The sequence below is a fragment of the Nicrophorus vespilloides genome, unplaced genomic scaffold, assembly GCF_001412225.1.
Source record: "Nicrophorus vespilloides isolate i.1.1-1 unplaced genomic scaffold, Nicve_v1.0, whole genome shotgun sequence".
NCBI classification, from domain to species: domain Eukaryota; kingdom Metazoa; phylum Arthropoda; class Insecta; order Coleoptera; family Silphidae; genus Nicrophorus; species Nicrophorus vespilloides.
Window position 1 is genome coordinate 93604 of NW_017097462.1, and position 72089 is coordinate 165692.

At 28.2% G+C, this 72089-nt stretch overlaps 3 protein-coding genes and 1 non-coding gene across 5 annotated transcripts; 1 reads left to right on the top strand and 3 right to left on the bottom strand.

Moving 5' to 3' along the window:
* Nucleotides 1-11193: 11193 nt before the first annotated feature.
* On the top strand, nt 11194-24540 carry LOC108560177 (protein rhomboid). 2 transcript variants are annotated; one of them, XM_017917628.1, is made up of 4 exons: nt 11194-11613; nt 21004-21252; nt 23802-24131; nt 24204-24540. In XM_017917628.1, the coding sequence occupies exons 2-4, from the start codon at nt 21070-21072 to the stop codon at nt 24489-24491; spliced, it is 801 nt and encodes a 266-aa protein (XP_017773117.1). In that variant the 5' UTR covers nt 11194-11613; nt 21004-21069; the 3' UTR covers nt 24492-24540. The 2 variants fall into 2 exon arrangements, with proteins under 2 accessions (XP_017773117.1, XP_017773116.1); XM_017917627.1 differs by lacking the exon at nt 11194-11613 and adding an exon at nt 17224-17375.
* Nucleotides 22732-22813, bottom strand: Trnas-gcu. Its single transcript has one exon. It is a non-coding gene; the product is annotated as a tRNA-Ser (tRNA).
* Nucleotides 24541-25489: 949 nt separating the features above from the next.
* On the bottom strand, nt 25490-46903 carry LOC108560175 (mucin-5AC). The gene is made up of 10 exons (XM_017917625.1): nt 46801-46903; nt 28460-28654; nt 28323-28406; nt 28028-28270; nt 27785-27976; nt 26943-27729; nt 26764-26888; nt 26570-26704; nt 26326-26514; nt 25490-26270 (listed from the first exon to the last, which is right to left on the bottom strand). Exons 1-10 carry the CDS (start codon nt 46892-46894, stop codon nt 25699-25701), a joined length of 2616 nt encoding a protein of 871 aa, XP_017773114.1. The 5' UTR covers nt 46895-46903; the 3' UTR covers nt 25490-25698.
* A 16371-nt stretch (nt 46904-63274) lies between these two features.
* On the bottom strand, nt 63275-66379 carry LOC108560176. The gene is made up of 3 exons (XM_017917626.1): nt 66309-66379; nt 64053-64207; nt 63275-63738 (listed from the first exon to the last, which is right to left on the bottom strand). The coding sequence occupies exons 2-3, from the start codon at nt 64197-64199 to the stop codon at nt 63595-63597; spliced, it is 291 nt and encodes a 96-aa protein (XP_017773115.1). The 5' UTR covers nt 64200-64207; nt 66309-66379; the 3' UTR covers nt 63275-63594.
* Nucleotides 66380-72089: the final 5710 nt, after the last annotated feature.

A 72089-nucleotide genomic window follows, 5' to 3' on the forward strand; every position in this document is an offset into this window, starting at 1 on the left:
TAGGTTATAAACAATTGGGTCGCGAAATAACATATGTCACCTTGTGTCAAAAAATCATTAATGATATGTTATAAACAATTGGGTTGCGAAATGACAGTTCAAAGCATCAAACATTATAGGTTATAAGCAATTGGGTCACCTTGTGTCAAAGCATCAAAAATGTCATATTTATAAACAATTGGATCGCGAAATGAGAACTCAAAACATCAAACATTTTAGGTAATAAACAATTGGGTCGTGAAATGATAGCTATTACCTTGTGTCAAAGCATCAAAAATCTTATGTTATAAAAAATTAGGTTGAGAAATGACAGCTGTCAAGTTGTGTCAAAGCAGTTATGTTATAAACAATTGGGTCGCAAAATGACAGCTCAAAGCATCAAACAGTTTAGGTTATAAACAATTGTGTCGCGAAATGACAGCTGTCACCTCAAAAATGTTATGTTATAGACAATTGGGTAACGAAATGACAGCTCAAAACATCAAACATTTTAGGTAATAAACAATTGGGTCGCGAAATGACAGCTGTTACCTTGTGTCAAAGCATTAAAAATGTTATGTTCTAAAAAATTGGGTCGCAAAATGACTGATGTCACCTTGTGTCAAAGCATTACAAATTTTATGTTATAAACAATTGGGTCGCGAAATGACAGCTGTCAGCTTGTGTCGAAGTATCAAAACATTTGCAAAGTTTTATAAACGAAAAATGGAAATTAATTGAAGAATAACAATCATTATAGAATAGAAATATTACTTGATTGACAATTGTCAATTTAAATTATACAAAATTATAATAATCGTACTATACAATTTTCAAAACATTTATCAAGTAATGTGTAAACTATTTTTACTTGTAGAAATACTCGCAGAGTGTAGTAATATACACTTGTAATATTAAAACATTAAGCGTTACTTGACAAGTTACTTTTTGTTATCCTGTTACATAATTTGTGTAAATAAATAATTTTCATCAAACCCTTTACATAATTTGCGTATAAAAAGAATATAATTTAATAGGAAAAGAATGCAATTAAATTATTTAAAAGAAATAGGATAGTATAGTTTTTTTGCTCTTATTCCTCATTGTTATTTGGAATACATTATTTTTGTTACCTTATCGTCTAGACCTGAGTCGGAATTTTATACACATATTTTTTTTACTACTTTTCATTCATTCTTTCATTGATGTGCGTATTTCCAAGAAACATATGCATTTTTTGCCGCATTCCTTTGCACTCGTCGAAGATAGTATTTTTTTGGTCAAATTTATTTTTCAACAATGAATGAATGCATTCACTATAAAATTTTCAAGCATTTTGATTACATAACTTACAATTTTTTAATTAATTTAACGAAAATTTAAACTTATGTCAATAATCCGCACTATTTGAGACCGGACTAATCGAGAAACGATCATTTACGTATAAAGTAATAATTTTGTGCACATTTTATTACAATTTATTTTTATTTCACTCGATTAAAATTTAGTTCGCTTTGAAATTCTTAAACCAGACTACAGTGAATCTGGACTAATTAAAACCGGACTATGCGAGGTATTGCTGTATATATATACAAGAAATCATTAAATTACTCAAGATTAGAAAAGATTCATTTGATAATTAGTTAAATTAAACGATTTCTACAATCTAACAGTTCAATCGTAACATTTGGATTTACACAATAATACCTCGAATAGTACAGGTAAACCATTTCGTTAATATCTCGCACTGATTGAAACCGGAATAATCGAGGAACGATCATATATGTATAAAAAATAATGTTCTGTACCAATTTTTTCACTGATTTTTATTAAACATTTGGATTTTTACAATAATGTTGTATAGTATGGGTAACAGATTTCTTGATTTATGTATATACAAATATTGTTTTGTACTATTTTTTTGATTGATTTTTATTAAACATTTGAATTTATTCAATAATATTTCGTATAGTACGGATAATAGATTTCGTCATTATTCCGCACTGCCTGACACCGGACTAATCGAGGAAAGATCATTTATGTATAAAAAAATAATGTTCTGTACTAATTTTTCATTGGTTTTTATTAAAAATTTTAATTTATAGAATAACATTTCGTATAGTGCGGACAATCGATTTCGTCAATATTCCGCACTGTTTGAAATTGAACTAATCGAAGAACCATAATTTATGTATAAAAAATGATGTTCTGTACTCATTTTTTAATCGACTTTCATTAAATATATAGATTTATACAATAATAATCATTGCTGTATAAAAAAATAATGTTCTGTACCAATTTTTAATTGTTTTATATTAAACGTTTGGATATTTACAATAATGTTTTGTATAGTACGGGTAATGGATTTCGCCAATATTCTGCACTGTTTGAAACCGTACTAATCGATCATTTATGTAAAAAAAATAATTTTGTTTAGAATTGATTTTATTTTGCTCAATTAAAATTTAGTTTCTTTTGAAATTTCAAAATCGGACAGTTTGAGGTATTGTTGAAAAAAATCATTAAATTACTTAAAATTAACTAAAATGCACTTGATAATTATTTAAAATTCAATGAAACAGTTTAATGAAAACATTTGGATTTATTTTGAATTCGTCAAATTGTTATTGGACGATTAGATAGGTTTTTCTTGAAAATATTTGCTGTTACAATGCGTAAGTCAATTACGCGCTTCATGATACTGCATGCAAACAGGATATTTCGTGTAAACATTTTACATTCCATTGAAACTATGCAACGTTCGAGAATCGTAGAAATTAATTAATTTCCAGTTATCTCTCGGATTATACATGGACTTACTACCCTAACTCTATAAATATCCTTCGTTAATCCATCAGTTAAACCGTTCATCATCGAGAGCTTATCGCAAGCACAAGAACATAAACATAATCGCTCGAAACAACGTAATATCTATTAGCCGTTATCGTGGACGATGATGATTTTTTTCCTTGTTCTTCGGAGCGCAACGACATAGATTGGTCGGTTGTTTAGTTGGTGGTGTACAACACAGCTCGTCACGTAATCTCTTCGGTTTTCTGGAAAACAACGAGCGAATCTAAAAATAACGCACCGAGAGGCGCGCACTCGCACGAAAAATAGCAGCAACATAAATCGACATTAAACGTAGCATATTTATATAATAATTTTATGTGGGTTTTCTGTTCCATTATATTTACATGTTTTTCTTTTTTCCTTCTTTTCTTCTCACACACAATATCCGACTTCCTACTACTACGAATCTTTCGACCTCGTTTATGTGTATATTTTTTTTTTGCTGTTGCGCCCGTTAATGTCCATAAAGTCGGGATTTATTTGTGTGTTTTGCGCGTATTTTAATATCGTGGCGGAAAGGAAATTTCCTGTTTTTCCCATGTGGAAACTCAAGATTTATTCGCGCAACCCAAAAAGGTAAAATTTTTGGATGAGTGCGTAATTTACGCGAATCGATCGGTTTTAATCGAAAACAAGAGAGTTTTGAATAGAAATTCCAAATTTTCTATATTTAAAACGTATTTCTTGAATTTGAAAATAAAATTTTCAATTTGAAACTCAAGAATTATTTAAATTAGTCAATAAGTAAACACAAATAGTTTCAATACAAAAAAGTGATATAAATTACGCAAGGAATTTGATTACATAATTAAATTATTTCATTAAACTTTTAAAAAATGGTGTAAAATAAGAACATTTTAAAGAAAAACGCAAATAATATAAATATTTCGTTAAAATCAACATTTTTAAGATTTATATGAAGAATGATGAAAATTTTGAAAATATACAAGAAAATTCAATAAAAATACAAGAAATTCGTTAAATCGTTCAACATATTTAAAATGTTGTAAATTAGAAAATTTTGAAGAAAACATAAAGAATTTCAATATAGAATATAAGAATTGCGTTAAAATCAACATCTTTAAGATTTATTATGAAGAATGATCAAATATTTTAATTCTAATACAGAATGTAAATAAGAATTTCAATACAAAATTCATGTATTTTGTAAGAATGATAAAAAATTTGAAAATTTTGAAGAAAAACGTAAACAATTCCAATGCAGAATGTAAATAAGAATTTCAATACAAAATACATTAATTTCGTTAAGTTACTCAGAATTTTAAACATGTTATAAAAATTGATGTTAATTAGAAGATTTTCAATAAAAACGTAAAGAATTTCAATAGAATACAAGTATTTTGTTAAAATCAATATGAGTACGTAATTTACGCGAATCGATCGGTTTTAATCGAAAACAAGAGAGTTTTGAATAGAAATTCCAAATTTTCTATATTTAAAACGTATTTTTTGAATTTGAAAATAAAATTTTCAATATGAAACACAAGAATTATTTAAATTAGTCAATAAGTAAACACAAATAGTTTCAATACAAAAAAGTGATATAAATTACGCAAGGAATTTGATTACATAATTAAAGTATTTCATTAAACTTTTAAAAAATGGTGTAAAATAAGAACATTTTGAAGAAAAACGCAAATAATATAAATATTTCGTTAAAATCAACATTTTTAAGATTTATATGAAGAATGATGAAAATTTTGAAGAAATATACAAGAAAATTCAATAAAAGTACAAGAAATTTGTTAAATCGTTCAACATATTTAAAATGTTGTAAATTAGAAAATTTTGAAGAAAACGTAAAGAATTTCAATATAGAATATAAGAATTGCGTTAAAATCAACATCTTTAAGATTTATTATGAAGAATGATCAAATATTTTAATTCTAATACAGAATGTAAATAAGAATTTCAATACAAAATTCATGTATTTTGTATTTTGTAAAAATGATCAAAAATTTGAAAATTTTGAAGAAAAACGTAAACAATTCCAATTCAGAATGTAAATAAGAATTTCAATACAAAATACATTAATTTCGTTAAGTTACTCAGAATTTTAAACATGTTATAAAAATTGATGTAAATTAGAAGATTTTCAATAAAAACGTAAAGAATTTCAATAGAATACAAGTATTTTGTTAAAATCAATATTTTTAAGATTTATTATGAAGAATGATGAAAATTTTGAAGAAATATACAAGAAAATTCAATAAAAAATACAAGAAATTCGTTAAATCGTTCAACATATTTAAAATGTTGTAAATTAGAAAATTTTGAAGAAAACGTAAAGAATTTCAATATAGAATATAAGAATTGCGTTAAAATCAACATCTTTGAGATTCATTATGGAGAATGATCAAAAATTTGAAAATTTTGAAGAAATTACTCAGAATTTTAAACATGTTATAAAAATTATGTAAAAGAAAAAAAACGTAATGAATTTCAATAGAGAATATAAGTATTTCGTTAAAATCTACATTTTGAAAGATTCATTATAAAGAATATGTTCTAAATTTGAAAATTCTTAATTTTGTTTAATTACTCAATAATAAAGCGATCTTAATTAGAAAATTTTGGAGAAAAACGTAAAGAATTTTAATACAAAATATAACAATTTCATTAAAATCAATCATTTTTAGGATTTATTTTGAAGAATGATCTAAATTTGATACTTTTGTAAATCAAAATTCTACAAAGAGTAATATAAATTATAAAATTTTGAAGAAAAACGGAAAGAATTTCAATACAAAATATACGAATTTAGTTCTATTACTTATTATTATATCTAAATTTAAATATTTTGAAGAAAAAAACGCACAAAAATTGTAGTGCAGAAATTCCACTTTTGACTATAGACAAAACTAATTTTCTAAATATTCTATATTCAAAACGTATTTAGAATTTCAATACAAAATACAAGAATTTTCTTAAATTACTCAACATTTTAAAGATCTTTTGAATAATATTCTACATTTAAAAATTTTGAAGAAAAATACCCAAAAATTATGGAAACTATTATAGAAATTTCATTTTTTATACTCAAAAAGTATTTTCTAACTAAAATTATCTCTTGAAGAATTTTGAATTAAAGAATTTGATTTTGTTTTTCATTTTTTTTTTATATTCCAAACATATTTAGAAGAAAATGTTCACAGAATTTTAGTACAAAAACAAGAGTTTCGTTAAATTCCTCAACATATTTAAGATCTTATGAAGAGTATTCTAAATTAGAAAAGTTTTAAGGATTTCGTTGAATATCTCAACATGTTTAAAATGTTATGAAGAATATTGTAAATTAGAAAAAATTGAAAGAAAAACGGAAAAATCTATACCAGAAATTTCAAATTTTCTATGTTCAAAACGTATTAGAATAAAGTGTTAAAAAATTTGTTAGTAGGGAAAAGGGTGAGAGGGTTTCAAATACCCGATAATAAAAAAATACCACTTTACTTAGGTAATTCTAAGCTTCTGCATAATAAACTGTAAGTAGTAGATCCTGTCATAAAACCAAATCTCTCTTAATCTTTAAGTATTTCTTCCGCCCTTTGCAGTTTCCGTACTAACGGGTTGCGCAATAAAATACCGGTAAAGCGCAGACGAGTATGAGTACGAGAATGTTCATGTTTGTGTACCGAGAAGTCGTAAATAAATAATTATGGGATTAACATTGCGCTTCACATATAAATTAATAACGAGCAGCGGGGAAACTAAAAATAGATTAGATAAATGCAATAAATAAACATTTTAATTGGATCAAACGGAGCATTGTTTCAGTATGTACGTGAGATCAATGAGGAATGAAAGACATGGATTCCTCCTCGAGCTTCTTTTTCCGGTATAATCCAATAACGGTACCACGTCGATCGCTCAATTGTCTCATTTAAATCGTGCTATTAATATATCGAAGAGACGGCGATAAATCAATGTGATTAAGATTAATTGTTCGTGTTAAATAATACAGCAAACGCATTTGGCGAAACTAGGCTACACAATTAATAATACTAGCGATAAATTATGTAATTCAATCAATTGAGCAAATCGATTCTATGAAAATAATTAACGTAAACATACTTTATAAAATTTGTATATTTTTTGAAACTTCAAAACTCAATTAAAACTAATTACTTATAATAATTATAAATAAATTTTTGTCATTGAAGAATTACACTAAATTCTTTATGTATTTACATTTTCTTACATAACTCAACAACAATGCAAGTTAACTAGATTATATTATACTCAAATTAAAGCTCAACTTATTATCTTTATACGAATAAACGCACTGAAACAATTCTAGCTTCGATAATTCGATTACGAAAAGTCCTGAAATTTACCGATTTAGTTAAACTTTTTTCGTTTCCTAACTATGTCCATTATAGGCAACCAAATATACACATTTGTATGTTTTGGTTGCAGATACTAAGAAGAAATATTGCATTTGTGTTAGTCGGGTTAGTGCCAGTAGTCAGCATTTATTTTCAAAACTCCTTCAAAGGATTTGTTCTAAATTATGCAATTTTCTGAATGCAGGCTGACTAAAGAACTTTCCTCTTGGTTCTTGTTGAATATTTCCTTTGTTTAGTTACCCAAGTAGTGGAATGTTCGAAGCAATGCATAAGCAAGTATTTTCGATATTATTACATTTTCTTGCATAACTGAACAACCACACAAGATAAATGTATTATAAACAATATGTATATTAAAGCTGAAAGTCTTCCTTTTCAAACTAACCCATTGTCATCTTCGTGGTATCATCTAGTCGATAAAGAAAATATAGTTGCTGAAAATGCACTGTCTTCATATTTAAAATGATCAAAAAATTTAAAATTTTGAATAAAAACGTGAACAATTCCAGTACAGAATATAAATAATAATAATAATATTCAATACAAAATACATGAATTTCGTTAAATTACTCAGAATTTTAAATAGAGAATATAAGTATTTAGTTAAAATCTACATTTTCAAAGATTCGCTATGAAGATTATGTTCTAAATTTGAAAATTCTGAAGAATTATACAAAAATAAAATTCAATGCAAAATACAAGAATTTTGTTCAATTACTCAATATTAATGTGATGTAAATTAGAAAATTTTGGAGAAAAACGTATAGAATTTCAATACAAAATATAACAATTTCATTAAAATCTATAATTTTTAAAATTTATTTTGAAGAATGATCTAAATTTGAAACTTTTGTAAATCAATATTCTGTAAAGAGTAATATAAATTATAAAATTTTGAAGAAAAACGCAAAGAATTTCAATACAAAATATATAAATTTAGTTCTATTACTTATGTATTATATCTAAATTTGAATATTTTGAAGAAAAAAACGCAAAAAAAATTATATATTAATATGTATATTAATTCTGAAAGTCTTCACTTTCAAACGAACCCATTATCATCTTCGTGGTATCATCTAGTCGACTACTTGAGGATGGAGAAAATATAGTTGCTGAAAATGCAGTCTTCATATTTAGACAGATTTCAGGAAAACCACGCAAGATAACTACGTAAATCAATAAGAATCTTAAACTATAGACTGCTACCTTTCGAATGTGCCTTTTGAAACGGTATTTAGAGAAGTCCTGAAAATTTGTGAAATTTTTGCGATATTTCTCCGTGATTATTATAGACAACGAAATATACACGTATGTTATTTTCAAAACGCGTACATTTCGATTATTTTTTAATTCTGCAATGTTGTGAATGCAGACTTGATAAAGAACATGTTCCATTATCAGAAATGTGAACATTGCATTTTTCAGAAGTATTGTTACATAGAAGTCGATAACATAAGAATAAGAAAATTAATTAAGCGCAAAAATGATTTTTTTTCTTCATTCCCACATCTTTATTTGGCTTCCGCATTACTCGCCAACAAGCCAGCTCCTGTCTGTTAAGTCAAAGCACAAAAACCAAACTAACACTTATTCTTCGGATTTCTTCTTCCGCCAAAATAATTAAAGTAAACAGCTTCTTCCAATAAAACCGTAACTTTCTTCTTCATCCCAAATAATCAAAATAAACAATTTATTCTAACAAAACTAAAAATATAACTATTAAACTAACTTCAATAAAATATATACATAAGAGAGATACGGCAAGACAGGTAAAAGCAAGAAAGGTTACAAGTCGAACATAAAAATATAACGTATTTCAAACCGGGGTGCAAATATAATTGAAGTACAAAATTTGGAGTTAATAAAGAAAGCCAATGTTTAAATACAGTTATCTACACTTACTCATTGGTTTGTTACTTGGCTGCGTGAGTATCTACTTGCGCCATCTATGATTTACATAAGTTAGTTAAAGTTCACTGATTTTGGCGCTGTATTCAATAGTTATACCAGTGATACTAAACCTGGACTTATTCCACAAGTTACTGGTTTTGCAGAGGTTTCTACCTGATACTCACCAGTTTGCTTAATATTGTAGATAATAGATGATCCTACCTCTATCTGCCTAACGTTGTCGACAGGACCGAGCTAAATGTGGAGGAGTTTCTAGACCGAAGCTCATTATTGGAAGAAGAAGAAGAAACCTGGACTTTATTATTATTTTGTAATTTAAAATAACTTAAGTTTTTATGTATTCTAAGGGGTTTTCTCTTATATACTTTTAATGTTTGAATTACTACTATAAAACGTTTGTGTATAGATACGCAAAGATATAGATTATGAACATTTTCATTATTTATGGAGAAAATAATTTCGGTTTTCAAATTGTCTTAAGGAACGAATTATTTTTGAAACAGGAGATTTCACTGTATTTTCGTTTATTAAAACTATATATGTGTTTTGTAGTTATTGCAAATAAATAAAATTTGTATATTTATTATGAAACATTTTTATTTTGAATAGTTTTGTCTTATAACTTTTTCTGTTATGTGTTTTATATGTTTTTAGAATATATCCAAATAATTGAGTCTCAAAGTCAAAACAAAACAAAAACCTCAGTTTTCGAACAAAATTTCACTTCCCGCACAATTCAATTTCATAATCAAATATGTTTAATTATGTGTTTAACATTAACTTTGCTTTTCATATTACATATAATGAAAATTTTTACGTTATTTTGGTGACAAATTATTTATTTAGTTGCAATTATAGCACATTCTTTCAATAAAATATAAATATATGAACATAATTTAATTATGCTAAAATAATTAAAATATAAAACATGTAAAATTAATATAAAAATACACAAAATTTAGTAAAATTGAATATATTAATATAATAATACCTTAGTTTTCGAACAGAATTTAGCTTCCCGCAAAATTTCATAATAAAATATATTTAATTCTGTGTTTAACATCAACTTCGCTCTGCATTTTACAAATAATGAAATCGGTATTCTTTTGTCTTTGTTATGTTTTGACAGCAAAAGTTTAATAAAGTGGATGATCCTTGAAAAAGGATCAAGACAGCTGATATTACATAAAAAACAAAAGCGATGTAATCGCAACCCGGGGAAACGCGTGTCGCTCGTGACGTTGGCTTCGTTCTCAGTTAAGAAGTCGAAAGATCAACATCCCCATTTCAACCCTCGCGACTAGACACGCCGTTGCCAGGACGACCGAACACCCGCCAGTCCTGCGCCCGTCGCATCCTCACATCGAAAACAACCCTGCAACACACAAAGCAGTTGTTCCCAAAACATAAACACAATATGATATCAAAAACGTAAAAGCACTTAAATTGATACAATCATTTTTTTTGTATAATAAAAAAACAACAACACACGTGTGTCCATACATATTTCTAAATTAGTATAATGATGAGATTTTTAATTGTTGCAGTAACGAAAAGCAGGTAAACCAAGGTAATGATTTTATTTAAATCTAATTATTGTTTGAATTCGTGCACTTTTAATAGAAATTATACCGATTCGGAATAAAATCCCGACACTGATAAAGTTGATTGAGGATTGCCAAAATCCGATAAAATGTTCGGGATTTTGATACTATGATTGTCGAGATTTCGATTGTCAGGATTTCGATATAGACCCGAATTGTCCAAAGTTTATTTTTTGTTGACATTAAGTTAAAAAGTAATTGTTTTTTTTAAATTTCGTAAATCGAGGAATGTTGATTGCGGTTTTCTTTGATGACGAATATCTTAAGCGGAAACCAGTCGTGATTGTGGTAATAAATCCAGATGTATGTTCTTGTCTGGATAATGGCAGAAGTAATCTGAAATTTATGACCGTTTCCTATTAGAGAAACGCGCGATATTTCGGCATGGCTCGGCTGGAAAAGCGGGGTTTTGGTGGGGCCTAGATTAAAAATAGTAAACTTAATGGAAATATTTACACAGTTTTTAGTGATGATGGTTAGTTAGTGCGAGCGAGTCGACGACGCGACGGGAATTGTATTTTTTTTTGTTTGCAAAAAAAAAAGAAAATCCTTCACTTTTCCTTTTTCCAAAGGAGACCTAATTTCCATCGCGCGCCGTATTCCGACGCGCTTCAGGTCTAAGCTACGATTATTTGGTCTATTTACCACCGCGTTCGGATGATATAAATATAGTCCGCGTGTTTTTGTGCTCGAAGGGTTCCTCATTTCCCATCATTCTCTCCACTTGCTTGTGTCGCGCATTGCAAACGTTTCTTCGTAATAAAAATAATTTAACAAATAGAATCGAAAAAAAGAAATGCGAATGATGGAAATATAGTGGTTTAAAGTGGTTTTTGCCAGTGTTTCCCAGGAGGGAAGGCCGTTAATATCTCCGCGTTCAAAATTAATGCTATTATGTGGTAAGTGCACACTCATTAACTTAATAGAAGTCCGGTGTTTAATTTCAACATTGCAGTTCTCTTAAACGTATGTTTGCATATCCAATTTCACGAAATACCGCTCCTAAAACCAATTAATTCATATCAGTCTTATAAAATCAATTGCATCAAATAATTACATTTTCAAATCTCTTCAAGAAAATAATTTATACTTAACAAAAATTGATTTAAGCAACAATTACTGAAGTTAACGGTTCATTATGTTACACACATCAGCATTACTTAAATCAACTTATTAATTATGTATAAAATCAATAAACATTATTTATTTTAACAATTATTCTTATAAGTCTTATTAGGAATATGTTTTTACAAGTATTAGTTTTAATAGATTTACAATTATCGAAGAGAACGTTCCACAAATAACACAAAATATTACAAATTTTGATATTAAAATCAATATATAAAATTGTTATTGTGTAAAAATGTTCATAAAATAATTCAACTTTTATATTCCTTCAAAAATTCAGAAAATTTACATTACACATACACATTAGAAACTTTTGTAAATTACAAAATCAATCAATAAAATGATTTGCAAAAATATTCATAAATAATTATTTTTATTAATTTAGATTTTCTTTTAAAGAATATAACTTGTTATCAATCTACAATTAATACAGCTAAAATTTCATAAATTACTCTATAAATTACAAACTTTAATAGTTAAAAAATCAATATGAAATTAATTAGAAATTCATTTATAAAATAGTAAGTAGTTTAAAAAAAATCAAGAAAATTTGTAATTGCAATTTAAATGATTATTATTAGTGTTAATAACAATTAATGAATATAAGTTTTTACATCAAAAATTAAGAAAAAATGATGAAAATTTTGAAACATTTCAAGAAAATATTATACTACTTAATCACTACTAAAAAATCAATCCAAAATCTAAATTAATTACTTTTTTTATTTAATATTTAAGAAAATAATTTTGTAACTAAAATTCTTGTTTTAATAATTCAACAATTAATGAAGAAGTTTGATTCACAAATTACACAAAATATTACAAATACTAAATGAATCCATGCTTCCATTGTGACAGGTTGTTATTTTTCGCAACGAAATCCACAAACATCGGCACCAAGAAGGCTTTTTTTTAAAGTAAAAAGTGTCAAAATGCCACCAAAATTCGATTCCACTGAAATTAAATACGTATATTTGAGGTGCGTTGGTGGAGAAGTAGGTGTTACTTCTTCCTTGGTCTCAAAGGTCGGTCCTCTAGGTTTGTCCCCAAAGAAAATTGGTGATGATATTGCCAAAGGAATCGCAGACTGTAAAGGTCTGAAGATCATAGTCCAGGTGAAAATTCAAATTCTGTTCTTCCTACCGCCTCAACCTTAATTATTAAGGCTCTTAAATCAATGGAAAAACAATGAAATAAATTATATATAGAAAAATCTTCAAGAAAATAGTTATTATTAGTACAGTAGAACAAGGATTAACGAGTTTAATCCGTAAAAAAAAAATGCGTATAGTGAAACATATTCAAAAATACATATAATATGTGTATACAAGTTTTAAAAATGATGTAGAAGGCGCAAAATCCAGGACTTTTCTTCTCGTTAAGCGAGTCATTTTTCTTACAATTCACTATATTAATTAATGTACATTTAGTTAAGACAATTTACAAATTACATTATAAATTACTGATTATCGCAATAATAAAATCAATTAATAAATATCACTAAAATCAAATAATATTTCAAAATATTTGCAATAAATTTTACAAAAAAAAATACATAGAAAATTATAAATAAATATTGAATAGTAATGAAATATACACGTTTTATTCTTGGAAATACGTGCTGGGACAGAAGAAGTGCATGGGTTTTCACTGATGTTGACTGATGCAATTCCACGTGCAATGCTAATTGCCGAGAATTTTCCACCTTTTTGTTTTTGTTTATTATTTTTTTTCCTTGTCACAGAGTAAACGATTTCTTTTTCACTCTTATAGATGTACCGCGACAATGCATGCTCGCATCTATTTTTATGTTTTATATACTACTACTTCCAGCAGTCTGAGTTTCGTATAAACGTACACATTTTAGATGAGAGGAAAAGGAAGTCCCGAAATAACTTATAGACTTTGTCTCCATAATGTCCAGAAATAAAGATCTTAGCGCTTTGGTCTTCGATGATATCATTTGAAATCGCTTAAAAAAAGTTGCATAAGAAAAAAATGTTGAATGAGTAATTTATGTTTGTTTATTGTTCCAAGAATTGTTTTTGTTTTATTCAATATTATTGAATATTCTTAGAAAACTTATTTTATACGTTTTACTAAAGGAATGTTGTAACTTTAGATTCATTGAAAAGAAATAAACACAAATTTTATATGCATATATTATTGAAACTTTCTAGAAAACTTCCTTTTTTAAAATCTACTAAAGAAACGTTGATACCTTTAATTCATTGAAAAAGAAGTAAACTCAAATTGTATGTGCATATATTATTGAAACTTTCTAGAAAACTCAGTTTCTACATTTTACTAAAGAAACGTTGATAATTTAAAGTCATTGAAAGGAAATAAACTCAAATTTCATGTGCAGATATTATTGAAAATTTCTAGAAAACTCACTTTATAAATTCTACTAAAGAAACGATCTTACTTTAGATTTATTTAAAAGAAATAAACTCAAACTTTCCAGAAAACTCACTTTATAAATTTTTCTCAAGAAACGTTGATACTTTAGATTCATTGAAAAAGAACTAAGCTCAAATTTTTTGTGCAGATATTATTGAAACTTTCTAGGAAACTTACTTTATACATTTTGCTAAAGAAACGTTGATATTTTAGATTCGTTGAAAAAGTAGTAAACTCAAACTTTCTAGAAAACTCACTTTATACATTTTATTTAAGAAACTTTGTTAGTTTAAATTCATTAAAAAAAAACTTAAATTTCAAATTTTTTATGTGCATATATAAATTGAAAGTTTATAGAAAACTAACTTTAAAATATTTAAAAAAAAAAGTTGCTACTTTAGATGCCTTAAAAGGAAATAAACTCAAATTTTATATGCAGATATTATTGAAACTTTCTAGAAAACTCACTTTATTCTACTAAAGAAACGTTGATACTTTAGATTCGTTGAAAAAGAAGTAAACTCAAATTTTATATACAGATATTATTGAAACTTTCTAGAAAACTCACTTTATTATACTAAAGAAACGTTGATACTTTAGATTCATTGAAAAAGAAGTAAACTCAAATTGTATGTGCAGATATTATTGAAACTTTCTAGAAAACTCACTTTATAAGTTTTACTAAAGAAACGATCTTACTTTAGATTTATTTAAAAGAAATAAACTCAAATTTTCTGTGCAGATATTATTGAAATTTTCTAGAAAACTCAGTTTCTACATTTTACTAAAGAAATCTTGATACTTTAAAGTCATTGAAATGAAATAAACTCAAATTTCATGTGCAGATATTACTAATATTTTCTCGAAAACTCACTTTATTTGTTTTACTAAAGAAACGTTGTTACTTTAGATTCATTGAAAAAGACGTAAACTCAAATTTTATATGCAGATATTATTGAAACTTTCTAGAAAACTCACTTTATAAGTTTTACTAAAGAAACGATCTTACTTTAGATTTATTTAAAAGAAATAAACTCAAATTTTCTGTGCAGATATTATTGAAATTTTCTATATAACTCAATTTCTACATTTTACTAAAGAAACGTTGTTACTTTAGATTAATTGAAAAAGTAGTAAACTCAAATTTTATATGCAGATATTATTGATACTTTATAGAATTTTGCTAAAGAAACTTTGATATTTTAGATTCGTTGAAAAAGTAGTAAACTCAAATTTTCTAGAAAACTCACTTTATACATTTTACTAAAGAAACTTTCATACTTGGGATTCATTGAAAAAGAAGTAAACTTAAATTTCATGTGCAAATATTATTGAAACTTTCTAGAAAACTCACTTTATACATTTTACTAAAGAAACTTTCATACTTGAGATTCATTGAAAAAGAATTAAACTCAAATTTCATGTGCAGATATTATTGAAATTTCCTAGAAAACTCACTTTATATATTTGACTAAAGAAACGTTGATACTTTAGATTCGTTGAAAAAGAAGTAAACTCAAATTTTATATGCAGATATTATTGAAACTTTATAGAATTTTCTAAAGAAACGTTGATATTTTAGATTCGTTGAAAAAGTAGTAAACTCAAATTTTCTAAAAAACTCACTTTATACATTTTACTAAAGAAACTTTCATACTTGAGATTCATTGAAAAAGAAGTAAAATCAAATTTCATGTGCAGATATTATTGAAATTTCCTAGAAAACTCATTTCATATATTTGACTAAAGAAACGTTGATACTTTAGATTCGTTGAAAAAGAAGTAAACTCAAATTTTATGTGCAGATATTATTGAAACTTTCTAGAAAACTCAGTTTCTACATTTTACTAAAGAAATCTTGATACTTGAAAGTCATTGAAAGGAAATAAACTCAATTATCATGTGCAGATATTACTAATATTTTCTCGAAAACTTACTTTATATGTTTTACTAAAGAAACGTTGTTACTTTAGATTCATTGAAAAAGTAGTAAACTTAAATTGTATGTGCAGATATTATTGAAACTTTCTAGAAAACTCACTTTATACATTTTGCTAAAGAAACGTTGATACTTTAGATTCATTAAAAGGAAATAAACTCAAATTTTATATGCAGATATTATTGAAACTTTCTAGAAAACTCACTTTATAAATTTTACTAAAGAAACTTTCATACTTGAGATACATTGAAAGTAAATAAACTCAATTACGTAACGCATCTCTTCCTCAAATTGGATTCACTTTCAATCATTTTTTATTGGACTTTTCTTGAAGGGGAGGACTAAATAGGATGAAAGCTCGATTCCTTTATTGGTCTTTCGACGCACTCTCCCTCTTCTGTTAAGCTTTTTTTTTCTCTTGCACGAGGGAGTACTTACCCCAAAAGATTTGGTATAAAGAGGAAACGTATACAAAAACATCTCACGTACCGGAAATCATTATTCCTGATGACTTTCCCAATAATATTTAGTATAAATTTGTTTGAATTAAAAGCAAACCAAATAATAATCAATATCCATCAAGTATGGTAAAACAATTGATTATACAACAAAATATGGTATGTTTTTGTTATTTATACGTTACGTAAAGAATAACAATTGAGCGTTTATTCGGAAACGTTTATTGTAATTTATTTTTACGCTCAATGCCAGAGGAAACTAAATCCATTGTGTATCGATGATGCAATCAAATCCGGTTAGTTAATTACGTTTAATGTAGTTCGCATAGAAATGAACATCGTTGATTAAGAATTGCATTATTATTTTTATTTATTGCAATGCGGTTCATCTCGGAATTTCATTTACATCTGATGACATTAGTTTCCATGGTTATTGTTGCGTTCACCAGGATCTTGAAAATTATGAAGAATCGCCTAGGCAACCCAAACGTCAGGAATTCCCCGACCAAGTTCGTACTTGTTTCGAAAACAAAATACAATCATTTCATACCTAGTGATGTTCGCACGAGTTTCTTGAAAGGAAAAAATAGAAACGAGGATTATTATTAGCTACTTTTTCTTGAGTTATCAGTGAAAACAATGTGAAACGAAAATTAAGTGTTTTGTTTAGAAGGAAAAAAAAATGATTGTATTACCATTTCCAAGCAATGACTCACGTCTATAAAAATCTTAAGTAAGTAATTTCATGGATTTAAACACTGTTTTTATTAATAAATAAAAGGAAAATAAATTATATTAATTAATGGTTTACTATCAAGTTTCAGCGGCAGACGAAGAGTTTAATGAAAGTACAAGAACAATGACTTTGATTGAAAGTAATCTGTTCATAAGATTACCAAAAAAAAATAATCTGCTTCATCTGGTATTTCTCTTATTCGGTCCTTGAACGCGCAAACTAAGCTATTTCTTAATCTTATATACTAATTATATTTCATTTCACGAGGCAGCAAATAATAGTCATAATAATTGTTGCTCTAAATTCACTAACAAAAAAATATTTATTTATTGATTATGTATGATTATGTAATTAGTTTAATACGTCATCAGCATGAATGATAATTTTATCTTTTGTTAACTTAACGTTTGATTCACCTTTTTTCTAAATAATTACGTTGACCTTCGTATATAAACGTATACCTAATTTAGGTATTTTTTTTTTCTACAACTTGTTTTTCCTTTTTTAATCGAATAACTTCATTGAACTTCCTCATTTCCTACAAGACTTTTCTATAGTTTTATTTATTTAGTTTTATTAATTATTAATAATCAAATTAATTTTGACTAGTTGTCAAAATATCAATGGTTGTCAAATTTTCATAAAATTATTTTCAAATTTTATTGAAGTAATTGTGTTAAATAAAATAAGTTTATTTGAAGCTTCTTTGAACCTCTTCCCTTCCTATAAGACTTGTTTCTTCATTTTTTGGTTTAACTCGTTTAATAATAATGAAATTAGTTATATTTTCAGTAATTTTGACAAATCTAAGTTGTCAAATTTTCATTAATTAGTGAAATTATTTTCAAGTTTTATTGAAGTAATTGTGTTAAATAAAATAAGTCTATTTGAAGCTTCTTTGAACTTCTTCACTTCCTATAATTTCACATTTTCATGTACTTCATTAAATTAATTTAAAAGTTTATTAACGCAATTGTGTTAAGTAAAATAAATATATTTGAGTATCTTCTTTGAACCTTTTCATTTCCTATACGATTTTGATCTTCATTTTGTAAATATAATAAAACTAATTAATACTTACATTATTTATACTTGCAGTAATTTTGACTATCGAAATGTCATTAGTTGTCACATTTTCATTAATTCATGAAATTATTTTCAAATTTTATTGAAGTAATTGTGATAAGTAAATTAAGTCTATTTAAAGCTTCTCTTCATTTTCTATAAGACTTGTTTCTTCATTTTTTGGTTTAACTCGTTTAATAATAATGAAATTAGCTATATTTTCAGTAATTTTGACATTTCGAAATGTCATTAGTTGTCAAATTTTCATTAATTCATGAAATTATTTTCAAGTTTTATTGAAGTAATTTTGTTAAGTAAAATAATTCTATTTGAAGCTTCTTTTAACCTCTTTATTACCTATAAGCCTTTTTTTTCTTATTTTTTTGATTTAACTCGTTTAGTAATAATGAAATTAGTTATATTTTCAGTTATTTTGACATATCGAAATGTCATTAGTTGTCAAATTTGCATTAATTCATGAAATTATTTTCAAATTTTATTAAAGCCATTGTGTTAAGTAAAAAAAAAGAATATTTAAAGCTTTTTTGAATTTCCTCATATCCTACAAGATTTTCAATCATAATTTTTAAATTGAACTAAACTATTTTTACTTGCAGTTATTTTGAAATATCTAAATGTCATTATTTGTCACCGGTGGCAATCGCAAGCCCGTCAACCAAAATACCGCCAATCAAATTCCCGACGTTCGAAATCCCGACGTTTGTAATGCCGACTGTATCGAAATCCCGTCAACCATAATCCCGACTATATCAAAATCCCGACAACCATAATCCCGACTGTATTAAAATCCCGACTATATCAAAAATATCTACAATAACATTTTTAAATTATTCCGGAGCGTAGTGACTTTTAAATTGTTATTAATAATAAATAATAACAATTAATAATCTAATTAAATTTGAGATTATTTCATAATGTTAAGGTTTATTATGAATAATTCAACAAAATCAAATAAATTAATAATAATTTATTGTTATTAATAATAAAAGTGTAGCACAAGGCGACTACGCTCCGAAATAATTTAAAAATGTTATTGTAAACATTTTCGATATAGTCGGAATTTTGATATAGTCGAGATTATGTTTGTCGGGATTATGGTTATCGAGATTCTGCTACAGTCGGATTGTCGAGATTTTGATATAGTCGGGATTTCGAACGTTGGGATTTCGATACAGTCGGGATTTTGATACAGTCGGGATTTTGATATAGTCGGGATTATATTTGTCGGGATTATGGTTGTCGGGATTCTGATACATTCGGATTGTCGAGATTTTGATATAGTCGGCATTTCGAACGTTGGGATTTCAATAGACGGTCTTTCGGTTGTCACATATTTATTTACTTTGTTAAATGAATTTCAAAGTTTATTCAAGCAATTGTGTTAAGTAAAATAAGTATATTTAAGAAACTTTTTTCAACCAACTCATTTCCTATAAGAATGTATTCTTCAGTTTGTACAAATTTAAATAAAACTAATTAATACTTAAATTATTTATACTTGCAGTAATTTGGACATATCAAAATGTCCATTAGTTGTCACATTTTCATGTCTTTTATTAAATTAGTTTCAAAGTTTATTAAAGCAATTGTGTTGAGTAAAAAAAGTATACTTGAAGCATTTTTTAATTTCCTCATATCCTACAAGATTTTTAATCTCAATTTTTAAACAAAAAAACTAAACTATTTCTACTTGCAGTAATTTTGAAATATCTAAATGGAAATATTTGTCACATATTCATTTACTACGTTAAAAGACTTTCAAAGTTTATTGAAGCAATTGTGTTAAGTAAAATAAGTCTTCGGTTCCTATAAGAATTTTTTCTTCATTTTGTACGTTTTTTTAAACTTAGTTATTACTAATTAAATCATTTTCATTTACATCATAAAATCGAAGTTTTGAAATATATTGATGCAATTGTGTTAAGTAAAAAAGTCTATTTGAAACTTCCTTGAATCTCTTAATTTCTTATAAGATTTGTAAACTTATTAAAGTTTATTGAAGAACTTGTGTTAAGTTCACAAAACAATCAATGAAACTTCAATCATTGAATTTCTTAATTTTTGTACAATAATTTTATAAATTTTTAATCAAAAATATTTTATGATTCATCAACATTTTGGCTTAGTTCATTAAATTAGTTTTATTGAAGAAATTGTGTACAAAACGTAACAATAATTAGTTATTTTTTGAGTATGTTATTAAATTAATAACAGATATATGAATTTATAATTTGGTTGTTTACCTTGTATAAATATATAATTTAAGGTGAACGTGAATGAAAAGGTAACACGAAAATAAACTTGATTTTGCTGGAAAGTACTCATTAACACGAAGATTCGTTATAAATTTTGGGTTTTTATCATCACAATATCCGTGATGATAACAATCGATAAAGTTGTTATTGCATCAGAGATAGTGAATTTTGGTATATAATCAATTAGTTTGTTTATTTATTTACGACATTGATTTTGATAGTGAAGATTAAAATACTAATGTAAACAGTGAATTTCGTTTCGTTTGTTGCTCTCTTTTCTGCAGACGAAGGTCGACCTGTATGCATGTTCCGTACGGCGTCTTTCTGCGTTCGAGTTTGTCGGAGGAGCCATGAGCGGCGGGTCGGAGGATCCGGAGAACAGGACCCTCATAAGTCCTGCCACGACCCCCGGATCCATGGACAACGGTGTCTTCGTCACGTCCAATTACTACATCCCTCAACCCACGAAGAAGGTCAAATGGTACAGCACTTTATACATACCGAAGATGCTCATTATCATTTCCATCTTACAAGTAAGTTTATATTTGAACAAATTTTATTATATATTCGTAATCCCGATAACCATAATCATGGTATTATGCTGTCGGGATTTTGATACTGTCGGGTTTATGGTTGTCGGGATTGACCGCACTGTTATTATACATATAAATAAAACGTTTGAATTGCATAAAACATCCGATGAGTTTGAAGGAAATGGTGCAATGTAAATGACTAATTGGATCATACACTTGGGATTTTGGGTCAGATTGAAAATAGTTTCAATAATAAACAAGATCCGAGAGAAGATCTGTTTACTCATTGCTTCGAACTACTCGTTGCTAGGCAACAGAGTTAGAGGATACAAATGTATAACGAATGTCATCGTAAATTGTGTAGACAACGTTTATTTAATGTTAATGATTTATGTATATGGTGATGAAAACAAAGTGAATGTTGCACATAAAAAATAATGAACCTGGCGACATGTTATTTCGACCCTCTTTCACATAAAACATAATCGAGTCTAAGAAACGCACGACTTTGATGGGTTTTGATGATACAAGGGAATTGAATTGTGTTTCTGAGCAAGCCTTTTTCGTGCTTTGAAGCAATTGAATTCAAAGAGGGAAAAAACACAATTATTTCTTATATAAATATAAATAATTACATTACTTAGATAGAAAATGTCATAGAATAATATAATTATTTTGATATTTATGATTATATAGAGGAATTAATTAGTAATTAATTTTAGAAAATAAGTCCAAAATAATTGATATTACTATTTGAAGTAAGTTTATATATAATTTTATAGTAATTAAATAAACTGTGAAGAAAAACGAGTAAACGCAACATCTGTCAAAAACTGACACTGACAAATAAACTATGAGGCATAATTTTCAAAGTTTTAATTTTACTATGTGAAATTTTTAAAGTTGGATAGTTTTCTGCTTAAGATTCTTATTCAATGACGTAATTAGTTGGAATGGATAACTAGTACTATAATAACATGAAAGATGAAGACATTGTATAATCAATTTTGACAGCTTATAATAGATGAACAGCGCGATCCATGAATCTTTTAAGAGACGCATTGGAAAGACCATAACTTCATCTTTAATTTGCATATTCAATGATTTGATTGACATTTGCGATTGTTGAGAAATTTAATAAAGAATAAGGACATTTTTTAAAATTGTATTTTTTAATTTAACTTTGACAAGTTATTACTGACGAACAAACAAATCTGTCAGTACACGGATTGGAAAAATTGCAATTTCGTATATGTTATTTTCAATTATCTAATTATTTTGCGTAAATAGAAAGTGAAGATATTAATTAGTAAACTGTCAATAATTGACAGATGACAGTTATGTAACTTAGATACTGTCATACATTAACTGTACAATATCTAGTTATTATATAAAATTATTGTATAACATATTTAAATTATAATAACAGCTTATACATTATTAATTGTTGCTAAGAAGTTATTAAAAAAAAGAATCAACCGACGAGGATGGGATTCGAACCCACGCGGGCAGAGCCCATTGGATTAGCAGTCCAACGCCTTAACCACTCGGCCACCTCGTCCTATAAGTAATATGCACTGTATGATATATACTAGGAGCCTCGATTATTGCTTATCATTTACTCGCTGATAACGATACACCTAATCATAATATTAACAAATATTTACGTAACACTTGTATCTACAACTAAATAAATTTATTTCATATTTATATTCTGCATTTTTAACTAAATAATTCAAATTATGACGTATATATCCGTCGTGGTCTCTTGTTTAACGTAGCGCTTATGACGAATATATTCGCATCATGAATTCACTTGGTATTCTTAATGGTTATGTCAAATATAGTCGTAATCGTTTCGATATAGAAAACATAACGTAAATATTTTTACTGATGAATTAATACCCAGAGATGGAATTCTGAACAAGGTGGAATATTGTCTGGTGTTGTCGTTATGAAGTCTCAGTTGTAGGAATTCAATTGGTTTTAAACAAGTTTATTATAATAGTTGGTACTCTTGGGGTCCTTTTTAAGACAATGTAGATACTTTGATAAATTGACTAAGACTTTGCTCATCATATTAAGGTTTTACTGAGACTAATTCTAAATACTTATTCTACTTACAAAGTTAATTCTTGTTAATACGGGGTGGGAGTTGTGATTGGTAGTAGGGCTTTGTATATATTGATGATTAAGCATTCCTACGGGATTCGGCCTTGGTTGTTTTGTTTATTATAAGACCGGGACAAAATCCTATGCATTTGTCCACTATATGAAAAAGATTATCGATTACGATTGTATGATCATTATGTGTTTATAATAAGGACTTGAATTCAGTATAAAGGTATAGAAGTATAGATGGGATTGTTTACGCTTGGTCCGCTTTGTTTATATTAAAGTGTATCGAACTAGGATCATGGTAGAAATTCCTTTATGCTTATGTATATGTTTATATAATAATGGGACTAAGAGACGCCGTGGATGTCTCTAGTTCGTTAATACACTATATTAATAATAACAATTATAATTTTTACATTTTTATTTTGTAGATTTTGATGTATTACTTGGATTTGAAAATGGATAACAGACTGCAACTGATTTTACGTTTTGAGCCTAAGAAACAGCAAGAGCTCTGGCGTTTCATCAGTTACATGCTGATGCACGACAGTTGGATGCATCTCTTCCTCAACGTCATTCCGCAATGCTTCTTCGGTATAATCTTGGAGAAAACTCAGCCTAATTGGAAGGTGATTCTAGTGTACATCGGGGGTGGAATCGGAGGAGCCCTTGGAGCAGTCTGCGTACGTTCCAGACTACTAGTTGGAGCATCGGCCGGAGTTTACGCGATTTTAGCCTCGAATATATCCTATTACGTCTTGGTAAATAAACTCATAAATTAAAAAAATATTTAAAAAAAAAACAACAACAACTAATATTAAACTTATTTCAAGAACTTCACCATGATCAAATACAAGAAATCGTATTGCAGCGCATTCATAGTGATCATCGTCTCAGACATTTCGTACACCGTGATCCATTGCAAAGTCATCAAGTATCCGGAAATCTCGTGGGCCGCACATCTCTTCGGCGCTGTCACCGGTTGCATAATTGGACTCCTCTTCTACGGACACAGTTACCAAGACAAGAACACGTCAAAGTTCGTCAGAATCTTCGCGTTTGCCATACTAGTCATTTTAATCATTTCACTTATAGTTTTAGATTGTCTAGACTTTCGATAATTTGTTTATGAAATTTGTTTTTTTTTGTTTAATTTCCAATGTGCAAGCTCATAATGTTAATTGTTTAATTATGTTGATGTTATTAGAAATGTTATTCTGTTTTTGTTCAAAAAAAAAACGCAATCATACGTACTCAGGTTAATAATAATTAAGTGTATACAATATTAAAAGTTATAAGTATTTTTGCACTTTTGTACTTTTATATCTATGATAAAAGCATTTGGAAATAAGATTTATTGTGACTTTATGTTCGATTCGTCGTTAGTCGGTACTTAATGCGAGAACATAGACTGTTTTGTGATAGTTAGACATGATTGTTGATGTATGTGATATGCCATAAACATTTTTCCTTTTATTATTTCTTTCTAATTTATTTGATATATTTCTGTCCAGTATTTTGTCTCACTTTGATCTTCTTTGCATTTAACACTATTTTATAACTAATTATGTAACTATACAATTAGAATTTTCTTTATGTAAAATTTCGAAATATTGGACTTTTTATAAAATGAATTATACTTGATTACTATGTTTACAAACATTCTAGTCTATTTTAAGTGTTGATGTTCATTTTTTTTTCAGTTAAGTTGTGTTAGTATTAAAGGAAATGATAAAAATGAATGAATTTAGGAAAAAAAATAAATAAATTGTACAAAAAAAATGTATTTGTATTTTAAATAATTATAATTAAATGATAGTAAATTCGAATAAACATATTGTTCCCCCCTAGATGCGTTAAAATAATAAAGAGAATGTGAATTAACGCCTGTTAACCACAGTGTCTCGGGTCAAAGGTCGATTCGCACTGACAATTTCATATAACGATCATCAGTGCAAAGCGACCAATGATGCTACTAGCTTAAGTTTAAACCTTAGGAGAGTAGAGGGAAATGAATGAAAATGTGGCATGATGCGACTGGTATGATTCGAATCTATGGAAAGACAAGTCGGGCATAGCAATCAAATACTAATCACTATTACTAACTTAATATAAAATAGATGAATCCATATATAAATAAATATATATTTATATATAGAATGAGAATGAGGGGGGAGAGTGGAAATGGGGTAGCAGTCTCAACTAACGGCCGAAGATTTGAATCTTATTTTTTTCTATTCAAAGTGGCGCGTTAATAAATACACATTCATTTTCATCAAACTTCTTTTTGTTTTGAGATCGTTTGCGTCGCTCGCCGAACAACCACATTCAGCACTTCAGATTCTCGCAGTGGACTCCAGTTTCCGTGCACTTGCATTCCTGGCAAGGCCCGGACAGCTCGGAAATTATCCTTCCGACCCTGTACATCCTTCCGTAGATGTTGCAACCTGCGAGTTTCAGATGTCCAACGCCGGAATCGTGCCCGTTCTGCTTTCTGAAGATATTGTCACCTAAATTCTCGCGCGTCTCCAAGAGATTATTATGATTGGCTGTGCGTATCTCCAAATTTAAGCTTGTGGTCGATGTTGTTTTCGGAGATTCTTCAGTGGTAGACGCTTCAGAGGAGAACAAATTCTCCCACAGTTTACTTAACGAAAAATATTCAGGTTCTTCAGATGCTGTCGATGTTGGTGGTGGTATTGTAGTAGATGGTGCAGAAGTTGTTGATTGTTTCAGCAAGAAATTTGACATATCTCCGATTAACAGTTGAAGGTTTGGAGCTGGCTCGGTTCTTATGACATCTCTGAAAGGGTCTTGCGCCAAGATACTATCAGCTACCGTTATGGAGTCTTGAGGCTTTGAAGTAACCTCGAGGACTACTGTTGGTGACTCTTTATCATCTGCAATACATGATGATTATAAATATATCTTAACAATTTAAAAAATATAATTTACTGCAAATTTGATGCGGACAACAGGTGGATCTATCAATTGTATTGGAATTCCTGCATCCTGATCTAGGGATCGGGCATTGAGGCTCGTGGTATACAATGCTTCCATAGTAACAGGTGCAAATCGTGCAGCTGCCTTCGGGCGTAACGACATCTCCATGCTTGATCTCTTTTCCATCGACTACACAATTATCTGCAAAAGAAAAGAGTGTAATAAAAACAAGGAACAAATAATTTTCTTAACTCACTTTCGTTTGATTTGGGTGGATTCGTGATCGCTGGTACTGGCAGAGTCGTCGCAACGTTAGTGCCAATATTTGTAGAATGATAATTGTTTTCGTAGAATCCGTCGAGTAGTGGAGGTTCTTTAGGCACGAAACCACCTGCAAAAGTGAAAGACGCGATTCAATGATTTATTGGACACTTAAAACACAATTACCACCTTCGGTCTTCGCCGGCGGCGAGAACAGATTGTTGAAGGGAAAACCGTCTTGCGAGAAGACGTTCTTACTTGTTACTTGCACCAATTTGGAATCAACTGCGTCCTCGGCCACGAAAGGAATGATCCTGCGAAATACTAATTTAGTAATAATAATCTTAGGGAAGGACAATAGTAAGTACTTTAAATTCGGCAAGGATGGTGGGAGAGTCGGCGGAACAAAATCGTAGTCAAGATCTTGATCTTTAGTTTTCGTGCTATTCGATATAACGTCGTTTTCCTTCTTGGGATTAACAGTCGCCAATTTCACCTTACTCTCCAAGACGATCGTTTCCGTGGTTGTGAAATCTTCTGTAGTTGTTTCAGTTGTTATTTCTTCAACTTTAGGAATGCAGTCTGTTGTATTCAAAACCGTGATCAATTTGGAACTGGTTTCTGAGGTTGTCACTTCTTCGGTGGTAATTTCCGTTGTTGGAACGTCCGTCGTTGTTTCATAATCGCCGGTCGTCGTTTCTTCCGTGTTCGAGTACGTTGTAGTTTCTGGACTATCAGTCGTATAAGTCGCTTCCTCTTCAAAAGTTGTAGTCTCGACTTCCGATCTGTTATCAATCCTTCTATTGATTCTGCTATCCAACAAATCCATTTCCGCTTTTATCGATTTATAATTAGTGAATTTCTTATGACGAATCGTGGTTTCGAATTGCTTGGGTTTACTGCTCGTGGACTTCTCGACTTTCGTTGGAACATAGTAGATCTCCGGAAAAACGTGTTTCTCTTCATCTGAATCCTTATGGAAGACCGGCGCTTGGGTGGCACCGAAGAATTGCCTTGTAGTGGGTCTTCTGCTGGTTTCGGCTATCACGTAATAGGGATCTCGATGCTGAGCTTCTTTCCGTAATTTCGCGTAATCTTGACTTACGATTGGAAAGTGACCGTAATTAGGTTCAGGCTGTGTTTCGATCGTCCCACCTTTAACAAATTCGTGATTAGTTTAAGATTTGCCGTGGAGGCGTATCGCACTTACTGCAGTTGTAACTGGCCGCGCAACATTCGCCCTTCTTGATGACCGGAGTGCAACCCAAGAGTGGCGGAGCGCAAGAGAGAGGTTCGCAACGGACGAAGCCTCTTAAGCAGTAACAGTTATGGCAGATGGAATAACCTATACCAAAGACTTTAGCTCCTTCTTGGTAGAAGTTACCATCAACAATGCAACCACCTAAATGAGAGTTATTAATTTTATTGTTTGAACTAATTGTTGTTTTGTTACTTTTAGTCTCGTATTCTTCGGGTGATATAGTAGTCGTGGTTGTGGTGAATAGGCTTTTCGTACAGTTGTAATGAACTGGGCAACAATCGTTCGATTCGTATGCCGGGACGCATCCATCCACTGGTAGTAAACACCTTGGCTTCACGCACCTTTGTTGACCACCCAGACAATAGCAATACTCGCATTCCGTGGAGGAATCCATTGCAGAACCAGGACCGTAAATACTGCCGTTCACCATGCAAGCTGCAAGAAGCGTTAAATAAATCGACTTCCTCAATATTTACAAGTTCCTCACCATCTTCCATATTGATTTTGCCTTGATCCAAATCCATGTCGTCCGGTTCCATGCGGCCTTCGATGCCGTTTCCAGAAGGAACATCTTCAAGACAAAACTAATGTAATGAGATTGAACGTGCAGTCGGATGTCGTTACCTGAGCATATCAATTCCGGGCAGCAGGATTTGAAGCGATGTAGCAGGATGCAGCCAGGTGGCGGAGGATTCGGAAGTCTCGGACATACCCTCAAGTAGCAGAGCAAGGCCCCACGGTTGCACGTGCAGTTCAAACACGGCTCCGTCGTCCGCACTTCGACACCCTCTTCGTGCTTTTCATTTTCGTACCAACAATCTGCAACAAAATAGAAATAATTTAAAAGTTTCGTTTTGTTTTAGACGACGCCTTTGAGTTTCTTCTTTTATTTTGCTGCCGGCTTGAATTGTACTGGTCAGTTTGTTTGTCGAGCAAATACTTGGAAAATAATGAACGCATGTAAATGTCCCCAGAGCCAAAGTAAATACGTGTCGCCAAGTGTAAGTGAAGACCTTCTGTTTCTTCTTTTTCTTCTGCATTTTAACAAGTCGTTACGAAGCCTTTTAATTTGTCTGCTGCACAGCACTTAACACGCACTTTAAACACCCATTCTACCTTTCCTTCTCTCACGAGAAGACAATCTTCTTCTCCTGGGAAGAAACCCGATCCGACGAGGATTGAGCGATTTATCGATCGGCTCCTCTTATCTTCGGCGAGCAGAAAATTAAGAAGGCAATATATCCTGCAACTCCTTTGCAATAAATTCGGAAACGTTGTTGCTGCTTGCTTTTTTTTTATATGCTATTCCTTTTCATTTGCAACCGATATAAAACAACACCCACATTTCTTTAATTCGCATCGAGATCGAAGCAACCTGAGAAGGATCACGAGATTTTATCATGCCATTAATCCAATGAGAACAGCTTGAACAAAATTCGTTACCAAGAGCAATAATTTATTAATAAAGAATTGAACATCGCATAATTCACTAATCAATAGACCTATTACTCGTTTTACACGGTACTCGATTAACACGGTTTAAATACCTATCTACCGTGTAAAACGAGTTATAAGAGTACTTACAAATTCTTTAACTGCTCACATTACAACTACGACTTAAATCTATTCGTTTTTTTTTCAACGCAAACTTTATCTGTTTCTTTTAAAATATATACCTCAATAAATCATTACATAATACCAAAACAACATCACCAACTGTTGCCGAATGCGAAAGCAGCAACAAAAACAACGAAAACGAAACTAAAGAAGAAAAAAAATAGCATTCAGGAAGTCTTGGACCATATGTCTTCAGATTCACACCATTGTAAGAAATTCGGTTCCAACCTTGGCTGGCTTAATTACACCATTTTTTTTTTCATTCCTTTCGGTCGGCGTTCCGTGCCATAAATCCAAGAACGAAAAACATAAAAACGAAGAGCAACAGCAGCAGAAGAGTAAAAACCAAAACTCCATTCACACACACACACACAGAGTGAAAGAGAGTTCAAGTTCATATTTACGACCGCTGTGGGAAGAAGATGGTATCAGTTCATTCATTTGCATTTGGAATCAATCGATGATTCCCACCTCAATTACCGGAGTTAATTAAACAGTCTAATTGATGTAATCCAATCCGCAGTTTTGTCTGTAAATTAAGAGTTTTTTTTTCGGTGACAGAATTTTAACTGTTAATCGCTTTATATTTGTGTTTATGAATTTTGTACATATTAGGACTAATTAGTGTAAGTTCAACCGGAAATTGGTCTCAACTAATTAAAACAGTTACAGATGCTGTTGAAGTTGTACCAATGTTGTAATCTAATTTAAAATTAGATAAATCAAAAATAAAATTATGTAATTTATATCATCTTTTTGTATCCAACATACTTTTTTGAAGTTCATAACATAAAATTGTTGATGCTTTGACACAAGGTGACAGCTGTCATTTTTCGACCTATTAAAAATTTGACGCAACCCATAGCTTGAGACACATAAATAAATATAATAAATTTAAAAAATCAATAGATATACATAAGTTATTTGTGAAAGTAACATTTTATTAATGAATATTTGAACTAATTTTGTTAATCAATGTATGAAAACAACTTGAAAAGTAGTAAAATAGAAATAATTAAACTACAAATAATTTATAACAACATTTAGTTTAGAATATAAAATGTTTGACACATTGACACAAGGTGACAGCTGTCATTTCATAACTCATTAAAAATTTGACACTATCCATTGATTGTTTGGTTTAGAACATAAAATGTTTGACACATTGACACAAGGTGACAGTAGTTATTTCATAACTCATTAAATATTTGACAGAATCCATTGATTGAGAAACGTTGATCTATACTATTAATTTGTATTCACATAGGACAGAACAACGTATACATTTATAATATTAACTTTCTCAAAAGATAAATAAATATAAGAAATTTAAAAAATCAATGTATATTAATGAATATTTCAATCAATTTGTTAATCAAAGTATGGAAACAACATGAAAAGTAGTAAAATAGAAATAATTAAACAACAAATAATTTATAACAACATTTGGTTTAGAACATAAAATGTTTGACACATTGACACAAGGTGACAGCTGTCATTTCTTAATTCATTTAAAATTTAACACAATCCATTGATTGAGAAATGGTGATCTATACTATTCAATTGTATTCACATAAGACAGAACAATGTGTAAATTTATAATATTAACTTTCTCAAAAGATAAATAAATATAAGAAATTTAAAAAATCTATAGATATTAATGATTATTTGAATTAATTTGTTAATCAAAGTACGAAAACAACATGAAAAGTAGTAATATAGAAACAATTAAATTACAAATAATTTACACAACATTTGGTTTAGAACAAAAAATGTTTGACGCATTGACACAAGGTGACAGCTGTCATTTCATGATCATAAAGACAAATATAAAGAAATATAAGTACTAAGTGAAATTTAAATAAATTAATGCATGTAGGTAAGTTATTTGTGAAACTGAAATTTCATTAATGCGATCAATTTATGAATCAAAGTATCAAAAAAATAAACATGAAAATTTTACAAATTTTCATTTTTGAGAAATTATGAAAGAACAAATAATGTTTAATGATATTTAGTACTATAAATCTAATGAAGATAGATTAAAAATAAATAAAAAAATAGTCTTGAATTCTCATGACAAAAATTCAATGTTTGTTGAGACATTTTGTTACAATACTGCAATTCCCTAAAAAAATACAATCATAATTTCACATGAGTTTAATAAACGTCGAAAGAATAAATAAAATGAAAAGATTAATGTCGAATTCTCAAGAGTTGAATACGTTATTACGGTTATCTCTCGCAACTAAGAAGTGTGCAAATTGTATATTTAATTGTTGTTTAGTTGCGGTATTAAAAAACGTTGGGTCATAGGTTTTAAGCATTGTGAAAACTAGAATCGCAGAAATAGCCTGAAGGTTGCGGTCCGGTTCACAAGAAATAAAAGTAAATAAAGAAATATGAATGCTTTTTACATGATTGCGAGGGTGGAGTTTCTCGTGAGCTAATGACGTTAGTCTTTAGAAGATTAGCGAAACGATTAATAGTTTTAATTACGTGGAGAATGAATGGGCAGCAGCAGGATGAATGGATGAAGGGGGTTGACCTTCGCGGACCCAGGGAACCCGAAGATCACGCTCTTCCCAAAGATGCCGAACGCATGATAAACGCCGCCGAATCGCCGATTATAACAGCTCTGCACGTTCGATGGACCTTTTCCTCAAACTAACGGTACACAATATTTTATTTTTGTTTTTATTTTTTTACACTCTTCTCCTCCATCGCATCTTAAGAAAAATAAATAAAGAATACGATAATAAAACGCAGCAGTTCACATAATATTTATTCAATGCGTTTCGGAACTTATTGTTCATGGATGTACGCTTACATTGAGTTTAATATAAAAAAAAAGAGATGTAAAGAAAACGTGAGTTATAAACGTTGGTGGTCTTAACATGTTAAATTCATTCCATCGGCTTTTATATATATATATACATGAAACATGCACGATGTAGAAGAAGCGCACTCGGACTTCTTGTTTAATCAATGCTAAGTACATCAAGAACTAATGTCACTCGGTATTAAGATCGCAGATAAATTCATATACATCCATTCGCGTTGCGCATTACGACGAGGAGACACGACATCTGGAGGGAACGAAACGAGGAGTCCTGGGATGAACAAGAACAATAAGAGATTTATGAAAGCATTACTGTAAGATATGAACTGGGGAGGATATCTTCAGATCGCGAACGTGAAACCGACCGAAAGTTTTTTTTTTGTTTCTTCTTTCTCTTATTTATTTCTTTCCACTCGCACATTACCACTCGTCTTCTTCTTGTTGTTGTTTGAAGCGCAACGTCGATGGTCGAGAAGACATGATCTATGAGAGAGGTTTCAAAAGATCGATTGATTCCGGATCAAAGTGCGCGTACGTCAAGGCGGTAACAGTAATTACATCGATCTGAATGAATTACTCGATGGACGAAATAAAGATTTATTAGCATCTACTTCTAGTAAACTGGTTTATTTATTGCTTTGAAAACCAATTAAAACAAAATCCGTTTAAATCCAACAACAACAACAAATGAACAATAACAAAAAAAAGTTTGAAACTCTGACATTTCTGAGATGTACTACATTAAACCAAGGATTTCCAACTATTTTTCCTACAAATTGAAGACAATTTTCCTACAAATTGAATACAATTTTCCTACAAATTGAATACAATTGAATACAAATAAGTTTCTAATTGTCCCCTAAATTTTGTACATTCTAATCCTGATATAAATAAATTAGTTAATTTATTACTTTGAAACAAATTAACACAAAATCCGTTAAAATTTAACAACAATAGATTTAACCAGGAGTTTCCAACCTTTTTTCTACCTTGACTAACTTGAAACATTTGTTTTGTGCTCAATCTACCACTAAATTATTATAATGAAGATTAAAACAAATCAATTTTAGAGCAAAATCCAAATAAAACAGTTTGAACTTCAACAATATTAACATTTTTCTAATAATTTTGTTTGCATATTTTTAAATAAAGAAAACATATGCTTTTTTGATTCAATCAATTTTGTTGCCATCGATTTATCATTTACCAATTAAAGAATTAAAGATTTCAATGAACAATTGCCTTTTGACAATCAACAGAGCTCTGACATTTCTGAGATATAATAAACTTTACTAAGTTTGGTATTTAGTTTCTTATTAAATTCATTTACAAGATTTATATAATTAATATCATACATTTAAACGCATTTAATGAATTAAGTTAAAATTAATTGTTTATATTTTTTTTTTGTTATTTACATTAAATAATGGAATGGTTAAGGACTAAATGCCTCAAAAAGAAATGACTAAAATTTTTATTTATTTGCACAAAAAGCTTAAGTAAAGTAAATTGTCTTGTTTATTATTATCAGAATATATTTTTGTTAGTTATTTACACTTGCAAATAAAATACTTAAGTAATAACAACAAATGAATAACAAATAAACAACAAAAAAAAAACAAACGACAAAAGTTATATTTATTTATTTAAAAAAATTTATACATTGAAATTTCAGAAGTTTCGAATTCAGTTTATTATTTCTTTTTTTTTGTAATTAATTAACAAGTTTTATTTAAGTAATACTACCAATTTAATTACACTAAAAAAACATAGATTGCTGTAGTCTTTCTGTTTTGATATAAAAATTAAGTGATCTCCATAACAACATTAACAAGAAATAAACAATAACATAAACTAATTAACAAAAGATTTGTTTCTCTGCACAAAGTTCTGAGATGTAATAGATTAAATTTTACCAAGTTTCGTATTCTTATTAAATTAATTAACAAGGTTTTATAATTACTATTACTACTAATTTATATATACTGAAAAATAATTAAGTAAAGTATTTTTCTTGTTTACAAAATTATTTTTATTTATTTACTCTTAAAAGTGAAATGCTTAAAGACTAAATGTCTCAAAGACAATTAAAACAAATTTGTTTATCTCTAATAATAACAAATAAATAATAAATAAACAAATTACAAAGCTGTGACACAATGGATTGAAATTTAGCAAGTATCGAATACAGTTTATTTCTTCGTTTTTTGTAATTAATTAACAACTTTTTTCTAATTAATTTAACCCTTTAAGTGGTTATGTCGTATATATTCGTCATGATCTCTTGTGTTGTGCAGAACTTATGACGAAATATACGCATCATGAATGTATTTGGTGTTTGTTCTTAATGATTATGTCACATAATTGTTCCTAGTAATAGAGAAGGAATGGAAAATCATAATGTAAACTTTTTTTACTAATAAATTAATAGAAATATATCAATTAAATGAAATCCGTTTAGAGATCAACCACCAAGGAGAAAAACGACAAGTTTTGTTTCTTTTCACAAAATGTTGATATTTCTGAGATGTAATATATTAAATTTGAGCAAGTTTCGCATTAATTTTATTATTTTTATTTCTTTAGTTCAATAATCAATTTAAAACTATTATTAATTGATTATTATATGTAAATATTAAATCATTTTTGTATTAATTTTCATTATACAACCTAAATTTTATAGGCAGAAAATTTCTTGTAATTATTATATAATAATTTAATAACATTTAGATTATCTAATATAACAAACAAATAATTAAGTAAAGTAAAATTTATTGTCTTTCTCTCCAAAAAATGAATGTTTCAAAACAAATTAAAAGAAAATCCGATTATCACCACAAAACTGCAACAATAAATTAACAACAAAAGTATTGTTTTTGTATAGAAAGCTCTGACATTTCTGAGATATAATTGATTGAATTTGTATGTATTTCGCGTTCTGTTTATTACTTCCTGCTTTTAGTTAATTAAAGATTATTAAATTATCTGAATAATGTTTAATACTAATTTAAATAAACCAATAAAGAAATTATTTGATTCTTTAAATTTGTTTCCTAGTTTAGTTTTAATTAAAGTAAGCTTTATTTAATTTATAAACAAAAACATAAATAATTTGCAAATACTCGTTCTACACGGTAGATAGGTTCCTAAGAAAAAAGTGTAAAACAAAACCGTGTAAATCGAGTATTGTGTAAAACGATAGATAAGTAAGTGTATATAAAAATGAAATTCTTAATTTAACTTATCAAGAATGTGTTCATTCAATAGCTGTACAGACCATCGAGAGACTAATAAAACAAAACGGTACCACTGTTACAATGTTTCAAGTTGACGATGACCACACACACGGCAAAAGCAACAGATCCAGCCAACAAGCATTCAGTTTCGCTCTCCGGAGAGCCAGAAACCAACGGATCTTCTCTTTCTCTCGACGTTTATTATAACTTCTCAAGAACACGAGATCACGTAAACCGCGCACCGCACAGCCTTTGAACCAAATATTGAAAATGAATGATAAAACAACGACTATATAGCACGACTCTATATACTTGATTGAAATACCTTCAGCCTCGAGAACTCTGTAACCTTTTCAAAACAAAGAAACCGCCAATAATCATAGATTTGCTGCAGTGCAAATGCAATTTACTACATTGTATTTTTCAAAACTTTTTTTTATACATAAAACTGATACATTTAAAGTTTTTCATTATATAAATTATTTTGTAAATATTTGAGTTGTTTTTATTTACATAAACTTTGCATGTAATTATTCAAGAAATAATTAAAATTTGTCCAAATAAAAGAAAATGCAATAATTCATTGATTTATTATGTAAATTACCAAAGCCTTCAGGGTTTAAAACAAATTACAACCTGATAAAAGGTAGTAGTGAAAATTGAATTAAACGACCTTCTTTCGATTGTTGCTCCTGAAAACAAAACGATTTCTGCACTGGTCGTTATTAGTTTATTCAATATATTCACGTTTTATTATAGTATGGAAGACAATGGAAGAAGACCAGTCATTCAGTACAATTTGCTCCATCTTTTCAGCAGATTCCTTTATCGTGGAAGACAATCGTCCCGGCTTCAAGTGGTTCCATCGATGTAGAATAATACTTTATCGCAGCGGTCGTTTATTTAATAAACTAGGCTGGATCATATAATAGATGTTCATTGAATTCCATTCGAAATCATAACTTTAACTGTTCGAAACGATGGATGAAACAACGAAGAATTTTTGACCTAAACTTGATATTTTCTAAATATTATTTTCATATCTTTTTTATAAAATTTATTAATTGTTTAAGTTTTACCATTTACTTTAATTTTTATCTCATAATTTCAATGATACTTTACAAAATACAAATTTTAATATTTCTTTATAAAATTATGACTTTTGAAAAAAAAAATGTTTTTGATAAAATTGAAAACTTTTATAAAATACGAATTTTCTTAATTCTTTATTACAATTTTGATGATTACAAAAAAGTATTTACCATTTAGTTCTGATATACTGATTAATATTTTAAATAAAAACGAAGAAATTTGTCACCAAAAATTGTATGTTTTTCTTGATTTTACTTATTTTTTTTATTACTAAAAATGTATAATTTATTGATTGATTTTCTATAATTTATATATTAAACTTTTGGAAAATACTAATTTTAACAATTCTTTATTGTAATGTTAATAATTATTAAAAGAAAAACATTTAAAATTATTCTTGAAAACTACAACTATAATATTCTGACATATTGTTAATATTTTAAATAAAAATGAAGAAATTTGTCACCTTTTAGATATAAAAAAATCTCTCTGGTTTCACCTAGTGATTTACTGAAAATTGTATGTTTTTCTTTATTTTACTCTTGATTACTAAAATTTTATAGTTTATTGATTGATTTTCTATAACTTATATAATAAACTATAGGAAAATACTAATGTTAACAATTCTTTATTGCAATGTTAAAAATTATCAGAAAAAAAAACATTTAGAATTAGTCTTGAAAACACTGCAATGTTCTGACATATCTTTAATATGTAATCTCTCTGGTTTCACCTAGTGATTTGCTGAAAATGTTATGTTTTTCTTGATTTTACTTATTGATTTTTATTATTAAAAATGTATAGTTTATTGATTAATTTTCTATAATTTATATATTAAACTATTGGAACTAACAACTATTTATTGCATTGTTGATAATTATCAAAAAAAACATTTAGAATTAGACACTACAATGTTCTAATATATTGTTAATATTATAAATAAAAATGAAGAAATTTGTCACCTTTTTGATATAAGAAGTCTTAATTTTCCAAATAAACTAGATCTTATAGCAAATAAACGCGAACTCAGAAAAAAAAATGACATCAATCCAGAATTTCACGTGATAAAACTCTGCATAACAGAAGTAGACAACTACTGATTAAAGAAATTAAAAACATCAAACATCTAAACAGAACTCATATCACAATGAAGCAATGAGTATTCACTTCGGAAAGCCACTAAATATTTAAAAAGATTGATAGCTCAAGTTTCTCCAATCAAAAAAATAGGCGGAACATAATCGTAATAATCTAGAGAAAGTTAATACAGTGGAACCTCGATTAACGAGCACCGCGAATAACGAGCTTTTCACTTAACGAGCAAAATGAATTGAAAAAAAAAATGACTCGCTTAACGAGCGACGTTTCGCATAACGAGTGAGGATGAGAAGAGAAGTCCCGGTTTGTGCACCTTTTACATCACTTTTAAAACTTGTATACACAAATTATATGTGTATTTTTGAATATGTTTCACTATACGAGTAAAAATCTGGAAATTTTGAAATGGATTAAACTCGTTAAGCGAGGTTCCACTGTATATTTGCAGAATACTTAGAACAAAGATCCTGGTTTTGATCTAATCGCTTGTTAAATTCTTAACCTTTAACTACTACGCGCCCTAAAATGTCTATTTATTACTCGCGCGGTGTATTTTATACACCACAGACGGAGTGTGATGAGTATGAATGTATTACGACAAGACAAAACGTTTTCATGATAATTTTTATAGAAATCTATTGTAACTTATGCAAGCACAAAATATTTCAGAGCCTGTGCCATTGTTTGTCCATGGTGCCAAAAAACTTCGAATGATTCTGTTTCTTATACCCAGATAACAATAACGAGCCTAAGAGTACTAGCATTTCCGTGTTTGTGACATAATATAGATGTGGTATCATTCCTTGTCCCGGGATTCAAATATCTCTGGACACTGTGGAATATCTCGTACTTATATCGTTGTGAAGTCCTAGTGGAGTTTTTAAGGAATGCTAGAATGATGTATTTTTTTACACAAGCGCGAGTACTTAAAGGTTAATATATTTAAAAAAAAAAAGCCCCATTCAGTTAAAAGTGCGTGGAAAACGGTTGAAGTTATCCAAAGATTTGAGAATAGTGATCTGAGTTTGCTAAATTCTATCAAAAGGGGCTACAAGATCCCATTAAGAAGACTATATACATCACTAAACGACTCAAGCGAATAAAGCCATGTTTGTTGAAGATTTCTTCATTTACTTATGTGTTTATTACTAAAAATGTACAAATTTATTGATTGATTTTCTATAAATCACATATAAATCTGTTAGATAAAAGTTTGATCCTTTTGGTGCTGAAAGACTGTTATATTACCATCCAAAGATGCACCTGCTCGACACAACTTACGTAACGGATTCAGATAAGCCGTACTTTCTTAAATATAATTAAGTTAATTGCATGCAGATATCGAATAAATAGCAAAAGCCATAAAATTTAATCGCTTTTTTCGCCTCGTTTTTTTTTATGAATGTAAACAGTTAGATTTTCGGGACTTTCCTTTTATTATTATTTAAACTAACCATTACAATATTATTAGACTCAATCGAAATAGCGGCGATTCAATTTCTAACTCTTTTTATTTTTTGCCTTGCATTTAAAATTTATTGTTAAAAGAACTGTAAATAACAACAGAAGAAAAAAACTGGCGATCTGAGCGGAACGTATAATAATTAAAGAAACAAATAAATAAAGTGGATTCGATTTAAATATTAAATAGACTTCCGTCCAATTACGTCTTCTACATCCATCTAGTAATCATCATACAATAATACCTCTTCCATCGTAATCTGAGGATAATTCCAGTAAGAAAACCTGTCTCTTCCAGCACGCATTAAAGAAATTGACGACCTCCAAATTAAAACTTTATCACTCTGCTCACTTAAAAGTGATTTCTTATTTTTACTTCATTTTTTTTGTAACTGAAATTACAACAATTTTAAACGAGATTACAACTTTAGAGGTCATCAGCAAACTCGTAAAAAAAACACGCGCGTTTTCATTAACTCCGTATTGATTGCTTTAGCAATTGGAAACTGTAGCTCTCAGTTTAAAGGTTGTATAAATTAATTTCTTTATAAAGAAGAAAAGTTATACAAAAAATAGTAAAGATAAATTTGCTAATATGCAATTCAATTTTGTCACGGTTTTGGTCACGCGAATCTCCGTTATGTGCATATATTTTTTACCTCAAGTCATGTTTTTTTTTATTGTTGTTGTTGTTGTTTATTTCTTCTTCAGTTTCTACAACGTTTCTTATTATTTTGCATTTTCCTATTCTGCGAAGGAACGAAGCGAATCCGTTTAATCATCGCTTTAATAATTATAGCTTCAGTTTACACGATTCTGAATCGCAGTTAAATGCTTTGCGTCTATGAAATTAATTAATATTTCCCATAACAGCATTTTCCCACAGCAATATTCCATTAGAAGTTCTTGGAAATTTGTTGTTTTTGAAATTCATATTCAATAAATTAATGCGACAAATAAAATGCAAACTTTAAATTTAATAAATTAATTAGAAATTCTTGGAAATTATTGTTAAATGAAAATTAAATTAAAGTTTTCATGTTTTCGTCTTTATCACATTCAAAATCTTATAAATATATTAATTATATTAAAACTTGATTGGTAACAATAATAAACTTGGTAATAGTGAATATATTTAAAGGATTTTTAAATTGATTAAGAGAAAAATAGGAACTTTTAAAAATAATATATATTTATAGGATTTTGTAGATTGTTAGGATTTGATTCTATTCAAAAGTCTTGGAAATTATTTAATGTAGCCATGGTAAAGGCTAATATTCCAATTGTATTAATTACGTTTTAATTAATATTTAATACTATTAGGAATACGAAATTCCAATTAAATTTTTATGTATTTTTTTCTATATATTTTTTAGATATTAAATAAAAAAAACTTAAATGTATAAAAAATTATAAACATATTAATGTTTTTTTATATCTTATTGTTTTTTTGATTGAAAAGAGATGAAGAAAATCGTTTGTTCAACATGCGATGGATGATATTTCTCTTTACCTTGCTTTTGTTAATACAAAGATACTTATACCAATATTACATATAAGTATCATTCAAGAATAGTTAGGAATGTTTATAAATTTGTTAAATTCATGAAAATGACATGTAAATGTTTTCAGAATCAAATCAATGTTTCAATAAAAATTGTAATCTTACTACGAAAGATTTGTAAGAAATATACTTGTATATTCATTATGTTATAACATAAGTATGACTAATTTTTTAAGACAGTGGTAGAATAGTAAAAAAATGGACTAGATTCCTAGGATGGACCATTGGCTTAATTTCAGTTTTAATTTGTATGTTCTTATTTTTGCACATTTTTCCAATTTTGTCACGGTTTTGGTCACGCAAATCTCCGTTATGTGCATATTTTTTTACCTAAAGTCATGTTTTTTTTATTGTTGTTGTTTATTTTACATTTTTATCTTCTGTAAAGAAACGAAGTGAATCCGTTTAATCATCGCTTTAATAATTATAGCTTCAGTTTACACGATTCTGAATTGATTTTTGCACAGTTTTCATCATTCGGTGCTTACGTTGAAGTTTCATTCATAGTTCATAATGTTTCTTCTTTAATTTCCTTTTATAAATTACATTTATTTTTTTAAATTTGTTATCGTTCTTGATCATAAAAAGATTTACCATATTTCTGTTTACCTTGCTTTCGTGGTTTTCTTCAGTTGGAACGGTTCAACTTTGTAGATAAATTTGATATTAGAATATGTGAAATATACATTTGAATAGTTTAAGTATTAAATCAATGTTTCAGTGAAAAAAATATTCTCAATATCGAAAATTCTATCAAATTTATTGATTATTACAAATATAAGAAATTTCTGATAAGAATATGCACAATGTAAAGAAATCCAATTAAATTCCATGATAAAGAAATGTTAATTATCGAAGAAACTGTAATAGATTGGATCTAAAAAATGCTTATGAAACCTAGATGTTTGTGGAATATAAAGAGTATTCATATATTACAGTGGTTTTATCCATTTGGCTGTAATTCGCATTCAAAATTGAATAAAAGCAGTTTTCACAATTTAGTGATTTTCTAGGAAACTATAATAGATTGAACAAAATCGAAGTTGCATACTAAAGCTGTCTGTTCCATCTTCTTATCCGAATTCTTATATAATTGCAAAAGTAAAGCAAATTAACTTACGTTCTTTTTTTTGTTTAATGTTAACAAAGCAGTTCGATGGACGTTGATAACGCGAAGTAGTTTACAATAAACCTTTCTTCTTAGAAAAAAAAACAAACAAGAACAAAACAAAACCAGAAGATTTTATTGTTTAAATTCGTTCTTGCATGACTTTACCAAAGAAATCTCTGGTACATTTAACACGACCTTGATGACCTCTGTTACATCATAATATTCAAATAACAGTGGCGTGATTTCTATTTAATTTTTGCCACTTAAACCATCAAACAAACACTGTCAAATTATTATAAAATCTGCATCATTGTTGATATTCTCTCGAACGTGAAGGTAACAGTAATTTAAAAAATACATTTATACAAATATAAATCTGCAAATAATAGAAAAGTAAGTATATCTAAATTATTTAATTATTAACACGAAATATTTCCATTCGAGAAATAACTACGAGTCAAATCAATTTTAATTACGTGGAATTAATTATTAATTAGAAGCAATTTAGAAGCGCTACAACTAATAACCTGTTCAAATAACGTCAATAATTGACACGCGATAATTAAAGACCAGTAATTAATTTATGAATGCAAATTTTTCATTTGGAAAGAAAAAAAATCGGATTATCGAATTTTCTCCATTATCCAAAGCTAATTAGTTTTGTAACATGTGAATTCATATGTTTTTGTGTACAAATATTTTGGATTATTGAAATTTCTTCATTATCAAAAGTAAACTAGATTTTGTAATTCAGAAGCGGTGGCAATCGCAAGTCCGAATACCGAAATACCGTCAATCAAATTCCCGACGTTCGAAATCCCGACTATATCAAAATCTTGGCAATCATAATTCTGACTATATCAAAATCCCGACTGTATTAAAATCCCGACTTTATCGAAAATGTCTACAATAACATTTTTAAATTATTCCGTAAACATTGTCAATATAGTCGGGATTTTGATACAGTCGGGATTATGTTTGTTGGGATTAGGGTTGTCGAGATTCTGATACAGTCAGAATTATGATTGCCAAGATTTTGATATACTCGAGATTTCGAACGTCGGGATTTCAATAGACGGTCTTTCGGTTGTCGGGCTTGCGTTATAGACCCGTTTACAATAAACCTTTTTATCGATATAGTCGGGATTTTGATATAGTCGGGATTTCTAACGTCGGGATTTCCATACAGTCGGGATTTCGTACGTCGGGATTTCAATAGACGGTCTTTCGCTGGTCGGGCTTGCGATATAGACCCGTTTACAATAAACCTTTTTATCGATATAGTTGGGATTTTGATATAGTCGGGATTATGTTTGTCGGGATTATGGTTCTCGAGATTATTATACAGTCGGGACTATGGTTGTCAAGATTTTGATATAGTCGGGATTATGGTTGTCAAGATTTTGAAATAGTCGGGATTATGGTTGTCAAGATTCTCATATAGTCGGGATTATGGTTGTCAAGATTTTGATATAGTCGGGACTATGGTTGTCAAGTTTCTGATATAGTCGGGATTTTAGTTGTCAAATTTTGATATAGTCGGGATTTCTAACGTCGGTATTTCCATACAGTCGGGATTTCGTACGTCGGGATTTCAATAGACGGTCTTTCGGTTGTCAGAAGCAGTTTGAGATTAAAGAAGAAAAAAAAATAAACACGCCTTCGTTGTTTGATGTAATAATTGCTATGCAATAAATCAGTTTAGATGTGAAACCGTTAAATCGACAAATTCATTAATTATTTATTAGATATTCGCCGCACCGAATTGATACAGATTTCGAATCAATATCGTGTTTTTTTTGTTTGTATTATTTAATTAAAATCGGTTACAAAAAAATAATGTTGTAAATGAATACAAATTTATTTCCAGAGGACTATAATCATAATAGTAAAGTTATCTTAAGAGCAAGTTTATGCACTAAATGAGATCTGTAATGGGTGTATAAATTTCGTCTGAAAATCGATCCGTCGTTGTCGTTTCTAACGATTTAAACGCGCCAGAGAATTTTCAATGTAGTAATTACATGCAAGTTATGCAATCATTTTTGCATAATAGAACCAGATGTAATTATCCCATCTCCGCGTGGAAATGACTTCGCGTCACGATTAATTAACCATAAGCCTCGATCGCAAGCCAATTATAATTATATGTAAATAATAATAAGTGTTCACGAATTGATTGAAAATACCTCGCATAGTGCGGGTAAACGGTTCCTCCAATATCCTGGAATGTTTGAAATCGCACTAATCGAATAACTACGTGAAAATATTTTTGTGTTTTATTTTATAATTTTGCCCAATTAAAATATAGTTTATTATGAATTTTTTAATTTTACTAGAGTAAATCCGTACTGATGAAAGTAGTACTACGTGAGGGATTGCTGTACAATATATATATTTTATTAATAGAAATAGATTGCTATTATTTTCTAAGAAGAAAGGTTTATTGTAAACGGGTCTATATCGCAAGCCCGACAACCCAAAGACCGTCTATTGAAATCCCGATGTTCAAAATCCCGACTAAATCTTGAAAACCATAATCCCGACTGTATCAGAATCTCGACAACCATAATCCTGACAAATATAATCCTGACTGTATCAAAATCCCGACTATATCGAAAATTTTTACAATAACATTTTTTAATTATTTCGGAGCGTAGTCACCATGTGCTACACTTTTATTATTAATAACAATAAATTATTATTAATTTATTTGATTTTGTTGAATTATTCATAATAAACCTTAAGATTAGGAAATACTCTGAAATACAGTTAGATTATTAATTGTTATTATTTATTATTAATAACAATTTAAAAGTTACTACGCTCCGAAATAATTTAAAAATGTTATTGTAGACATTTTCGATATAGTCGGGATTTTGATACAGTCGGGACTATGGTTGTCGGGATTTCGATACAGTTGAGATTTTGAAATAGTCGGGATTATGGTTGTCGGGATTTCGATACAGTCGGGATTTCGAAGGTCGGGATTTCGAAGGTCGGGATTTCGATGCAGTCGGGAATTTTATTGGCGGCATTTCGGTTGTCTTGCGATTGCCACCGATTGTAAACTGCTTCGCGTTATCAACGTTCATCCAACTGCTTTGTTAACATTAAACAAAAAAAGATCGTAAGTTATTTTGCTTTACTTTTGCAATTATATAAGAATTTGTGTTATATTTTCATGAATATTATATAAAAAAAAACAGAGATATATTTATTATTTTTTATACATTTAAGTTTATTTTTATTTAATATCTAAGAAATATAGAAATAATGACATAAAAATTTGATATTACTGCTAGTACTAAATATTAATTAAAACGTAATTCATATAATTGCATTTAATATTTATCAATATTTGTTTATTTTGTTTTTATAATTGTTAAAAAATAATTTTCTTCAAGTACTTTATTCAACATAATTCTTAATTCTTATATGTTAATAATTATTATTTTATTAATAGACGTTTTACAAATTTATTATATGAATAATAAAATCAAGTGTGTTTTGAAAATGACAAAGTTTCAAATAAAATCTTAACAGTCTTATATAAAATAAAATTTATACTTATCTCTCTTCTTCAAGATGACAATGTTTTATTGAAATTTTGACGATTCTAGCAGATTTCATTGATTTCTTAGTTAGATTGTTCTATATCACAAATTCAATTTTATTTGTATCATTTTTAAACTACATTTTTCAATTAAATGTTAAGTAATTAAATAAAGTTAATTAAGTGGTTTATTATTATATTTTGAACAATTGAATTACCCAAATATTGTGTATATTTAAACAAACAAAAATACAATATAGTTTCATAAGTCAAGTAGGTCTTCAAGATGACATTTTTTTGACATATTCGAGAATATGATAATTCTTACAAATATTGGATTATTTGTTGGTAAAATAAACAAAATATTTAAAATTAATTTTTAATAATGAAAATTAGTTTGTACATGAATTATTTAGAAATAACTATGTTTAACAATACTGTTTCATATAAAATGAAGTTGGTCATCAAGATGACAATTTTTGACAAATTCAAGAAAATTACATTTCTTACAAATATTGGATTATTTCTTGGTTGTTTAATATTAATTGAATTGTGTTTGTAATTAAATATAGACCAAAATTGACAAAATATTTAAAATTAATTTTCAATAATTAAAGTAAGTTTGTATGTGAATAATTTGTAAATAATTATATTTAACAATACTGTTTCAAATTAAATCAAGTAGGTTATCAAGGTGACAATTTTTTGAAACATTCGAGAAAATGACATTTCTTACAAATATTGGATTATTTTTTAGTTGTTTTATATTAATTGAATTGTGTTTGTAATCAAATATACACCAAAATTGACAAAACATTTCAAATTAATTTTCAATAATTAAATTAAGTTTGTACATGAATCATATGAAAAATACTATTTTTAAAAGTTACAGTTTAAAAATATCAAGTAGGCCTCCAATATGACAATTTTTTGACATATTCGAGAAAATGATAGTTCTTGCAAATATGACTGGATGACATTTATCAAGTTTTAAATAATTATTGAATTGTGTTTGTAATGAAATATTCACCGAAATAAAAAAATATTTAAAATTAATTTTCAATAGATAAAGTTTGTACATGAATAATTTAGAAATAACTATTTTTTACAAGTTACAGTTATGTTGCTAGTAGGTTTCAATATGGCAATTTTTTGACATATTCGAAAAACCACAATTAATTAATTTTTTTCATTCTAAACTAAATATTTAAAATAAAGTTTCAATGAATAAATAAACTTTATATAATAAACTTTATAATTATTTTTACAATACAGTTTCATATAAAATCAAGTAGGTTTTCAAGATGACATTTTCACAATTTCAAGAAAAATGTCTAAAAGATTAGTTTTTTTGTATATCAATAATAAAATTGTGTTTTTATATATACCTGCATTGACAATATCAATTCCAAAAAGCGCGTTTAAAAGCGCAAGGATAACGCACGACGCCGGCACTGACACCATCCACCGCACGCGAGGCATATTGGCGGAGGTCCGCCGAAGAACTGAACGGTTGTTCGCAGAGGCCCACCTCTTACCAGAAGACTCTTCTCTTTCCTATTCACACACACATATATTTATACACACAAATACTTACAGAGAGACCTAGAGAAAGAAGAAGCGAGAGGAAGACTCGTCCTCATCCTCATGGAAACACACTCACAATTTAAAAACACACGTACGTATGTACGTATATACACCTGGAATCCATATCATTCTTGTTCCTCTTTATTTATCAAAACTCTGTATGCATGGAAACCATAAACCATGCGATAAATCTAAGCTAATCTTCCTTCCTATCATCCAGTACACACCTACAAGCCTCCTCTTGGACGGATGTTCGCTTTGCCGGACCTCCTCTGACCCAACGGTGATAAAGCCATGTAAATTATTACGCTGCGGAGCCAACATAATTGGCTTTATGATTTGTTGTGCATTCGGATAAACGGGCAATTGCATAAGAAGTCGTCGTTATGAAAGAGATGAGAACAGAATATAAGAGTTAGAATTGTAGAGAATAGATGAGTTAGAAGATCTACACTTTTCCCATCGCATTTACGGTCGATCATTTCAATTTCATCTCCGGTTTTATTGACTCAATCTAATGCAAACATCACATCATGGTAGAGAAACTACCACTGAGTATTCCTCATTAACGTATGATGTAGCTCTCCATCTATAAGTTTATTGTAACATAAAATATTGTGCACTTTACTTCAGTACTTAATGTATAATTTACGATGTAGGTGGTAAACTATTACTCTGTAATGTTTAATTAACATTTTTTATCTTGTATTTTTCTGCATTACATAAATAAACATTGATAATTAATCTATTAATTGGTAAGAATTTGATTTATTTTGTTGTAATTATAAAAATGCAATAAAAATCTATTCATATTTTATTACAAAATAAATGTTTACAAATAAGTCAACAATTAGGAGAAAAATGTAACAAGAAACACAAACTTTGACTGGTTTTGAAAAACTTGAAAGTCGAACAAAGAAATAAAAAAAAGTTACCTTACCTTACTATTACTGTGTAATATTTAATTTACTTTTAATATCTTCTATATTTCTACATTACACAAGAAAACATTGAGAATTCATTTATTAATTTGTAATTATTTATTTCATTTTCTTCTAATTATAAAAATATTGAAAGTAAATTCAAATATTTTCTGAATAAAAAATGTATTAATATTTTATTACGAAATAAATGTTTACAAATATTTTTTAATAAAAGTTCAAATAAAATTATCAAAGTCATCAATTATGCGAAAAATGTAATGAAAAAATCAAACTTTGAACTGTTTTCTATTTGAAAAACTTTAAATTCGAACAAAAAAACTTGAAAGTCGAACAAAGAAATAAAAAATGTTACCTTACCTTACTATTACTGTGCAATATTTAATTTACTTTTAATATCTTGTATCTTTCTGCATTACACAATAAAACATTGAGAATTCATTTATTAATTTGTAATTATTTATTTCATTTTCTTCTAATTATAAAAATATTTAAAGTAAATTCAAATATTTTTTAATAAAAGTTCAAATAAAATTATGTAAGTCATCAATTATGAGAAAAACGTAATCAGAAAATCAAACTTTGAACTGTTTTTTGTTAGAAAAACTATAAATTCGAATAAAAAAAACTTGAAAGTCGAACAAAGAAATCAAATAAATTGATAAATTATATAATTTGTATACTTTTTAAAGAAAAATCAAGTAATATTAATGAAAAAAAAATAATTAGTGAATTCAGATAATTACTTTTACCATGATTATTCATTGATAATTCTACTTTTTCTTTTGCAAATTTGCATAAAAAATTTGATTAATTTCAACATTATTGTAAATGTGAAATAGATGCTAATTTAACAATAAGAATCGAATCATTTAAACTTAGTAAAATTTTCAATTAGATTGATCACAAAGTAATAATATAAAACCCACATTATTATTCCCTTTTATTTGATTTTGGACATACTGGTAATAAATATGCAGAAATATTCATGAAAAGCGAAATTCCTTTCGAATGAAAGTGTTCGCAATTTGCAATTCATATAATTAAGTCCAATGTTTAAATACATTTATGTTAATGACCGACTTTAACTCTGTTTCACCAAAAAAAAAGAGATTTCGTAATACTATTATTACCTAAGCTTGGGATCTAAAAGTAAACGCAACAAAGTGCTATATTTGAAGTGTGAAAAACAGGTCATTATTGTCTTAACAGGTAGCTTAAATATACTATTAGCTTTATACCTAAACCAACCCTTTAGTTTACATTCCTTTACCAGAATTCACCCTAACGTAAATTTAGTTAAAATTTAACTGAAAAATATGTTTTATTGAATAATTCGTATTGAAATTACAGTACAATGATATCTCACATAGTGCGGGTAATCGATACCAAACCGTACTAATCGAGGTAGTAATAAATAACAAACAAAAATTGACTTAATATTTTATTTTTATTCAATTAAAATTTACCAAATTCAACCCAACGTAAATTTAGTTAAAATTTTACCGAAAAATATGTTATATTGAATAATTCGTATTGAAAATACAGTATAACAATACCTCGCATAGTGCGGGTAATCGATACCGAACCGTACTAATCGAGGTAGTAATAAATAACAAACAAAAATTGACTTAATATTTTTATTCAATTAAAATTTACCGAATTCAACCCAACGTAAATTTAGTTAAAATTTTACCGAAAAACATGTTTTATTGAATAATTTGTATTGAAATTACAGTACAACAATTCCTCGTATAGTGCGGGTAATCGGTACCAATCCGGTCTAATCGAGGTACTAATAAATAACAAACAAAAATTGACTTAATATTTTATTTTTGTTCAATTAAAATTTACCGAATTCAACCCAACGTAAATTTAATTAAAATTTTACTGAAAAATATGTTTTATTGAATAATTTGTATTGAAATTACAGTACAACAATACCTCGTATAGTGCGGGTAATCGGTACTGAACCGGACTAATCGAGGTACTAATAAATAACAAACAAAAATTGACTTAATATTTTATTTTTATTCAATTAAAATTTACCAAATTCAACCCAACGTAAATTTAGTTAAAATTTTACCGAAAAATATGTTTTATTGAATAATTCGTATTGAAATTACAGTACAGCAAGACCTCGCATAGTGCGGATAATCGATACCGAACCGTACTAATCGAGGTAGTAATAAATAACAAACAAAAATTGACTTAATATTTTATTTTTATTCAATTAAAATTTACCGAACTCAACCCAACGTAAATTTAGTTAAAATTTTACCGAAAAATATGTTTTATTGAATAATTCGTATTGAAATTACAGTACAACAATACCTCGTATAGTGCGGGTAATCGGTACCGAACCGGACTAATCGAGGTACTAATATATAACAAACAAAAATTGACTCAATTAAAATTATCTATAGCGAATCCGTACTATTTGAGGTATTGCTGTATTCTCAACGAAACAATAGAAGATAGATAACGATGTTAATTTACTCAATTGTTTTTCTTTATCAACATGAGTCCAATTCGTATTGATTTTACCCAAATTAGACTACTTTCGCCACAAACAAAAGCATACTCGTTATCAACGCCGACCTGAATTTTCTTACAATTTACATCCAATAGCTTATGTATCGCAAACGCGTGGTAACTGTAAATCATTTTCCATTTACACGATGCGGCACACTTGTATAATTGAAAGCACACATACACAAACACACAATTTTTTCATTCTTTCTTTCTTTATTCGTCCGCTATTTATTTTTGCATGTGGGCTCTTATCAATGCTCAGTTAATAATTGCTTCTTCTCCGTCGCTGCTGGCTGGATGCATTCAGAGGCATTGAAAGTGCGGTTTCCCATTTAGAAACCTGACGAGTAACGGTGCATTGAATATATCCTTTACTTTTCTAAATCACGATGTGAAATGACGAAAAAAAATAAGTATTAATAGTGAATAGTTTCTTATCCCCGTTGTTGTTTATTATTTTGATAATGAAAGGGGGGTGAAAGCCACCCAATTTCACTTTTGTTTTCTTCGCTTATTTACACGCTCACTTGATTCACATGATGTAATTACATTTTGTTCAGTAACCATAGTAAATTTAATGAATCGTTTCACGTTTTAAAACTATTTATTTTTTTTATTATTATAACAGTTACAACTTACGTAAACGTGATAATATTAATTATTTTTTTTAAAGAAATCGTGTATTAATTAGAGTTTGGTGAAACCTTATTTATTTTGAAATAAAATTTTTAAACTTACTTTTAAAACTTAAAAAACAATTTTTTTTATCACATTTTCCAGTTTCAAACTTTTTACATGGTTTTTGTATAATTTAACTTGTATTTTCAATACATTAGAACATTGAAGTTCATACTAATTTTATTTAAAAATAAAATTTTTAAGTTGTTCGACTTTTGAGTTAAATGATAATTGATAATTCCAATTACATATAAATATTCCTTAATAAATCTTATATAATATCATATGTTTTCTTAATAATTCTAATTATATTTAATATTTTTTTTAAAGAAAAAAACTTATATGATTGTTGTCTCCACTTTTCGTTCGAGTTCCAAAATATTGTTTTCCTCTTATTTCGAGTTTCAAGTTGTTCCAACGTCGAAAATGTTCGTAATTTAGGATTTCACTGTATATTTTCTATTAAATTTGTTTGACTGTTAAATGATTGAAAATTTAAAACCTACATCATTGGATTTTCCACTTTCTGTTCAAGTTTTAAAATACTGTTTTCGTATTATTTCGAGTTTCAAGTTGTACTAACGTCGAAATTGTTAGTAATTTAGGATTTCACTGTATATTTTATAATAAATTTATTTATTATTGGAAATTTCAAGTCTGCAAAATTGACATTTCCACTTTTAGTTCATGTTTCAAAATACTGTTTTCCTCTTATTTCGAGTTTCAAGTTTTTCGAACGTTAAATCTTTCGAAATTTAAGATTTCACTATATATTTTCTATTACATTTGTTTGATTGTTAAATTATTGGAAATTTAAAGTCTACATAACATTTCCACTTTTTGTTCAAGTTTCAAAATACTGTTGTTTTCAACGAACGACCAAGTTATGCGGATGAATGCAAGAATCGTTCGGGTTTCAGAGATGGCGTTTATTAACTTACATCGCTAACACTTCTATACTTAACAAATAATATTTTAATAATGTCACTTAATCTACTCTCCAACTAATGCTGGTAACTAATGCATAACTCCTCAAACTAAGCGTTCTTCGCCAACTTCATGGTGTACGTTGTTGCCACCACTCACAATCACTGTTGCGCTCAACAAACTGTTTTCCTCTTATTTTAACTTTCAAGTTGTACTAATGTCAAATTGTTCATAATTTAAGTTTTCACTGTATATTTTATATTAACTTTGTTTGATTGTTAATTTTTTGGAAATTTAAAGTCTACATAATTGTCGTTTCTACTTTTTGTTCGAGTTTCAAAATACTGTTGTTTTGGACGAAGGACCAAGTTATGCGGATGAATGAAAGAATCGTTGGGGTTTCATAGATGGCGTTTATTAACTACATTTTACATCGCTAAAACTTCTATACTTAACTAATAATATTTTAATAATGTCACCTAATCTACTCTCCAAATAATGCTGGTAACTAATGCTTTCCTCCATGCTTAACTCCTCAAACTAAGCGTTCTTCGCCAACTTCATGGTGTACCTTGTTGCTACCACTCACAACCAATGTTGCGTTCAAACAACTGCTTTCCTCTTATTTCAGCTATCAAGTTGTACAAATGTTAAATTGTTCATAATTTAAGATTTCACTGTATATTTTATATCAAATTTGTTTGATTGTTAATTCTACATAATTGACGTATCCACTTTTTGTTTAAGTTTCAAAATACTGTTTTCCTCTAATTTCGAGTTTCAAATTGCACGAACTAAATCCGTTTTAGAACACTTTTTAATTGTGAAGTTGTTCGACTTTCGAGTTAAATGATAATTCCAATTCAATGAAAAAATTATTTACAATTTAAAGCCTACGTGATTGTTGTTTCACCTTTGTGTACGAGTTTAAAAATAAACCTGTTTTCCTCTTATTTCGAGTTTCAAGTGTAACGAAAATCAAATTGTAATTTAAGATTTCAATGTATGGAATTTGTAAGATTGAAGCAATATATATATATCATAAGACACGAGAGGAGATAAAAAAATACATATTTAAACTAATAATAAATGAATTATACGAGAAGAGATTATGTAACGGCCTCTCTTTCTACCACCATCGTCGAATTCGATCCGCGAGCCGTGACACAGTTCCTCCACCTGCGATTTTCTCACAGACATCATAATACGTCGACCGTAGTAAACCGGTCGAGAGGAATACCGAAATCAGGAAACAACGTACGAATCGGGCATATTCCATTCCCATTAATAAGCATTCCACGTCCTCCATCCGGATCAGATTAACACGCCTAGTATGAAAGAAAGGAAAACGAAAAAAAAAAAAGAAGAAAAACAAAATAAAACGATGAAGAAGGAACGTCAAAATATGGAGCGAGAGAGAAGCAGACTCCAGAGGACGAAGGTGTTCGTTCGTCTTTACTTTACGATTGATTTCGATCATGGATCTTATACTATATTGACAGTTCGAATAAGTACTTGTATGAGTGTACGTATTTATATAGAGTGCAGGATTTCTGTGAATCCGGGAAACTTGTTTTTCTGCTGACCCCAAGCATACAAACACACACACACACACAGAGGCAGATACGAAGAGACTGCTCTTGCAGATCTAAGAAGAAACGCATTGCCGAGTTCTGCTACTTCTTCTTGCATCCATCCAAGCATTGTTATCACACTGATTATTATTGTAGAGATGTATGCATCTTCGTACAGAGAAAACAACAACAAGAAATAAAACTAGTTGGAAGGTCTGATTTTTGTAATCGGACCTTGTCCACTTATCGACGAGGCCTTCTCTCACCATAATCACATCTTCTTCACTTTAGCCTTCGACAGCTTCGCGCGGGATTCTTCTCAGATTTTTGCAACAAGGAATGCCGAAATAGCAATTCACCAGTCAATTGTAGCTTATTGTTGAAGAGGATTTATTCAACGAAAACAATTAACGTTAATTAATTTCATTACTAAATTATTTATCTTCTCGTCAAATTAAAATATCACTTGTATTTGATTAGAAAGACATTTCAAGTTCTTAACTGTAATAGCAATGAAAATACTTATAAATAAAGAAGACAATTCGCTTGATATTTCAGATAGTGAAGATGTTTCAGTAGGAAGAATACATTTTATTGTATCTTCAAATATTTCAGATTGATGAAATCATATAGATTATAAACAATTACTTAAGAAAAATACAGAATTTGGAAGATAAACACTTGGAAAATATGGAAAAGTTGTAAAAATAGTAGTCTAAACAATTATTTACTGGATAGACATTATTTGTCCTTAACTATTAAAATAATGAAAATACTTTGAAGGAAATAAATGAAGTTGATAATTTGCTTGATATTTCAGAGAGTGAAGATGTTTCAGTGAAATTATATCTGCATATATTTCAGATTGATAAAATCAGAAAGGAAATAATCAATGAAAATGAAGAAAAATACAGAATTTGGAAGATAAACACTTGGAAAAAATGGAAAGTTGTGAAAATAGCAGACCGATAATTTGTTTATTGAATAGACATTATTTGTCCTTAACTATTAAAATAATGAAAATAGTTTGAAGGAAATAGATGAAGTTGATAATTTGCTTGATATTTCAGAGAGTGAAGATGTTTCAGTGAAATTATATCTTCAAATATTTCAGATTGATAAAATCAGAAAGAAAATAAATATTTACTTCACGAAAATATAGAATTTGGAAGATAAACATTGAAATACTCTACTTAGAAAACGTGGACAGATGTGACAATACCAATCAGAAAAAATCAAGCATATTGATCAACAATGAAAAATAGTTTTCCTGAAACCTGAAAAAACAACAACATTTGTGTTGATGAGCCTTTAGTAAAACACAAAGAAAGAGTTCGTTTTATCATATACTAAAATATCTGTAAAGTTAGGTATACAAATCTATATAACATTCAAATATATTGTTAGACAAGATTTACTTCTAAGATTTGTTATGTCATAATTAAATATTGAAATAAATTAATCAATATTTTTAACTTCAATGAAACTGAATTACTTCTTAATGAAGCAAAAGCTGCTGAGAGTTAAGCAACGATTGACATAGACTTATCTACGGAGATTTAACTGAATATTTTAAACTAAAAACCCGAATACAATAAGTATATCATCAAAATTTTTATGAAACTTGAAAAACAACAACATTTTTGTTGATGAGTCTGCAGTAAAATACAAAAAAAGCGTTAGTTTTATCAATAAAATATCTGTAAAATTAAGTAATCAAATTTGAATAATTACCATATATTGATGTTAGTTAGACAAGATTTACTTCTAAGATTTGTTATGTCACAATGAGATAATGAAATAAATTAAGCAATATTTGAAACTGCTTATTTGTAAATGTATATTGTAACTTCAATGAAAACTAATTACTTAGCAACGATCAACGTAGACTTATTTGCTAAGATTCCTGAAACCTGAAAAAACAACAACTCTTGTGCTGACAAGAATGCAGTAAAATACAAAGATAGAATTAATTTTATCATATACAACTCTAAATATCTGTAAAGTTGAATATACAAATCCGTATAACTTCTGATTATCTTTTTGGAAAAGATTTACTTCTAAGAGACTGGAATCGTTTGTTCATTGTAAATTTAATGAAAACTAATTACTTATTAATGAAACAAAAGCTGCTAAGAGATAACGAACAGATATTTCCAGAGATATAAATAAATATTACAAAAGCTGCACCTGAAAAAAGTATGTACTTTTTATATAATCAAAATTTTCTTGAAACCTGAAAAAAAAACAACATCATTTGTGTTGATTAGTCTTGAGCAACATACAAATACAGAGTTAGTTTTATCATATACAACTCTAAAATATTTGTAAAGTTAGGTAATCAAATCTGAATAATTTCCAAATTTATTGTTGTTAGTTAGACAAGATTTACTTCTAAGATTTGTTACGTCACAATTTGTAACTTCAATGAAAATTAATTACTTCTTAATGAAGCAAAAGCTGCTAAGAGTTTAACAACGATCGACGTAGTCTTATTTACAAAGATTCAACGAAATATTTTGAATGCTGCAACTACAAACCCGAATACAATAAGTATATCATCAAAATTTTCATGAAACTTGAAAAACAACAACATTTTTGTTGATAAATCTGCAGTAAAATACAAAGAAAGCGTTAGTTTTATCATATACAACTTTAAAATATCTGTAAAATTAAGTAATCAAATTTGAATAATTACCATATATTGTTGTTAGTTAGACAATATTTACTTCTAAGATTTGTTATGTCTCAATGAGATAATGAAATAAAGTAAGCAACATTTGAAACTGCAATCGTGTGTATATTGTAACTTCAGTGAAAACTAATTACTTATTAATGAAGCAAAAGCTCCTAAGAGTTAAGCAACGATCGACGTAGACTTATTTCCTAAGATTCCTGAAACCTGAAATACAGCAACATTTGTATTGATGTGTATGTAGTAAAATACAAAGACAGAATTAGTTTTATTATATACAACTCTTAATTATCTTTAAAGTTGAATATACAAATCCGTGTAACTTCTGATTATCTTGTTGGACAAGATTTACTTCTAAGAGACTGGAATCGTTTGTTTATTGTAACTTCAATAAAAACTAATTACTTATTAATGAAGCAAAAGCTGCTAAGAGATAATGAATAGATATTTCCAGAGATATAAATATTTCGAAAGCTGCACCTGAAAAAAGTATGCGGTTTTTATATAATCAAAATTTTCCTGAAACCTGAAAAAACAACATAATTTGTATTGTAACGTGGTAAAATCGACAACGCTGCAAGTGCGCTCCACGTTGCAACTATGTTTCAAAAATTCGGGGAGACCGCAGCGAACCGCGAAAGAAGACGGTTGAGGTCTCCAGTTTGAGAAGATATTCTGATATATTTGTAATCTCCAAGAGGACGGTGTTGGTGCTCTAGAGGAGCTAAGGCCCACCGTCGGAGAAGAAGTTGCTGATCTGGAAGCGGTTGTTAGAGTTCTTCCTCTCTATAAAAGGAAGTGGCGCCCTGAACCTTCCCACGTCACGGACTCACGCCCTAGCGGGTTGAAGATTGGTATATCTTGTGTTTTTTATGTACACGAGTGTTATCGTGTTACAGTATTGATTAGTCTTGAATAATATACAAATACAGAGTTAGTTTTATCATATACAACTCTAAAATATTTGTAAAGTTAGATATACAAATCCGTAACACTTCAGAATAATTTTATTTCAAAGAATTGATTTCTAAGAATTGTTATGTCACAATGAAATAACTAAAGCAATAGGTCAGACTGAAATCGTTTTTATATTGTAACTTAAAAAAAAACTAATTACTTATTAATTAATCAAAAGCTGCTAAGAGTTAAGCAACGATTTACATGGGTGTTGACATTAAATGGGTGTCTTTTAAAGATTTAGAACTACTTGATAAAAATGTTGACGGTTTATTAAAAAATCAAGTTCAAATCAATTCATGGAATAATTAAAAAGTATTGTTATACAAATTCTTAATTAATTCTATTATATAACTGAAGATAGTGTACAATGATTGAATACTTGGAATAACCGGTTTACGTGAATTTAACAGTAATGAACAATAAAGTAAATAATACTTTTCCCATATTTTAATGTAAATGATTTAATTTAATTACTAAATAACAATGCGATTAATACTAATTAGTTCTTTGAACCTTGTAGAAGTCAGTATGTATTATTTTTGTGTTCGTGATAAAAAAATTGAATATAATATAATAATAACAGGAATGGGGGAAAGAACAGCGGAGGTGGAAGAGTTCTTTTTGTGTGAGAGTTTTAATTATGTTTTATTTCACTTCTGGAGGCGATAAAAATTAATGTTGTGTAATTGCGTGCGTTAAGAGAACATGTGAATTTCATTTTTAGAAGCTAAACGATGGGAATACCTCACCTGGATGTTTACGTTTCGTTACCTAATGCAATTATCTGCAGCAACCAGAAACAGTTTCCATCCTTCTGTTGCTGTTGTTGGTAAAAGGTAATAATATCCATCGACTACTGTTGCTGCTGCTGCTACAATGTCTCTCACGTGGTAGATTCCGCCGACAAAGTGCGTTTGTTCGAGCAAATGGCTCTCCGCTCTTTCTTCTTCTTCTCTTTGCGTGCACTAATTCCGGATCGATTCTGTCGATCGCAAAAATTCGCAATTAAGTGTCTTGGATCGACTTATCGCAGCATCTCTTTGATAGAAGCCGGCGCCGGTCGTAAATCAAACGATCCATTACATCGACATTGAAAAATCATTGTTACGTTGTTGACAAGTGCATCATTACGATCGACAATTTTAAGGACGAAAGAAAGAGTTTTTTTTCTTCTTCTGATAATGGCAACAGCAATTTGATTTGAATAAACATGAAATTGATTATGTGAAAGATGTAATGCATTCAAATTGAAATTTAAATTGTAGATGCTTTGTTGGTTGCCTGATGAAAATACATTATGCACCGGATCGAAATCTCGTCAACCATAATCCCGACAAAATTAAAATCTCAACAATATGTTTTATTATTTCATTCTACAAATGAAATTGATTATGGAAAGATGTGATGCATTCAATTTAAAATTTAAATGCTAGATGTTAATTTTCATCAAATCTCCAGAAAGAGATAAAAAGTATTTAATATGACTATCAATCTATATTTTCACTTATTTTAATCTCTCTATATTTTAGAATAACATTCATGTTCTACGTTCTTCTAGAAGCATGTGTTTACGAAATACAGGCCATTTTCGAAAACGTTGTTTTCCAAACTATCTAATACCAACGTTTAATAATTAATCGTGACCAATCTATGGTAGCTACAAGCCTCTATTTATACTCATTTTAATCTCTCTATATTTAAGATCAACATTAATGTCCAAAATTCTTTTGAGAGTTGGTGTATACGAAAATACAAGCCATTTTCAAAAACGTAGTTTTCTAAACTGTCTAATACCAAAGTTTAATAATTAATCGTGACCAAGATATAGTAGCTACAAGCCTGTATTTACATTCATTTTAATCTCAGTATATTTAAGATCAACATTAATGTCCAAAATTCTCTTGAGAGTAGGTGTATACGAAAATACAAATCATTTTCGAAAACATAGTTTTCCAACCTGTCTAATATCAAAAGTTTGATAATTAATTGTGACAAAGACATGGTAGCCACAGACCTGTATTTATACTCATTTTATTCACTGTATATTTAAGATCAACATTAATATCAAAAATCATTCTTAGAATTCATATATAAGGAAATGCAGTCTATTTTCGAAAACGTTATTTTCCCCAACTTATTTGTGAAATACCAAAGTTTGATAATCAATTATGAAGACAACGTTGCAGCTACAAATTAATATTGGCGCTTATTTTAATCCGTGTATTTTCAATATTAACATCCATGTATAATATTCTTCTGGTAGCTTATGTTTACGAAATTACAGGCCATTATATAAGACGTTGTTTTCCTATTTGTTCATTAAAATGTATATGTATGTTGGGCTGCCTGCACTTCAGGCGCTAAATAAATATTTTATTTTTGTCATAGCTGGTGCCATCTGTTATCAATATTTCAAAGCTTGTAGTTCAAGCGTTTTGGCGCTGCATAAAACCCACTTCCTTAAAAACGTTATAATTTTAATAAATAAATATATAAAAATAGTACTTGAATAAGTTTTATGTTATAACTTTAGTATAATAATGTAAATGCTAATTACTTTTCGAGTTTTATGCGTTTTAATTTACACAGGCAGTGACATTATTCGGTATATTCAGGAAACAGTCTGCAAACAAACATACATATAAACTTTGATGAACAAGTAGGAAAACAAAGTCTTAGATAATGGCCTGTATTTTCGTAATCACGAGCTTCATGAATAATATTATATAGAGATGTTGATCTTGAATATACACAGATTAAAATTAGTATAAATATTAGTTTGTAGCTGCAATGATATCTTCATAATTGATTAACAAACTTTGGTATTTCAACAAATGAGTTAGGAAAATAACGTCTTCGAAAATGGCCTGTATTTTTGTATACACCAACTCTTAGAAGAATTTTGGACATTAATGTTGATCTTGAATATAGGGAGATTAAAATGTGTGTAAATACAGGTTTTGTAATTACCACAGCTTCGTCACAATTATTTATCAAACTTTGGTATTAGACAGTTTGAAAAACAACGTTTTTGAAAATGGCCTGTATTTTCGTATACACCATTTCTTAGAAGAGTTTTGGACATTAATATTGATCTTAAATATAAAGATATTAAAATGAATGTAAATACAGTTTTGTAGCTATCATAGCTTCGTCACAATTAATTATCAAACTTTGGTATTGGACAGTTTGGAAAACAACGTTTTCAAAAATGGTCTGTATATTGTAAGCACTTGCTTCTCGAAGAATGTTGAACATGAATGTTGATCTAAAATATACAAAGATTAATATAAGTAAAAATATAGATTGTTAGTTATTTAAAATACTTTTAGTGTCTTTCTGGAAATTTCATGAAATTTAAATTTTTTGTTTTTCCAGTATTTACAATGCATCAATGCAATATTCAGAAACGTTTCAGTCTATAAGAATCATGTAGGAAGCAACAATAGAATCATGAGTGCTACAGGGTTCATAGTTGTTATCCATCTTGTTAATGAAGTTATATTGTTGGTCACATTCAGCAGTTAAGGTTTCCACTATTTGCAAATGAAAACTGCTAGTAAAAAATGCTTTCCACATTCTAGAGAACTTAAGGTCGTTTAACTATACATTAGATTGCTATCAGCTCCACCTAAAATAATAACAATTGTACTGATGATTGTTGACTACTTACCTTATGACTATTAACAATTAATGCTCATTCTTATATGAAGACATTGTTTTATGTAAAATATTTTCAGAATTGTCCCTACTTAGTTGAAGTTACTGTTGTATGTTTTCAGAAGACAAATAACTTTAGTGATCGATGGCTGTTTACATGTTCAATTAGTACTTGCTCGAAGTGAAATGTGAAGTTCAGGGAAAGGTTTTCCTCACTCACACAAACGTACAATTCAAAATTTCAAATTACAACTAATCAGGAACGACCGATGCTAGGAGCTCAGATACCTCCTCGCTAGTCATAGTCTCCTAGTGCAAATCTAAATTTTCTGGCATTTTCGAGAATCAAGGTGGAGAGACTTGCGTTTTGATTCGCGAAATCCGCCAACGCATTAAAGCTTAATAACTTTCTTATTAATTGACCAAAACTAACGTATTTTATAGCAAACGAAAGCGAAAGAATTATTCTTAAGAACTGTAAATTAAAAGTTTCAAATGTATATGAACATAGCCATTTATTTAACATTTTTTTTTTCAATTTGCTACAATACCTTCACGTTTTTTTTAAATTAATCGATTACCACTCGTACTAATTAAACTATCTAATACGCAAATTAAAGAGATAACCTTTCCAATAAGCTAATGGCCGGCATTGTGCATCTACTAGAAGTTATCAAAATTAAACATTATAATTTCGTTCTCAATCCAATTAATTTTTGTTGTTGTGAATTATGTATTAATGAGCTTTATAGAATACACAAATATGATTTATTATTAATTTTAATCTTTCATATTTTGTTCACTAGGATATATAAATAATAAAATAAATAATATAAATATAAATCTAAAAATAAAAAATAAAAAAAATAATAAAAATCTATATAATGCAAAAACGCTGTTTTTTCTAGAGTTATTTTTTTTTAACTTAAGCTTAATAACTTTCTTATTAATTGACCAAAATTAATGTATTTTATAGCAACGAAACCGAAAGAATTATTCTTAAGAATTGTAAATTAAAATTTATATTATATATATAAATATAACTATTTATTTAACTATTATTTTTTCAATATCCTGCAATACCTACCTTCACGTTTTTTTGAAATTAATCGATTAACACTCGTGCTTATTAATCCATCAAACACGCAAATTAAAGACACAACTATAACCTATCCAATGAACTAATAGCCGATATTGTGCTTTGGTCAGTACATCTACTATAAGTTATCAAAATCAAGCATTTTCATTTAATTCTCAATCCAATTTGGCGAGATAATTTAATCATCGACCAGACAATTTAAAGCTGAATATCTCACCTTTCCAACGAAACTATTAGCATCTTTGTGCTGTCGTCGAGTCGCCTGCTACGAGCTGTAGAAATTGGAAAAAAGTGAATAGAATTTTCTTAAAAATCGCTGTTTCGTTGAGATTCGACAAGATTTCACGACTTTTCTTAATTACATGAAAATTATGTAACTTTTGTTCAATTTCATGAATGCGTAAATTGGCCATACTTACGAATGCTACAAGTTGTAGAAATTAGAAAAATTTGATTAGGATTTTCATTATTAACTCGAAAACCAATAATTTTTTTAGCATTTCACAACTTACGTTTCTATTATTTACAGTCTACTATATAGTTATATATCAATAAATGATCTTGCTTTTGTTTTAAATCATTGAAGGCATTCTGATTTAAAAAATATATGATTGAAAAATGACGATATTTGAGTTGCATATATTATTGTTTTTGAATGTAAATTTTAATATTTGGAAACAAATTAAGAAAGTAGTTTATTTATGCTACAAAAGTAATAGCTCAAAATTAATAAATTATTAAATGAAATAATATGTACTTAAATTCTTTTGATATTGAAATTTGAATGTTATAAGTTATAGAGAGTACACTTCGAATTTTTATGTTAATTCTAAAACCAAAACCAATTAGCATATTCTTACTGGTTTCAAAACCTCAGCGATTGACGAAGAAGTATAGAATTCGTCTCTTCGTGTTGAAACTGGATAAACATTTCCAATAGAAGCAACGACGACAAGAAAAAAAAACAGACTGTTAATTGTTTAACATCTTGGACGTAGTGAAAGTCTTGATGGAAACAGGAACAGGCCAAGGATGCGTTCAACTTTCACTAAAATGCACCGTACAAATCCTCTAATTGTATTTGGAAATGGAATTGGAAAACGGAATGTCATAGCTTTTCAAATTGTTTATTTACAAAATAAATTTTTTTACAAAGTTATCATTGCTAAATAATAAAATATATATAAAGTATACAATAATAACACTTTGAAACATAGTTGGCACTTGACGAGGAAGAATATCAAGCTTTTTTTATCATTTTATTTTTATCGTTGTGCAAAAAAGAGAGAGAGAGTGAGACAGTTGGAAGACAGGGACAGAGATAGAGAAAATATCGAAATTTGGTGCGACTAGAATAAAGATGAGAGAGAGAGTTGAAAGAATTGTGTTTTTTGTTGTTGTGGAGAGAAAAGTGCGTAGGTTGAAGTATGAAATGAAATCAGTGTTGAAGAGAGCGAAGAAGTAGAGGAAATGGGAAGTAATATCACGTTTTGTGTTTTCTTCGTCAAAAAAAAGGTGGGAGAAGCTCAGTGGTTTCCGACCTGATCGACCTGCTGCTGCAAGTTGTTGACGACCTCAGCTGGGAATTGATCTCCCAGGATCTCGAACAAGTTTATCTTCTGGTTTCCGGGAATTCCCTCGTAGGCTCCGATCTCAATTCCCTCTTGGACCTTAAAGAACATAACAATCACTTAACTAAATCCAAAAAAAAAAGGAAATCAACATAAATAAATAAGATTCCTACAATGAATTTCATAATGTAAAATCATCACTTTCATATAAAGTAGGCTATAATTATAAGAAGATTACTATGGAGCATTGCGCAACGACGAATCTTTCACCTACGTCTTCATACAATATATATCCTTTTTTTTTTGTTCATTCCTTTCTCGAAATTGATTGTACTGCTTTTTTTTTGGTTCGTCGTTGCGTAATCCCTTTCGAAATGTACGCTTTTTATACTCCGTATGAAGAGTTAACCGACCTTTTGGATCTGGGCATCTTTAGGAATGAGGAAGGTGTTCTGAGCTTGGCGGATGGCCTCGTTGGTGTAGACACCTCCTTCCTTCTGTGGATAAGCCGAAGCCAGAGCGATTAAAGCCAAAAACGCAATGCAGATTGCCCGTTGCATTTTGAAATCTACAACACAAAAAATAATAATGTTTTATTTTTCTCACCTAATTTCTCATGTATTTTAGACATAAATTAACATTTGCAATTAAATAAACAGTTTATATAATCTTAGTTCATGTAATAGTTCAAAAATTATAGAGGTAAAATGTATAAGAAAAGAAATAAAACCAAAACAACTAATTCTTACAGTTTTGATGTATTTCTAACTAATTTCTCATGTAGTTTATATAATTAACATTTGCAATTAAATAAAGAGTTTACATAATCTTAGTTCATGTAATGATTTGACAAGTATACATGTATAATGTATTAGAAAAAAAAATCAAATATAGAAGTTTATAAAATTTACACTAATTCTGTTATAATTTTGATGTTTTTCTAACTAATTTCTTATGTACTTTATAAAATTAACATTTGCAATTAAATAAAGAATATTCATCATCTTAGTTTTTCAATATAAAATAGATGTATAACATATAGAAAAGAAATAAAATCAAGTTTTCAAAATTTGAACCTTTTATAAATGTGTTCTGATATAGTTTTGATGTTTTTCTAAATAATTTCTTATGTAGTTTATAAAATTAACATTTGTAATTACATAAAGAGTTTACATCATTTTAGTTCATGCATTAGTTCATCAATATAAAAGAGATGTATAAAACATATAGAAAAGAAATAAAATAAAGTTTTCCAAAATTCAACCTTTAATAAATGTATTCTGATATAGTTTTTAATATTGAAATACTTGCAAACTACATAAACTGCTTACATAATTTTATACATGTAAAATGTATAAAAAAAGGAAATAAAATCAATTAAAAGTAACAAACTAATTCTGATATAGTTTTGATGTTTTCTAAATAATGTCTTATGTAGTTTATAAAATAAACATTTGCAATTAAAGTGTTTACATAATCTTGGTTAATGCAATAGTTCAACAATATAAAAGAGATATAAAACATATTGAAAATATAAAATTTTGTCATATTTCTGCAATTAAATGAAAAATGTTTACAATATTACTAAATAAAAATGTAAAGAAAAAAAAACAAAAGCAAACGAAATCATATAGAAATCTAATAAAACCAGAAGATTTTCAAAAAGTTAATCAAACGTTTACATATTTTTTTTTTAATTTACACTTGTAATTAATTTACACAATGTTAGTAAAAAAAACATTCAAAAAGACAAGTAAAAAGGAAACATATAGCAATCTGACAATCTTAGGAAGTTTTCAAAAGAATGAGAAAAAAATAAGATTTTCACTAGGAAGTTTACAGAATCTTAGTTCATGCAATAAATAAAAGTTCAAGAAACCAAAAGAAATTTTCATTACAATGAAAACAAAAAATTAAATAACACTTAGAAGTTTACAGAATCTTAATTCATGCAGTAAATAAAAGTTCAAGAAACCAAAAGAAATTCTCAACAGAATGAGAAAAAAAAAATAAGATTAACACTAAGAAGTTTACAGAATCTCAGTTCATGCAGTAAATAAAAGTTCAAGAAAGCAAAAGTGGAATTATTTATATTGAAAAAAAAGACTAAGAAAATTGAGAGAATAAACGAATATGATTATATTTCTTTAAATATTTATACAATTTTATTTTTTGTTACAAATAATAATAATTCAACAAAAGCAAACTGAGACATAAAACATGTACAAAAAAATAATTTTACAAAAAAAATTATGTAATAATTACTTGAATATTTGATGGAAAAATTGTAGTTAGAATACTGCATTCAAGCATAAAACATTTGCAATTCATTGTTCATTGTTTAGTGAATTATTCATCAAGTTGGAATAAACAGAATCGTTGGTAGTTTAGTATTAGTTTACAATTTAATATATTTATCTGTAGTAAAGATTGGGGAAAATAACTTTCGAATCTCGTGTTTCCATTGCGAAATACTTTTACTCTCGGTAATAACTGGTAATTAGCAAGTAAAAGTGGATATTCCATAAAATCAAAGAAATGTAAATAAATCAGCTGCAATGAGCAAAATATTTCGTAAAACACTTGAAAATATGATGAGTTATAACAAAAAAAGTAATAAATGTGTATGTGCAATATAGGAACAATGTATGACTTTGAGTATTATTTACCTGATATTTCCGTCGATATAACGTAGCAACTGAAATCACACGTAACAAACAATCGCGCGCGTTCCTCTTCGCCTTCCTTATATAAGTGGCCCCACCGTGTAAACATCCATCTCCCCCTTTCCATTTCTTTTTTGGACACATTTCGAGACGAGACGAGAAAAGAACCATCTAAGATCGGCGAAAACCTCCTTTTTTTTCTTCCTTGTCCCACAACATAAGAAAAAAACAACTTATTCGAAGACCACACAAAAGAAAAGAACCAGCAATCATACGTACACACACAAATCACGTATTGCATTTGATTCCGTAGACTTCTGTGACCTGAATCAAACATCAATTTGTATACTCGAATAAAAAAAAAAAATATAATTAAAATAACAAACGTTGAAAACGAGAAACTCTGTTTTCTTAAAGAAGTTTTGTAGCGTCTCGCATTAATTAGAAATCAATCTATTAACATCATTTTTTTTGAATTTTAAATATCCAAACAATATTTAATTTGTAAAGGTAAATTCCAAACTTTACATTAATAATATTTATTCAAGTAATCAAAACCTTAACTTAATTTACTTCCATTCGATTATTTTACTTTCATAATTATTTTTTTTAATTCAAACTCAATAATAAAGTTATTAAATTAATTATATTTCATTATAGTACAATTATTTTCTTCAATTTCAATTTCAATAAAGAAAAATAATAATTTGGTCATATTAAAATTAATAAATTTTTGTTCAAACATGAACGTGAAGGTAAAAACTTATAGGAAAGATAGAATTTTGTCAAATTTCTGCAATTAAATGAAAAATGTTAACAATATCACAAAATTAAAATTATATAGAAAACCAAATTATTGTGTAAATTTGTATAAATTGAAAATGTTACTATTTTGATTTAAACAATTCCTTTAGTGTTTATATGGGACAAACAGAAAAGTAGCAGTAAACTTTAAGAACTATAAGAAGGTACGTCGTGACCGGCTCTTCGATGATTCGGACTTTCTAATAATAATTCAATAAATTTCGTTTAAACTTTAAACATACGAATATTTTCTTATTTATTATATGTATAGAAATGAACTTCTCATCTTTGCCATTTATTTAACAATTTCATCAATTTGGTGAATATTTCAGATAACTACAATAATTGCACTAATTTATATATGAAATTTCAATGAAAATTTCGTTTAAGCTATGAATATAAGAATATTTAACATTTACCTATTAATAAGTAATTCCAAAAATAATTATAAGACTTTATGTTTCTATTCTGAAATTAATTTACCAATTTTCGGTATTTCCTTAAGAAGTTAAATTTTTTTTTTTTTTTGTAATTAAAGAAAACCAATTTGTAGTATGAATTAATACTAGATAATTCAAATAATATTAATTGTATGAATTAATGCAGGAGTACTTTAACTTTATATTCCATTGGAAATGGGCATTAACGTTAAGTCCCAATTTCGAGTGAAATCCTGAAACTGTCCAACAAACTGTAATCCATTTGAATCGAGAACTTTATCAACTCGTGCTCAGCCCTCTCGTTTCCAATTTCCTTCCACCTCAAATCTACTTTAGATCTACCGCAACTAACATTATTCAAACTTATTAGATTCACTTAACAATCCCCCTTTTTTTCAATTGCATTACAAAGTTCTCTTGTAATTCCATTACATAAAGTGATTTCAATTAAGCAATTTAAATTAAATTAATAATATAAGTAAATTTAATACAAAACTTCTTCCAAAAGCTTCTGAATAAAAAAGGTAGTTTTTATTGTATTTAATTTATTAAAAAGTACATTAATCAAGTGGTATAAAATAATTGAATTGATTATAAAAATCTTTGATATTAACAAAACAAAATATACTTTCATAAAGAGAATTAAAAAGACGATAATGAAATATAAATTAAGTAATGAGTCAATAAGAAATGAGACTTTAGAAAGGATTTCTGTTTAATTCATTATTACTTTCTTCATTTAAAATATTTTAATTAATCTACTAACTCTCCGTAATTTGCTTCATTCTGTACCTAAAAGTCATAATTTGAATGTGTCAAAAATGACATTTACTTATATAATCATCATTTTTTTCTTAAATTCGTTTATTGTTTTACTCATATCATCAATCAATAAAAAACAGTTTTCTTCACATGAATCAATAAAAAGTAGTATTATTGATACAGAAAAATTAAGACTCAAAAAATTTCTTTGTTTTATGATTATAAAAGGTGTCCCAAAATTAACGCAAGAATTAAATAGAAAACACAGTTTTCAATCTTCAGATTATGATTTTTTTTGGGGTTGCTAAGACTTTACTGCACAAATGGCGGCAAATTCAAATCTTGCGTTATTTTTTGGGACACCCTTTATAAGTAAATTTATTAGAAAAAGAGGTAATCAGTCATTAACTTGTTATTAACCCAATAAACTTCCAAATTTCACATCATTCTTCCATTGAAAGTCCTACTATTAATGTGTCAAAAATTACATGTTTTGAATAAAACATTAAAAATTATAAATAAAAATCAATTATGATTATGTAAGTATATTTAATATTAAATTAAGTAATCAATCAATAGCTTGACTTTAAAAAAGAGTTCTGTTTTATTCATTTATGTCAAAAATGACATGTTTTGAATAAAACATTAAAAATTATAAATAAAAATCAATTATGATTATGTAAGTGTATTTAATATTAAATTAAGTAATCAATCAATAGCTTGACTTTAGAAAAGAGTTCTGTTTTATTCATTTAAAATAGTTTTATTAATCCAATAAACTTACATATTTCACGTCATTCTCTGCTTGAAAATAAAAAAGAAAATGTATGTGTCAATAATGACATTGTTTTTGTATTGATTTGAATGAAGAAATAAACTAATTTAAAAAATCAATGATTATGTAAGCAAATCTAATTTTAAATTAAGTAATGAGTCAATAACTTGACTTTAGAAAAGATTTTCGTTTAATTAATTATTGATTTTTTCATTTAAAATATTTTAATTAACGTCCATACTTAATTTTTTCCTTGAACGTTCTAATTTTAATTTGTAAAAAATGACATTTATTTATTGATTGATTTGAATAAAACAATAAACTTTTTTTAAATCCATTATAATAACGTAAGTGAATTTAATCAAATTTAATTAAATGAAGTAATGAGTTGACCTTGGAAATGATTTCTGTATTACCATATTTTATATCATTCTCTCCTTGAAAGTCAATTTTATGTAACAAAAATGACATTTTTTATTGATTGATTTGAATGTGTCAAAAAATGATATTTTTTTATTTGTTTTTATTTCAATAAAACAATGAATAATTTAAAAAAAAATCATATTATATAAGTAAATTTAATTCAAATAATGAGTTAAGAAATTATTTCCATTTTCTTTTTTACTATCAGTGTTTCGAATATTTCTATTAACCTAATAAACTTCTATATTTTACAATATTCTCTCCTTGAAAGTCCTAATTTTTATGTAACAAAAATAACATTTTCTATTGATTCATTTGAATGTGTCAAAAATGACATTTTATATCTGTGTTTATTTCAATAAAACAATTAACAAATAAAAAAAAGAATTTATGATTATATAAGTAAATTTAATTGAAATAATGAGTTAAGAAAGGATTTCCGTTTTCTTTTTTACTATCAATGTTTTGAATATTTTAATTAACCTAATAAACTTCCATATTTTACATCATTCTCTCCTTGAAAGTCCTAATTTTTGTGTAACAAAAATGACATTTTTTATTGATTGATTTGAATGTGTCAAATATAACATTTTTTTCATTTTTATTTCAATAAAACAATGAACAAATAAAAAAAATATGATTATAAAAGTAAAATTACATGAAATAATGAGTTATGGAAGGATTTCCGTTTTCTTTTTTACTATCAGTGTTTCGAATATTATAATTAACTTCCATATTTCACATCATTCTCTCCTTGAAAGTCCTAATTTTTATGTAACAAAAATATCATTTTTTATTGATTGACTTGAATGTGTCAAAAATGACATTTTATGTCTGTTTTTATTTCAATAAAACAATGAACAAATTAAAAAAAAGAATTCATGATTATATAAGTAAATTTAAATGAAATAATGAGTTAAGAAAGGATTTCCGTTTTCTTTTTTACTATCAGTGTTTTGAATATTTTAATTAACCTAACAAACTTCCATATTTTACATCATTCTCTCCTTGAAAGTCCTGATTCATTTGAATGTGTCAAAAATTACATTTTATGTCTGTTTTTATTTCAATAAAATAATGAACAAATTAAAAAAAGAATTCATGATTATATAAGTAAATTTAATCGAAATAATGAGTTAAGAAAGGATTTCCGTTTTCGATTTTACTATCAATGTTTTGAATATTTTAATTAACCTAATAAACTTCCGTATTTCACATCATTCTCTCCTTGAAAGTCCTAATTTTTATGTAACAAAAATGACATTTTTTATTGATTGATTTGAATAATGATATTTTTTTCGATTTTATTTCAATAAAACAATGAACATATTAAAAAAAAAGAATTCATGATTATATAAGTAAATTTAATTGAAATAATGAGTTAAGAAAGGATTTCCGTTTTCGTTTTTTACTATCTGTGTTTAGAATATTTTAATTAACCTACAAGGTAATAATTATAAACTATCTTGCATCACCAATTTCCTGAAACTCCTAATTTTTATGTGGAAATAATAAAGATTTTTATTACTTTAAAATCACTATAATTTTTTTTAATGATTACAAACACAACAACGTACGATGAAAGCAGTAACAGGATGATATATGTGACATAACGCACAGGGGAAATTACACATACAGTGTACATAAACGTTATTAATTGTTTCATTTGCATTCGATTTAGTCGAAGAACAGAAAGTTTTTTTTGTGTTTTTCTTTTTTATTTATATACATATAAATATGTGTGTGCATGTAGACTAAAAAGCAGGCGACTTTCACTTCGAAACTTCAATTTTCGTTGCGTCAAAATAAAAAACGCATCACTGATTCTGCACAAAAAAAACGCCCTAAAATTGCGTAAATCGTATTATCTTCGTAATAAGAATAAGAAGAGGAAATAACGAGTCTTTAGCATCCGAAGAAGTGGATGAGAAATGGAAGCGGTCGAAGAAGAGAGTCTGAATGAAAGTGTCTTCCTTCGCATTCCGACACGACTCGAAAACTCGCTTTTCATTCGTCGCAGAGGCTTGAATAATGCACGAAATCAATAGTCGTCTACAATGATTACGAGTCTAATTAACAATAAGGAATAATCGTATCTGCTGTTATCTTTACGCAACTCATCGGGTTACGCAATAAATGAAGAACAACACGCGAATCCTCATCCAGAAGTAGAATCTCGTCTTCGATTTCCATTTTGCACAATATTCTTTTGCAAATTCGTGCGAGCGAAAGTTTCGACGATTTATTTTTCTATTTTGCTTCTTCTGTTATTTTTTTTTGACGAAGAGAAGTTTGGATTGTCTCTTGTTTGAGAATAACGTTTGCTTTGTGATGTTTCGTAACTGCAAATTTGATCATATTATATCATACATTGTCGAGGCTCTAATTCATTTTTGTTGTTGTTGTTAGTTTGTTTGTTTTTAAGATTTAGAAATAGTGGATAAGTGCACATTAAAAGGCGAGTTGTAAAAACAAATGTCATCATTACGTGCAGAAGCCCTTTCACTTTTGAGCCGAATTGGCGCGATTGCAGCAATGAAAACTCCGCATTTTCGCGTATCTCTGACCAATATATTGTAT

Coding starts and splice junctions, on each gene's coding strand:
- LOC108560177 (XM_017917628.1), top strand. CDS start 21,070: ATGAGCGGCGGGTCGGAGGATCCGGAGAACAGGACCCTCATAAGTCCT. Junction 21,253..23,801: donor TTATCATTTCCATCTTACAA/GTAAGTTTATAT, acceptor TTTATTTTGTAG/ATTTTGATGTATTACTTGGA. Junction 24,132..24,203: donor ATATATCCTATTACGTCTTG/GTAAATAAACTC, acceptor ACTTATTTCAAG/AACTTCACCATGATCAAATA.
- LOC108560175 (XM_017917625.1), bottom strand. CDS start 46,894: ATGCCTCGCGTGCGGTGGATGGTGTCAGTGCCGGCGTCGTGCGTTATC. Junction 26,705..26,763: donor GCCGCCGGCGAAGACCGAAG/GTGGTAATTGTG, acceptor TCACTTTTGCAG/GTGGTTTCGTGCCTAAAGAA. Junction 26,515..26,569: donor TCCACCCAAATCAAACGAAA/GTGAGTTAAGAA, acceptor TTTCTTTTGCAG/ATAATTGTGTAGTCGATGGA.
- LOC108560176 (XM_017917626.1), bottom strand. CDS start 64,199: ATGCAACGGGCAATCTGCATTGCGTTTTTGGCTTTAATCGCTCTGGCT. Junction 63,739..64,052: donor AAGATGCCCAGATCCAAAAG/GTCGGTTAACTC, acceptor ATGTTCTTTAAG/GTCCAAGAGGGAATTGAGAT.